At 31.7% G+C, this 72,089-nt stretch overlaps 1 protein-coding gene across 1 annotated transcript; it reads left to right on the top strand.

Moving 5' to 3' along the window:
• The first annotated feature begins 29,067 nt into the window (after window positions 1-29,067).
• LOC134680945 (nibrin-like) lies at window positions 29,068-53,842 on the top strand. Its single transcript, XM_063540262.1, has 17 exons — window positions 29,068-29,181; window positions 35,340-35,473; window positions 36,914-37,050; window positions 37,599-37,758; window positions 38,365-38,468; window positions 39,686-39,803; window positions 40,327-40,517; window positions 41,672-41,766; window positions 42,430-42,514; window positions 43,428-43,494; window positions 44,022-44,131; window positions 45,063-45,948; window positions 49,148-49,201; window positions 49,736-49,918; window positions 50,984-51,097; window positions 51,832-51,881; window positions 53,644-53,842. Exons 1-17 carry the CDS (start codon window positions 29,151-29,153, stop codon window positions 53,672-53,674), a joined length of 2,550 nt encoding a protein of 849 aa, XP_063396332.1. The 5' UTR covers window positions 29,068-29,150; the 3' UTR covers window positions 53,675-53,842.
• The last annotated feature ends 18,247 nt before the right edge of the window (window positions 53,843-72,089 follow it).

The raw sequence follows: 72,089 nt of genomic DNA, 5'->3' as shown, positions 1-72,089 counted from the left end.
CTTTAAAACATCTATATTTTGGTAACAATAATTTTGTTTTCAAAACTGACATTATGTATCATTTTAATCAGACCGAAATTTTCAGACAGAGCCCTTATATCGAAGATCTTGATTTAAGTGGTAATAGATTTCCCTCTACACATATTATAGAGAAAATGTTATTTGATTTTTTAAATTGCCTAAATTATCATTTGTCTCATTTAGAGACAACAAAATATCATCGTGGAATGGAAATGAAATATTAGGAATCAAATCGTCTGTCAGAACGATAATATTAACAGGAAATGCTTTATCAACTATAAACAAAACACTTTTCCCTCGAAATGCATTAAAACATTTATCAATTTTGGAATTAGGAAACAACCCTTTTGCATGTTCATGTTCTAACTAATGGTTTCACAACTGGTTACAAATGGAAAAAAGCATTTTCAGAAACTACCCAGAACTGTACCATTGCAAAACGCCTCCTGAAAAAGACGGGGAATTGATTAAAGATGCTATACCAACACATTAAGATTGTTCTACAGATAATGAATTATTCACTGCAATTGTAACATCACTATCATTATCAGGAATTGTGTTTGTTATCATTTTTCAGTATAATCGTCAGATTACGATGGCATATACGATATTGGTTATATCTCTACAGAGTGAAGAAGAAAGGATTTTCTCTTATATCAAATGAGGAAACAGATTACATATTTGAAGCATATTTAATTTACTGTGACAACGATCTACAATGGATACAAAAAGAGCTTTTAGAAAAAATAGAAAACGAATCGGGAATTTCTTTATGTATAAGAGATCGAGATTTTGAAGTTGGTAAAGTGAATGTCGAAAACATAATTGAAAAAATGAACTCAAGCAGAAAAATTATTCTCGTTATTACTCATGATATGGTAAAAAGCAACTGGTGTCTGTTTGAATCAAGAATAGCGCAGGAAAAATGTCTTAACAAGGAATCTGATGCGTTGATATCTCTTATGGTAGAGGATGTTTCTGAAGAAAATATGTCTTCAAGTTTGCGTGCTTTTGTTAACTCTGCATCATTAAGTAAATTTCCAGCAAAAGAATATGACCAGGGACAATTCTGGTTGAACTTAACAAAATTACTTCGAAACCAAAGATAGAATTATCAATATAAACTCATAAATAAACTCGATTTGAAAATAATTTGTGGCAGTACGCTTTCTAGCATTTGTAAATAAATTGCACAAGGATGTTCTTTATTTCATTCACAATATGAAAGTGCTGTTTACTGGCAGAACACACACAGTTCAATAAGGGAACATGTTGTATATATCTATCATAGTTACTTTTTTTGATTAGCGATATTTATAAAATTTGTAACAGACTGTCAAATCAATAAATTAGTTGGTCAGATTTAACCGGAGTATACGTTATATTGCTGATAGTCTCATATATAATTTTAAATGCCAGAAGTTTATAAAAAAATATAATCGATTAATTTATAGAATTAATATTAATTCATGCAACACTATTTCTTTATCTTGATAAACAAAAATCTTAGCTGTTTATATTGTGTTATTTTTTTTATTACATTAGGGGTTAAGTATTAGTAAGAACATAACATAACAAATCCGCTAATACAATTATAAGTTAAATACTACAACTGTTAATTTGTTAATATGAATATCAAGTATGCAGGCCAGTGAGACAAATCTCCATCTTAGTCACAATGTATAAATTTTTAACAATCATAGATCAAAGTAGGGCCGTCAACACGAAGTTTTGTTATTATTATTATTGTTGATCAATTGTCCTTTCCATTGTCTTAATTACACATACCAGCCATTCAGAGTGACTATTATGTTATTGGTAGTTTCTATGAATATTCAATGCATGTATATTATAACAGTATGAACATTGTCTTACGAACTTGTGTGCCTAACTTTCGAACTCATATGCCAAAGAAACAAACACTGTGATCATGAAATGAGATAAAAACTACACGGAAGTTTAAAAGAATGAAATCATATGAATTTTAACTTTCATCCCACAATACAAAGAGTAAAACAAAACTGATATTTATAACATCATAACAAAATCTCAGTCTAAGGTCTAGTCATTACATTTGAAGGGTTTTGCTATTCATTGGCAACCTAAACTACACACCAAAAACAAAACGTTAAATATCGATAGTTTCATCCCGGCTTCTATTAACCCCTGGAATGTTGTATATTAAAAATCGTAGTTACTTTCTTCGACAATCAATCGTTTCAGACTAAGGAAACATGCATACACTTCGAATTAAATAGTATTACGATGACCTTCAAATGTATGGAGCGCCATGTTTTTTAACCTCAGGGCAATTTTAACTTTTTTTAATCTTTTTCACGACCTGGAAGTCCGAGTGATGTTAAAAGATGCATCTAACTATAGTTAACATGAAAAGTGTACCCCACTTAACACATCTATCACAAGAGTTATTAGTTCGGAGTGAAACTGATCTTGGTTCATCAGTCTAAAGAAGATCATTTGCACCAAAATAAAAATAAAACGTTTTTTTTTTCGATTTTGAACTTAAACGGGACTTGCAACCAGAAATAGTCGTTTCCTTGTCCTATTTTGATAAAGAACACAATCAGTTGTTATATGCCTTTGAGTTTACAGTATTTGTCAGAGTTTCAGTCCTCAAAATTCCCTGTGTCAGACCCCGAAGGTAAGCCCACCCCCAAAATAACAAATTTTGTCTAATTTCAAATTTGAAGTTCGTATTTGAGCTCAAAATGAATATTTTAAATGAGAAACATGACAATCAATAGTGTTAGATTGAGGAAACATGCATACAATCCGAATTAAATGCCATTACGATAACCTCCAAATGTATGGAGCACCATTGGTGTCAAATAACGGTGGTCTGGGCACAGCCGTAATGTTACGACCCCTCGTGGCAAGGGTTAAGTGTTCTACAGCTAGTCTTAATATCTAGTACATTGACCACAATTAAACAATGTTCTATATTTAGTCATCAGTTTGTTATATATTATCTGTACACGACACTTCCATAAAACATTATAGAACACAATTATACGACAGAAAGATGAAACTTACTTTTAATTAATGTATCTATCACATTTTAATTGTAACGTGTTTCTGTATAGTCTTATAATTATAGATACTATATAAGTAAATTAATTGATCCATTAAGTAAACTTATTATAACAGTATAACACCTAAATACTGTAGTAAAAAAAGGCATCAGTATTACACCGCTGTTTAAAAGTTATAAATCGATTGGGAGAAAACAAATCCGATTTACCTAAATAAAACCGAGGAAACACATCAATGCAACTACAAGAGGAAAACAACTATATAACAAAAACACTGGAGTGCAACTAAAACAAGAAAGATTATTCAATGTTGTCTCCATCGAAACATACATTGATTTTATCGTGATAATCAAAACATTACTAAATAAGTATGACTAAAACACAATACTGTTATGAAATATTTGGCTTATATACTGTCAATATTTATGTTTTGGATTCTAAAAGAACATGCTTTTCTTATAAGAATTAAAATTACAAACTACTTTTACGATTTATATGCAGACTCAAAACGGACTTTTTTGGAGAAAATACTCACACATATAATTTTTATTGATTTTATTTTTGTATACATGATAAATCTAAATCAAGCTCAAAATATATATCCCCTATTATGGTGTTAAATCTTATCGTTGCTGTATATGTACATCGCAACAAGGTTTATCTTTGTCAATGATACGAATCAGACAAGTAAGAGAATCTCGAAATGGAGATTAACTTCGGCATACATCGATTTATCCAACTCGGGTTAGTGTAGTTTACCGTTTTAAACAACCCATATTAAATTGAAATCAACCCTGTGTATAAAATAGTTACTTGAACACTCACACTTGTATGACAGTGGCAAACGTTCCATTATACATGTAATAGTAAAAAAATACGAGAACAAAACAAACAAACAAAAAATGTAAAAAATAAGGGTAAAGCAGTCAATATTGTGTAATAGTCATAACCACTATCAAAACAAACAAACATGTCTCAAAAGAAAAACAAAATGATATACAAAGCACATAAAGAAAACGGGAAGACAAAAATTACCACCGTAAAATAACACACTTATGAGGATAAAAAAGTACCGAGTCAAGATTAAACATTTACCCAAAAAATGGACTAATCAGTAAAGGTTAATACTTTTTTTGTCCAATTGCATCCTTATCTCATGGAACACGAATTCTGACTAAATCGACTGGATCGTAACATTAAGTTAGCGAAGATACAAATAATATTGAAGCATTTATAAAGAAATTGTAATGATTGTTAGATCTAGAATTTCCATATACCAGATACAGCCTTTTTAAATATTTATAGATTATCGTGGTTTACTTAACGAGATTGATTTTCTCGCTGGAGCCGGTCAATGCCCAAGGATTATCTGTTTATCGCTATTTCACCTATGACGACGTTGTCAATTTCATGTCAACGTGGCTCCTTAGTTTCTAGTGACAATTTTCTTGGCAAGCGAGTAGCATAATATGAAAAATATCACAATAAAGATCAAAGGAAAAATGCTCAAAATAGCGGTAATGTTTTATATTTGACTTTTGATTGCTTCAAATGTCACTCTTAATGGATGTTGAATATTCTAGCATTTATTTTCATTTAGTCATTTGGGGTCATAATAAAAGTCTAATTCCTCCCTAAGAATCTTTATGTATTAGATTGGGACAGTTTTTACCGATTATTTAGTCGAGGTATGTTTTAATATGAACATTATAATGTAATTTCCTTTGATAACATAACCTGTAGAGTGCAAGCATTTAAACAAATTACAAAAACATAATTTGAAACTACTTTAAGCGGTTTTTTTTAAATTTAAATGATGACAAACGAATTTATTTTCCAGATATTTTAAAAGGATTTAAAGCGTATATTTCTCATGAGAACGTGGTTAGAATATATCATAGTACAAATCATATAGAGTAATTAACAAAAGTATCTATCTAGATTGAAATTCCTCAGGCAACAGAGTTAATTGCCCGATTGCATTTTCTTTTTGGTAAAAAATAATTATAACTAATGGTTATTGTTTATGCATGAAAAAAAAGCTTATATCAAATGAGTTTTAAGCCTTTTAACATTATTGCTAAAAATTTGCAAGTGAAAATGATAATAACTGTGATATTTTGTTTTGTTTTCACTACAGTTTGTCTTGGTAAGTAAACACTCGTAGATAACTAATTATTGCTTACTTTTTACATTTAAAAATGTAGATATAAAAGTGGTATTAGTATTGTAGTTTAAGGAATGTTTAAACGTTCCGGTGCCTATCCTAAGTAAGGAAATTCGTGATCGAGTAGTTGTCACATTATAATATGTTTTTATTATGTTTAAAGAATGTGAATGTGCCTGTTTTTATAGATTTTGTAGATTTTATTCACAACTTTTATTGACGAGACATGTTTTTTAAATGAAAAAAATTAATACCGACATGTATTGAAATGTGATATGGGTATATTAATTTTTAAGTTGAATAGTTATACTGATGCAAAGTGAGGATTTACTATTATATTTTGATGTTTTAAATAATACATTGTAGGAAACCTTCTGAATCAAGTGTGGATAAAAACAGAGAACAGTGGTTTCGTTAATGCTTCGTCACCAAATGTGGATTACACTGTCCTTTCGTTCTTTCAGTTATACCCTGCTGACGACCGATATATGAAATTCACCGTTAAAGCATGTAGTAATGCCTTTATCATACTTTCAAATGATATGTACTTACTTTCATTGTTTTTTGATTATAGAATAATTATTGGGGCGGATGAAATAAACTTCCGTCGAAATTATGATTTGATAATTAGTAGTTTTGACATATATACACCTGGTATACTAAGCTGCACAGAACACAGATCGTTTGAACTCAATTGGACAATTTCGGGACGAATAACTCTAATTTCCGGTACCAAGATGGTTATTAATTACACGGATCCATCTCCTACTCCTATGTCTATTAAAGACGTAGGGATCACGACTGGGTTGGGATCTGAAGGACTGTGGAAAGTGGAACATATTTGTAAGTTATATAGTTTTTGTTTTAAGATCAAACGTGCACAAAATACGTGTTAGCTGACAATGCAGTATAAGTTTTAGGTCATACGGCGCTCGATTGTTGTAAGTTTCTATGTCACTCGGTCTTATGTAGAGAGTTGTCTCCGTGGCAATCATATACGGCATCTTCTTGTTTTTATATTTGATTGAATGATGCAAGTGTTTTTATAAAAATCAAACGTCAGGTTTTTTCTATTCTAGGAACAAACGAAACGTTATTTTTGTTTAAGAGGTTATTGTTTAGGCAGCAACCATGTTTTTTTTGGAAAAAAAGTTTGTTCTCAGTTATCGGAGAGAAAAAAAAATTGTTTTTGACCCTGTTCGTTTCACCTTCATTTGCAACTAATTGCAATGCTAAAATTGAAAGAAAAAAGAAAAAAATAGTTTTCCTCTTGCCAACAAAAAAATAGATTGTTTTTTGCCGGAGGCGATAAAAACGTTTGTGCTGAAAGAAATCCATAGCTCCCCACCCCCGAAAATCAAATGGTTGCTGCCTTAGTATGCTACTAATTTGGGGGGAAATATGATATTTCAATAAACTATGCAGAGTATTTTACAAAAGTATTATTAATTTTCTAGATATGCATATAAAATGTACATAACGGAAATGTGTAATTATTAATCTACAAGCAAAACAATGAACTAAAAACTAATATTCATTTTCGAATGAGTTTATTTAGATTATTTGCTAAATCAAATTATGGAACTTATGTTTTTTTTTCTTTATTGCTTGCTAATGTTGATTGAAGTGGGAAAGACATTTTTTAAACCCAAAAAACAACATGTATATATCAAGAGATAATTGCACAGGAAGCTATTTCCTCTTCCTATATTGACTACAAATCATGGAATTGGCAACAAATATAAAACATTGCAACCCTTAAATTCTATTAGAAAAACTGAAATCTGAAAAATATAACTTTTAAATTGCTTGAGTTGTATATCTAACAACTTACTGTTGAATTACTTGATTCTTAAATGATCCAAGTTTTGCAGCGATAAGCTGAACCTGCAGCTCACAGCTGTAGGATGGCTTGCTCGAATCTTCCAATCTGATGGTGACAGAGTTATTTTTACTGTTAGTAAATGAAACGTAACTTTACTTTAAATTTCCATAAACAAGTTTTTTTTTCAAAGAATGTGTGTGCACCCAAGACTACGCCATAACACAAAGCTATATTTTCTTATTCATTAAAACTTCCTTTGTAAAAGCTAAATTTTGGTTACTTTATACATGTGCCTTGTAATTCTATCAATCAATGAATACAATGATTTAGACAGAAATTTGTGTCAGTTATAATAAAGATTTGAACATAAAAGCTTCTATAATTTGATGTTTTCAGAATAAGTAGCATATACATGTATTTTGATAACAAATTGAGGCCATACCTTGTGTAAAACAACACCATTCACTTATATCAAATCAATATCTTTATATTCATTTATTTTCGTTGGTATCAAATTTCGTTGATGAACGAAAAATTGCATTTTTGAGGATATTTGAATTCTTAATTTTGCCAATATCTGCATACAAAGCATAGAAAAGAACCCAATTCGTTGAACATTCAAATTTCGTGATTAACCTGTATCCTCGAAAATCACGGAAAAATGTATTCAACGAAAATTGATCAATCCACCTTATTTTTTGCAATTTTTTCAGTATGGCCTTCGGTTCGAGCTCTCTATATAATTCAATTTGGGTAGTATTTTTTTAATAAAAAAAGGTCTAATATACCAGAATGAAAAGGAGATAATCCTTATTTTGATAATTTACACACACAGATTAAAACAAACTGGGTTCAAACAAATGAAGTCATAAAATGAGAATTACAAGTTTTCATTGAGGTTTCATATTTTATGAAGGTTTTTACCAAAATTAACGCTGAGATTTTATGGCGGAAAAAAACCCATCAAAGCCTACAGTACATTAACTACAACCATATACATGGTAAAAACATCAACTGAATCAAGTTAAATGTTATCAAATTAAAAAGTACAAAATTAATCCAATATATGTACATTTATCTAAATAGCAAACATTTAAGATAAGCTAAGATAGTCAACATGTCTTTTTCAGCTAGGTTTACTGGCTTTTTCTGTGGTGAATCAGGAGCGTATGGAAGTATGACCTTATTATCTACTTTAAGGAAACACAGCAGGATTGACTGTGTATCTTTATGTTCAGTTAGAGATGACTGCCTTGGAGTCAATTTCAATCGCAAAACCGAAGAATGTCAGATCATTGCTGGAGGTCAACAGGTTATAAAGATGGTTGTTCAAAAATCACCATGGTATTTGTTCACAAAATGCTTACAAGATAGGACAATGTGCTTGTCATGTCTTGCTTGGGATTCTAGCCTACTCAATACCACTGGGCATGGTATCTTAATCACTTAGTACAATGACAGACCAACACAGTTTGTGGATGTGAGTATTCGTTGCTGTAGAACCAATTAGTAACCTTGAAGTATATTTGTGATTTTTGTTCCGTATTAACATTTTTTGTGCTTCTTCTGAACGAAAGTTTTAATAACATTCTTTTATATCTTCCTTATTAATTTCTTCCACGCTGGTTGAAATAAAAACAAAATGACGAGTATTATGAACACAGCCTACTTTAATCTGACTGAAGGTGACTTAAATCACATCAGTGCCTGTTTAACATTTCATATTTATCATATTTGATACGATATTGTTACTCAGCTATATGGAAATAATCCTCTTTAAGATTTCACGCATACATCAAATATGTTGGTTTTGTCAAACAACGTTCTTAAGAATGTTAATTCAACCTATGAATGCGCTATTTTAAATACGTAATGGTGTAGATGTCAGATTTATCGTTTTCCGATTGACATAGACGTGCGATCAAAGTGTTGTTGATGAATGGTGTTGAACATTGATTGAAATAACTTTAACGTCTATTATTGTTTTTTCGCATGAAATTGTAATAATTTTGCAAAATAAAATGTTTTATTTTCATTAGTTTCAATTCTTACTGAGCATTTATTTATAGTACTGCTTTGCATCCAGTCGTCTCATATGTTTTATATATCTGCGTCTATTAACTTCGAAAGAGCAAATTCAAATAAATGGGAGAACATACAGGACAGAGAAACAAACGAATAATAGCTAACAAAAGGTGCAAGATAATACACCAGACGCGCGTTTCGTCCACCAAGACTAACCAGTGACGCTCTGATAAAAAAAGTTCGAAAGCCAAAAAAAAAAAAAGAACAAAGTTGAGGAGGATTGTGTCCAATACGGCTAGGGTTGTCTGCCTTGGATAAGAAAATTTTTATCATTTAGAATAATTCATACTTTCGCTAACAGTATTTTTTTTATAAAATGACCATATAATAGATATGAATAATATAACCCCGGTGACTGACTACAAAATAAGAACGGATAAATAAATAACCTCAACGAGGATGGTAAGGGTTATTTTCATGCAACGTGTTTTTGTGATTTTTATTTCACGTTCAGCCGTGAAAAAGGTTCGTTATTCTTCGTGTTTCGTGAAATCGGTAAAAAGATCAACGTGCAAGAAATTTTGAATTGTTCGTTCATCGTGATTTGCCAATTTTATTTCGCGTTATTCTGTGCTGAAACCTCCCTTTACGCCCCTTCTAAACAAGAATATAAAAATCCACACCTGCGTTAGCCAAATCAATATTTTTTACGCACAAATTTAAGTGACGTCACATTTGAATTTCTAAACAAATAGGATAGAATTAGGATAGAATTTAAGATTAGGTTTGTCATTATGTTGATATGAAATTTATTGATAACAATGAAAATTACAATACGTATTGGAGAATTGATAAGAAGTAGTGGATTCGTAAACGATAATCAACGAGCGACTTTAGTCGCGAGTTGATTATCGTTTTCGAATCCACTACTTATCAATTCTCTTACTTAACTCATTTTTATTAAAAGGACTATCTGTTTAATGATCTGACAATGAATCAACGAAATTTCATGAAAATAATTTCGTATATTTTCTTTTTTAGTCCCTAATAGCTGGAAATGGTTAGATCCACATGGTTCACATTTATAATAACTTAATATAAGTTTCATTTAACTTAAATTGGTTGTTATCTACCCTTATTAATTCCAGATTGTATACTTGTAAATAATTATTTCATTCAATGTTTAATCATTACAATTTTTTTATATTGATTAAATTTTAGTATTCATAATTTATTCAAAAAGACGTATAATTATGTTACGGATTGTTTTGTTATCTTGTTTGGAAAGTTAAAATAAAATAGTTACCATCATTTGAAAACCTTGAATATTTACATTTAAAGTATTTAGCAACCAAATGAGCATGTCAATAGTGTTAAAATAATTCAATTGTTTGGTTTTATAAAGATAAAAAAAAATTGTTTGGTTTTATAAAGATACAAAAATTAATTGTTTACTTTTATTAAGACTGGATTTACAACATATATACAAACGGACTAAGATTTTTTAAAATTTGAATGAAGTAACGAAGCCACAATAATACCACCTCACAAGACTCCAGTTGATGACAAAATAAAAACAATGATTGGTCTTACTTGAACAATAATATATAAATATTGTGTTAACTGGTTCGCTTTCATTATATATGTTTAGATTATTTCAACGTTATTACATTTGACATCCATCTTCAATCAGTAAATAAACTAGTAATAGTTGTGGTATGACAATTTTCAAATGTAACATGTAATATGTTCATAGCCGTGATCGTCTAGTCGTTCGTACAGTAAGACACAACTCTCATTTAAACAGTACCAAGTTCAAGACTAGGACCGGGCATTTTTTTTTCTTCATTTTACTGTTTTTCTCTACCAAAATTTTTTTTTGAATCTGAGAGGTATCTATATTTCATTTTTCATAACAAGTTGACAATTTTGTTTCTGGTTTTAGAGTCAAAGAAGTAGTTTTACAGTTGTAGCTTATCACAATTTATTTACATTAGAGACAATTAAGTGTTGAGGTATATTTGGACCATTTATAAGCAAACAAACAAAACGTGAAGGTATGATAGCATTATAATACTAATTCTAAAAGTAAGAATTTGTTATGATAAAATGTGGAAGGCCTTGTACGTTAAAAGTGATAAGTGTAATGTGTAAAATTGAGAATGGAAATGGGGAATGTGTCAAAGAGACAACAACCCGACCAAATAAAAAAACAACAGCAGAAGGTCACCAACAGGTCTTCAATGTAGCGAGAAATTCCCGCACCCGGAGGCGTCCTTCAGCTGGCCCCTTAACAAATATATACTAGTTATAATGTGATAATGTACGCCATACTTATTTCCAAATTGTACACAAGAAACAGAAATATAAAATAGTACAAGACTAACAAAGGTTAGAGGCTCCATGTACATGGATTTTTATGTTATAAAGGAACTGTACTACAAAGTCATATTTACAATTCTTTGATTGTATGGTGTTATTTATTCTATTATATATATAAAAAAAAACAGAAATACAGTTTATTGAAATGTATTGACAAATATACGCTTTAAGAGTGATATTAAAATCTTTTTTTATACAAGCGCTCGTGGTTTACTGGTATCATGCATAGACTACAGACTTAACTGACGAAAATGCGCGCGGGTTCGAACCTTTCATCTGTCACTCGTTTTTGAGAGGATTATATTTCGTAAGTTGAAAGCTTAAAGTTATGACATAAGTTATCTTAAGTTAACAGTGCAGTCAGTGGATTCTTAAAAAAAATCCACTGTTAGAACAATAGACTGACGTCAGAGAAATGGGTTAATAATTGATATAACATTGTGGTAATAATTAGATAATTAATTGTACTATCTAGCTCTGTCAGTGTTTCTTCTAAATCAAACAGTAAACCAAATATATCGTATAAACTAAAATAAATTTAATGAACTGGATGATTAATTATCTCTACCATAATACACGAATACAACAGAAAAAATAACATTTACAACTACAAACAACCAGACATTTTACAAATCCAATGAAAATAACAAATATTACATCAAAACTAAATACATGAATTTCGGATAGAAAAGTTCCGCGGCACGTCTTATACATGTTATAGCAATGCGAGTTCACTCTCAGCAATCGGGAATAAGACACGTTCGGTAACTAAAAGATCAGACGACGTAATGACAAACCACAATCTTACACGTTGTATAAATGTCCTTAAAACAGCTGGTCAAATTAAGGTTACCGTATTAAATAAACTCATCATAGATACGAGGACTAAATTTTGTAAATACGCCAGACGCGCGTTTCTTCAAAAAAGACTCATCAGTGACACATAAATCCATAAAAGTTAAAAATGCCAAATAAAGTACGAAATTGAAGTGCATTGAGGACCGCAATTCCTAAAAGTTTTGACAAACTCATCTAAGGTAATCCATGTCTGAGGTAGAAAGCATTAAGTATTTTGAAGGTCTTAAAATATATTTTATGTACAATTTTGTAAATTTCGCTACCTTCTTTTATCACAGTGATAACTGTGACATGTAAATAAATGCAATATTTAGTTAAATTAAAAAAATATTGATTTAAATTTCTAGCCTAAAAAGTTACTGCGCAGAAATTTAGTCCACAAACGGACAGCGAATCGAAACTCATGTCAAACCATAAAAGGAAACAGGGCGGATTTATGCTGGATCAATTGAGAAATTATCGGAAAATTCTATTGATCCTAATAAAATATTCTATGACTAGGTAAATTGTTCATTTACACGACTAAGTTTTTAAACTGTGGTTGACAAAAACTTTTGTATTGTTTCCAAATAATTATCCAGCCTGCCATCGTAAACAGATAGAATACGAAAGAGTAAAATGGAAATGGGGACATATTTTTTGATGGTTATCACTTTTGTTGTAGGTAAGTTTCATGCACTTCGAAAAATTCAAATGTGTTGCCTTTTGTTAGCTTTTATTCGTAAATTTCCTTGTCTATTGTGTTCTCCTATCTATTTATATTGTAATCCTGTAATCTTGTGTTGTCATTTTAATGTTGTATTTCACATTGCCATAAAAAAGGGAGGATTGGCATGCCACAAAACCAGGTTCAACCCACCATTTGTTCCGTTAAGAATATCCTGTATCAAGTCAGGAGTATGGCCATTGTTATATTATAGTTTCTGTGCATGATACATTTTAAGGTTGTGTTCCCGTTGTGTCGTTTGTTTTCTCTTATTTTTGATTGTGATTTCACATTACTATAAGACATGTCATGGTACTTATCTATTCCAAATTCATGTATTTGGTTTTGATGTTACATTTTTTATTCTAATAGGATTTTGTCTAATGCTTAGTCCGTTTCTGTGTGTGTTACATTTCAGTGTTGTGTCATTGTTCTCCTCTTATATTTAATGCGTTTCCCTCGGTTTTAGTTTGTTACCCCGATTTTGTGTTTTGTCCATGGATTGATGAGTTTTGAACAGCGGTATACTACTGTTGCCTTTATTCATGCCATCTAAAAGCATTGATATGTGTAATGTTACACGTGTAAAGAAAACATACACGATTTGTATACAGGGACGTTAGCTACGGATATAAAGAATATTAAAGTATGATTTTGTGGGGTGCAAGCATCAATGGAAGTGAAAAAGTAAATTAATCATTTGCTTTTACCAGACAATTTGGTTTTATTTGGTCAAACTGAGCTAAAACACATCGGTGATGATTTATTCACTTGCAAGTGAATAGTTCGACATCATTGAATCCGTATTTATGTGACCTTCAATTCAATCCATTAGCTGATGATATATCCCACATTCATATAAAGACTAAGAGGAGAAGAATGTCAACATTTAAGGTGAACCAAGGATGAACCATTTGATGAGATTCAATCGACAAAAAAATATGTATGTAAAAACAATAATACCGTTTGATCTACAATATAAAATCAAGCAGACTAAAAAAAAACATTTGCAAGCTGTTGCTTTTTATTTCTATTTCTATTTATTTTTATATCCGGTTATATGATCTTTGGCAGTTTCGGAGGTTACCTGTAGTTAATCGGATGTCATCTAGATAATCAAAAATGTACACACAATGCTGGAATAGATTATCGAATGAACGTTTTAGTATATTTTGAATCAAATATTAGAATTTGAGTACAATAGGCCGAACATGAGTTATTACCACTGTGATAGTTTTTAAGCAATTAGATAATAGTTTGAAATGATTCGATTAAAGAATGATTAACTGTTAAATACATGCTCTCCGATTTCACTCAAATTCTCATATTTGATTATGATATACTACAACGTATATCAAAACTATAAACAGTCTAAAAACATTGCAATTCATTTGCCCGATAATATGTGTCAGCATTTCGTGTGTAATTAAGACTAGATACCTTCTACATAACAATCGAGGGAATCTCCGAAAACTGTCGACTGTCATTGAATACGATATAAACAAGTATAGATATAAATAGATAGCAAACTCAGATAATTGGATTTTTCTTGGTCTGTTTGATTTCATATTCTAGGCAAATGGTATATGTCAGTGATCCTGTTTCCCTGTATAAGAAAGTGTTTTTTTCGGACGAACCAACACGTCTAATTCATGCATAATCAATCTCGAGCTAATGAGTTAAATTTAAGGTCACAAGAAGACTGATGTAATGAGGTCGAATTATTCACTTGCAAATGATTATTAATTAGCGATGTTTCTTAGTTTATTTGGACATTATTGAACCAATATGGCTGCTTTAAGAGAGTTGCTATTTCACTTACATTATAAATGAGTTAACAAAACAAAATCATATCTTAAATTAATTTTATATCTCTTAGCTATTGCCCATTCAAGACTTTTTTTAATGGATACTGCTAGATTCATCATAAATAATACGATAAACAATTTGTACATCAGACTCACAATTCGTTTACAAAAGTACTAACCCTATGATATAATGTTTAAAATGCCTGATAAATTACGAGGTTTGAAGATCATTCTGAACATAAATATTCAAAACATTTTGCCGAAAACCACTAAGTTAATCTATTTATGGGGTAGACAATGTTTTGTGTGTCGAAAAATACAAAGTTTTGCTAATCGTTTAAACTAAGTTATTAGGAAAATGTCAACAGCATTAACTAGCAACTATTTGTACTCATGGTATTATGTATGATACCAATATAGTAACAAATTACAGCTACATAAAAAACTAAATATACAATTAATTAACAAAATCTAGAAGGCTTAAAAGCACACAAGACATACAATAGAGTGTACAATTTCTATTTATTTATCAAATGATGGGTATTAACATAATATTTGATTATAAAAAAAAAAAAATTGACGGTTTTGGTGGGGTTCGTGTTGTTTATTCTTCAGTTTTCTATGTTGTGTCATGTGTTATATTGTTTTTCTTTTTGTCTTTTTCATTTGTAGCCATGACGTTGTCAGTTTATTTAGATTCATGAGTTTGACTGTCCCTTTGGTATCTTTCGTCTCTCTTTTATGGAGAAAAAGTAATAAGAACGTACATGTACATAATCGAACAGTTAGGATATCAAAAATTATAATGCAACACCGTTTGTAACGTTCAGTTTGATTGGATAACGTCTTTTTTTTTAAATGGCATCAATTGATTCCAATTAGACGTACGCACAAGGGCAGACGAAATATGCCAGATTCTAATTACATGTTTTTACTTTGTTTTCTGTCAGTTTCATTAGAATGAAGATAACGATATTGTATTTTAAGCTCCGATGGCATCAATAAGGGGTATGTGGGCGCGATGACCCGTCGCCAGTAAACTTAGTTTGTTAAAAACCCAAATAGATGCCATCGAGGCTTAAAATACAATACAGTTATCTCCTAAATATGCAGAAAAATCACCACAATATTGATTTATTAACTTTTAGTATTTTCCACCTCTTTTTTAAAGAATAATTTTTATAAATAATCAATCTGAAAATTGGTTTAGTTGCAGGTCAAGCATTGGATGAAATATGGATAAAAACCAAGAACGCTGGAACCGTTGATGCCCTTGAAACAGAGAATGTTTATGATTATTACACCAGTCTGTCAGACTACCATCTTTTTCCATCTCAAAACAGATCCATTTACTTTAGCGTAAAAGCATGTCATCATGTTTTTATTCTTCTTTCTGCTGCCGCTGATTTAAATTCTCCCGACTTCTACGAAATATGCGTGGGCTGTGGAGTAGGACCCTCGTATACATATCTTCGTCGAAAGTATAATACTGGTGAAACTCAAACGTTGTCTACTCCTGAAATAACAAATTGTGCAGTGCACGTGACCTTAACACTCCGTTGGACAGTGGTCGGAAGAATAATCCTTACTAAAGATACAGACATTAAAACTGTAGTAATCATAAATTGGACTGATCCTACACCCTTACCAATACAGGGAATGGGTATTATGACGGCATGGGGAAACGACGGAATTTGGATTTTGAAACACGTTTGTGAGTAAAAGTTTTATTACGTATAAATATATGCAGATATAATCTGTTTAAGGCATGCCTTGCATTCATTGCATAAAATATACAATACATGTATATCACTTAAGGTCAATGAATATTGAAAATTCTCATTATGACAGAAAATCTGCAGCTGTCACTATGTCCTTCTTCGCTAAACTTCATATAAGGCCAGAAAATTGACGAAATCTAGATATCTCAAACGACCTGCTGGCATATTGTTTCAGTTTCTGTGTATTGTAAATCTAATTCTCTATATCCCTACTCCGGCTGAGGGGATACATTATGATCTCCCTGTCTATCAGTATGTCTTTTCGTTTTACGCAATTTCCGTCGTATATTTCTTATCGACTATAGATCAGAGATGTTTTTACATTAAACATTTAATGTGAGCAGTCCATACTGGTGGATGCATTTGCAGATTCATTACTTGTTAACCATATGGTCTTTATCAAATACTTATATTTTGAAAAATATAATGACCATGTATGCAAATTTTGCAAAACTTTTCCAAGGGTAAATGAATAAAACCTTCCTAAAATTTGTTATCGGTCTAAATGTAGACAGCCTTAACAACATCCGGTATGTACCTGGCATACCAGTAACTGACAGAAGTCCTTTATTGGTTGTAATTTTGCTTAGTCTCTTCTATTACGACTTCTTACATCGGACTTGGACTTCTTTTACACGGAGTTTTACTGTACGTATTGATATATATTAGCTTATGTTGCATAAGCTCGAGGAATAGATGGTTGAGAATTCACAAAACAATTTAAATCCCACCGTATTTGTTGCGCCTGTTCCAGGTCGGTAACCTGTGGCTGTTGTTAGTTTTGTATGCTTTTTTAGTGTCACATCCATTTTCACTGAACTAGAACACAATTTTGTTAAGGAACCATTTTAAGACCTAGTGGTGACATTTTAATGTTTTCCACTCTTTGGTCGGGTTGTTGTCTCTTTGACACATTCCCAGTTTCCATTCTCAATTTTATTATATTGTATTAAAAACAGAAATTCATGCTGCGAAAAAAAAAACGATGAAAGAAAGCTACAGTTAGTTTTAAGGATTATTTCATTTATTTAAATGGCATTAACTTTTAACTTGTATTTACTTGCATCGAACATATAATTATGTGCTCAAGTTTCTTAAGAATACTAGGGTTAATTTCAATTTAATGTCAAAATAATTTTCCTACCTCTTTCTTTCATCGCCAATTTTTAATTAATCAAAATCACAAATGATGACAACAAAAAAAGGACGGGCGGATGGACTGGTATCAAAAAAAAACTTGTATCTCCCCTGTATTTACCACTATGACAATTTTTAAATAAAACTTAACTATTTAATGATTTCAATATAAATTTACATAAAATTTACCAAAAATCCGGTTAACCGGTTCCCGTTTTTAGTATTCTGTATTGGGTCGTTCGACCGGTTAACCGATTGACCGGTTAACCGTTGACAACACTAAAAACAACACGTTTAAAAATTCAATGCGTCCGAATCGCTTTTCTGGATTAACCTCCATCAGGAACGCACAAAGCAAAACATTTAAAATCGGGGATGTAAGTGTCGAATGTTTTTATCTCCATTTTCAAATGACGATAATTGTAAAACTTCAATTCCCTTTGAACGTAAATTTAGCTTTATCGTGTAATCCTCTAGATAAACTCATCATAGATACCAGAACTATATTTTATATATATATACGCCAGACGCGCGTTTCGTATACAAAAGACTCATCAGTGACGCTCGATTCCAAAAAAGTTTTAAAAAACATACAAATTATCACTGTGATTCTTCAACAAAAAGTATAAGTGAATCTTTACATAAATGGTCTGACCATACGGATGCTATGGCAGTTTTTAAAAGTACATGTATGCGTACATCGGTTAACGTTAAGTGTAGAATTGCAGTATGTTCGTCTTTCTGATTCGTATCTTTTACACGATGTTCAGATGTTTGATTCAAAGTTGGTAGATTCTGTAATTGTTTATTGCTAAAAGGAAAATTTATATTCTATGGGCTGTCATTATCGTTGTTTATGGACAATCTTGTGTGGTGTCTTTTGTTGCAAATGCTTCCAAAGTGTTTTGAATTTCATTCGTGTATACGATTCGTACCTTGACAGTTGAAACATAATTATACGCGTTTTATATATATTCATGCGTGTTTCAAGATCAGATGCGTTACAAGAGGTAGATATACATAATATACAGCTTGACAGAAGTGGTATAAGAATCGTATAGTAACAGAACAAAATTGAAATAAACATATATATAGGTCAATTTAATATAAGTCATCAAACACACCGTAACAAACAAAGAACAAAAGAAATACAAAATGTCGCATATACAAAACAAACCACTAAAAATGAAAGCCAAAACAAACACATTGACGAGATGTATAAGTACCGAGCCTCGTCAAACGGATATCACATACAACCATTCAACAGTAAAAGTAATATTAATAATAGAATAAAGACAAATGACAGAACAATAAAACAAGTTGTTAAGATGATAAACAACATCAGAACGCAGAGATACTCTTTCGGAGGTCCTGTAGTAACAAGCCGCCTATTCCTTGTTCACAGGCAATGTTTTTCTTAATTTCTCAGGTTAATTTACTCAAAAGTATTGGCACAAGCAATGTTCCTTAAGAATCTTGTGATAAGCCTACAGATGCTAGCTCTTTTACGTAAGTTTCCATCTTATCATTAAATTGGATATCAAAGTGACAAGATATTTTTTTGGCGGTGTAATTTCTAATAAATTTTGCATTTACGCTTGTGTTATTTTGCGTGATGTCCGAATTTTTTCTTCAACATACAAATGGCGTCTGTGTTGTATGCGTTGGTTAGCGCAAAACCTGATATTATTCGTAATGCTGCATTCTGTAATTGTGCTTTGTGGTAAATACATTTATGGACACTGTCAATGAAGGGTTTAAATTAGGGATGGCAACGAGTACCCGAGTACTCGGGTACTCGATCGAAAGGCCGATTACTCGAGTACAGTTTTAGTACTCGGATACTCGTTTGCTTGTTACAAATCTTCAGATACATGTAGTTCTCTTCAAATTTCCACTCACTTAAGTTCTGTTGAATTCCCATTCGTAATACTAAAGAAGATCTATTAACAACAAACATATGTTTAACTTTATCATGAGATGACTAGTAGTACCATCAACGTCCTTTCCTTACGAGGGATTGTTTTCATGTGCAAAAATTGTAACAAAAAAAAAGAAAGGCAAACACTCTTTCGTCTAAAATTGTTGACCAGATCATATTTCTAAAAACACATAGTGACCTGCGGTTAACCCTAGGCTACGCAACTGATTAACGGACACTCACAACATCACGGTTAAAAAAACGAAAATCGGAATTCTAATATGACGTTCTTCTTTAGCTTTGGATACGAAGCCATGTTCTAATTCAAATAGAACATGGGCTGCACGTGATTGACGTCACAATTGAAAGATCTTGAAATTGCAACATCAGATGATTTTTGAACAACTCCAGAGATCAAAATGGACATTGTTGTTGGTGTTGCTCGCTAGGAAATTAAATAAAAACATTCTAAAAGTAAGTTAAGATTTTTCTTGGAGTTTTTTTATTGATAAACTGTTGATTTTCTATAAGGATTTTGGTTCATCAAACCAAAATGGCGACATTTCGAACGTGTACTATAGGTCCGCTTCATAGTACAAAAGTTCAAAATATTCCTATTAGAATCGAAATAATTCTATCATGCCATGCTCTATGCTCATTTTAACATGGGTAGGCATTATATTTGTAAACATTTAACACCTCGCTTACGCTCGGTTTTAAGATATTAACAAATATAATGCCTACCCATGTTAAAATGAGCATAGAGCATGGCATGAAAGAATTATTTCTTAAATCGAAAGTGCAAATAGAAACACACAAAAAGTACAGGTACAATTAATTTGAAGGCCAATATTGTTGTTAACAAATTTATGGACAAGTCGTATTGTAACAATTACAAACTCCTCAGGAACAGATGATACATATATTCTCTACTTTAAATTGTCGGACTTTTCATGCAAATATTCTTGATTTAATTGGAATTTTGTTCCTGAACACGTACACAAACAAAAACTGCTATTTCGATAGGTTATTATAAAACGGCGGTCGTTAGTTGACACAACAAATACCAGAGGAGCAAGCTTTGTTTGTAATACGTTTCTCTTTCGTTAACATGTTTTAGAAAGGGAATAACAAAAACCGACCTAAAATCTAAACTTTTCAATAGACGTTTAAGATTCATCCGAGTACTCGCGAGTACTCGAGTATCATGACCGAGTATCCGAGTATTAAATTCAGATCTTTTGACATCCCTAGTTTAAATGTATGGCGCATTCATGCGAATCCCAAACAAATTGCCACTCTAATATGTTTCCAATGAATATCGGAGATGTTCAGTGTGTAAGTAGTGATTCTGACTGCCAACGGATGTTTACGAATTTAAAGTAGTACTGACCTGTGCTACAAGCTTGTGAGAACGTATTTTCGAAGGAATGCGTGCATTCTATTTTCCTGTAAGAATGTATAGACCTGTTGGCGACCTTCTGTTGTTGTCTGTTCTATGGACAGGTTGTTGTCTCTTTGATACATTCGCCATTTCCATTCTCAATTTCATTGACGAATGGTTGATGTTCAACATTTAGTATTTGTGAAGAAGTTTCACTCAGACGTGTTTGTGATGTGGATAGATCTTTTTGAATAAAATTTCGTATCTATCTGATTTCTGTTTCTCAATTCAAACATTACTCATCCGAGTCTAGGCTTTTATTGTCTATATCTTCTGCTTACGTTAGGTTGAGTATCTGTTAATTCAATTGTTCAGTATCATTTGCTCTTGACGTATGTTGTCAATAAAATTAACGGTACCAATGTTCTTGCACCAGATGCGCATTTTTATATAAGCTTTGGATTTCAAATATTTTGGCCACGAGCATCACTGAAGAGACATGTATTGTCGAAATGCGCATCTGGTGCAAGAAAATTGGTACCGTTTATTTTATAATTCGACAATACATGTCTCTTCAGTGATGCTCGTGGCCAAAATATTTGAAATCCAAAAGTTATAAAAAAGATGAAGAGCTATATTCCAAAAGGTCCAAAAAGTATAGCCAAATCTTTGCAAGGAATCACAGCTTTGCAAGAGGGAGATACATTCCTTAATTTATAATAATTTCAAATATTTTGTAGCAGCAAATTTTAATAACACAAAAATTCCGTATTTTCATGCCAGTACCAAAGTACTGGCTACTGGGCTGGTGATACCCTCGGGGAATAGTAGTCCACCAGCAAAATGTTGTTGTCCATTGCCAGATACCGTCAGTGATCAGTTTCTGCATTTAATTCAGTGCCTACGTGGTTCATAAAATGATATACATTGATTAACCTATAATATATGTGTGTAATTGTTTTTCAACCAGTTAAACTATAGTTACAATTTGTTTCTTTCTTTGTTAACTAGTTGTTTGTTTCATTTTGGTTTAAAAAAAAAAGCGAAAGGATCAATGAACACTAGTGCAACATTTTAAAAGACAAACATATTACCGTATTGCGGCAGATATTTCAATGTATTTGCGGGTGTAAAATTATGCGATTGAGGGGCAACGAATTATTCGAAAACTTGCTAATGTGATTTGTCTATTGTTATGGTGAAATAATTGTTTTACCTGCATCAAGTCATATTTATTGATTATTTTTGTATAAAGTTAATCAATAAAATTCAAGTACTTAGATAATTTCCACATGTGTACAAAAGTTAACTCGTGTTCCTTGTAAGGGAAAACATAGATAAACATGGTAATTAATGTTGAAATAAGGACACTTCAGTACAAAAAGTATTTGTACATCAAACTTCACAGTCATATGTAAACAAAAACACTGTGAAAGCTCTATTTGCTATTGGTCTGACGGCGCATGAGATACATACAAACCACCGACAAGGAATATGTATCAATATTACCTGTGAAGTAATGACATATACTCTTTTATTATTTCAGCTGTGTTTACTGGACACTACTGTGGCGAGCCTGGAACATATGGTAATATGACACTGCTGAATATCGTTATGCAGCCCTCCACAATTAGCTGCCTTTTGGAATGTGCCACAAATGAAGCATGTCTTGGAGTTAATTTCAATGCTAAAACTAGCATATGTCAACTCGTTGCTGGACGTCAGATTATCATCAAATCGTTTGCCCAAGACTGGAACTTTTATACAAAATGCTTAACGGGAAACAAAGTGTGCCTAGCTTGTTTAGATATTTAGGAGCTAATGGTTCAAATTTAAAAACATCGTCTTCGTTCTCACTTCGAATAATATCCTTGGAACTATTAAATTCATTCATTCTCATTCAATAACCTTTTCCACTAAAAACATAAGATCAATTTAACGGCAATGTTAATCAACTGCAGAAGTTTTAAATGCAATCATTTTAATTATCAAAAGCAAATGTTGTTTCACATCAACATAGTTGAAATCATAACTGCTTTAATAAAAAAAATTATGAAGACTTTAATGTTGGTTGACTGCTTAGATAGACGACGTCATGGATATATTTATATAGATAATGGAATAAATACTTTTTTGGGAAAAAAAACAACGTATATAAGTCACGAACAGAAGAAGCCCCGTTTTGTTGCATTATTGTCATCTTTAATCAACAATTTATAAACATCATAGAGAATAGGGGTTTTGCTAATAAAAGAATCCAATCCTATCTAAGACAGAGTGCTATTTTCAGTTATAAGTTACTTGATGGTTAGCCTCTTTAGTCATCATTCAATGAGTCAAACAGATAAACAATTCAGGCGTCAATAGCACTCCGATATCTCTTAATACGCAAATATCACATACAGAGGCTGAAGAGGGTCCGTTTTATGTTGTGTTCAGTCGAATGATCCATTACATTGGCAATGGACAAACAAATTAGTGCTGTTTCAAAATCATGTTTCAATCAGATCAGAAACATTTATTGATTAAGCACGTCAAACGTTAGTATGCTCTCTTGTCACCTCTCTTTTGGATTTTGAGAACGCATTATTGTATGGACTCCCTGCAGCATCTGTTCAAAACACATCAGCCATGGCAATTACAAGGAAGAGAAAGTTCGACCACATGACACAAATCGTGAAGTCTCTCAATTGGCGGCCCGTAACATATTGATGTCAGTATAAGCATGTTTTGTATGTGTTCAAGGCTTTGAACGAGGATACACCAGTTTGCCTACAAGAACTCTTTCATATATACCAACCGATGCGAGCACTTAGTTCTGAAAATGCCATGATTTTAACAACGTCACGTGTGTGAAATTAAAATAATGGGGAAAGAAGATTCGACAAAGCAGCAGCTTTTCTGTGGAACGATTTACCAAGTGATCTACGGAACACAATTTTTTTTTAACGTTATTTTTTTAAACCTGAATACTCATTTATTTATACATGCTTTTCATACTCTTGAAAATAATTTCTATATCATATAACTTTTGTATTTTTCAGCAATATTTTTTTCTAATTTGTTAACTTATTTGTATTGGTCATTTTAGAATTTTAGCAAATATTTTAGTTTCAATATCTCCCTAATTTTAAAATGACTTTTTTATATAAATTTCAGTGTTTATCAATGCAATATTTTTAAAATCTGTTTGTTTTAGAATTTTATAACATAGGCTTATATTTTATAGTTAATACTTATATAATAATAATAATAATAATAATAATAATAATAATAATAATAATAATAATAATAATAATAATAAAAATAATAATAATAATAATAATAATAATAATAATAATAATAATAATAATAATATTATTATTATAATAATAATAATAATAATAATAATAATAATAATATTGGGGAATAATGTTCCGAGTAGAATTTATATTGCACGAGAATACAGTATATGTTCTACGAGGGCCAATATTCCCCAATACTCCTGCAATAACCTTGTATAGCAATATAAAATTTGAAAGTAAAACATTTGTTTAAACATAGATTTTGACGTTGATGACGTCATGAATTTTAAAGATTTATTGCACTAGTGCAATATTGGAATTTACTGCACGCTAACTTTTGGTTACTTTCTGTGAGAAATATTATATTGGTATCATTACTAATAATATTACTGTGATTGGCAATTCTCAATGTGTAAAATTTTCGAAAAATGGTTTAAACATAGTTTTGACGAGAACGGCTTACCATAGTCTGGCTTGTTTGTGCCACTTCCGTGATTAAAAAGTATGTAGATAATTCGTATTCATGATCACAACGTAAACTCATTTTGAGATTAAAACGATATGCGAAAACTATTTACCAAGGAAGACATTTTGTGATGACCCACACAACAACAAATGGAAGTTTTTAACGACCTTGACTGGCTATACAGCCCTTGCACGGTCGGTCCCACACAATAGTGATACCCTTGGTAGTTTTACAACAGTAACGGAAAAATATTTGGCTTAGTTACAATTTGTGAATCTTTATGAATTCGTATCACCAGCCAAGAAGTCAGCCCTTCTTTAATGACATGAATTATCATTGTTATAACTATAATTTAACTGTTTACAAAACTATGAAATTTCTTTAAAAAGGCTTTTCTACCCTAAGGAATAGATTACCGTAGCTATATTTAGCAAACCTTTTGAAAATGTTTTGGTTCTTAATGCTTTATTTAACCTAAAGTTAACTTTATTTTTAAGCGTGACGATGAGTCTTTTGTAGACGAAACGCGCGTCTGGTGCAAAAACAATATGTCTATTCTGGTATTTATGATGAGTTTATTTGATGGGTCGTCTGCTCGGTCGTCTGTACTAGCCATATTAATTACCGCCGATTTACCAGCATAATGTAATTATCCGAATTTCACAAAAAAGATGTATGTAATAATCGAAATAAATATGAGAACATATGGGCAAGTACAAAATAATATGTCTAAAACCTTTGCAACGTCTTTCCCATGAAGCTTCTTGCTTTCCAGTGGTCTGTCATTCTTCCAGTTGCAACAACTACTAAAAAAGATCTCAAAAGAAGAATTATGGTCAAATGTCTCAACCACTTGTCTCAACATAATGGCATCTTGCACTGAGTATCACTCAAATGATAATAAAGCCACTTGTTGTAATCCTAGAAAATATCATACACAGCAGAAAACACATTGGGCTTGATGATGTTGGTAAGACGTTTGCAACAATAGTAAGAAAAAATGCAAATGTTAGGAGTACCGTTATCGCAAGTCCCATTCTTTCACCAGATTCTATTGGGAATGTGAATACTAACGGATTCAGTAAACAGAGCAAAAGTATAGGTAAAATAATGATGACGATGTAGTATAACGGTTTCCTTTGTAAACATACATCTATGTTGTATATATACACTCCTTTTTCTTCGACAACGTATGCTTTATGGTTCTCAAGATTCCAATGTGCGTTTGGGGTAAAGAATTCCATTAAAAGTTGTTCTGAGTTAGATGTAAGCTTGAAAATAGGCCCGGCACTCCACATTATGAATTTCAGTGTGCATGTTTGAACATCAAATGGGAATTTTGTCATATCCGTAGGACAGTTTGATTTTATTATCGCTCCGGGTGCATCCGTCACACTCCCATTCGGACAAATCGAGGCGAGAAAAGGGGCGTCTTTTCCAATTGGTTCAAAGGCGTCTACACTATTGAGAACATAAACCCAAGGGATCCAAATGTCCGCAGAGGGAATATGTAAAACATCCGTGTTTCCATAGTCCTTTGGGTTCCACGTTAATGATGGGTCTGTCCAGTTCATTCTCAAAGCGACTACTATTGTTAACACCTCGTTCACGTCATTAAAATCGTTTATCATTTTTAACCATAGTGATAATCCTACTTCTAACGGTTTTGTACTGTTTTCGCGTGGAAATAGTTGTTTCTTGTATCCTGTAAGTAGTTTTTCATACAGTCTCTTTGAATCATTTAATGTTTCGGCGTGTATTTGTACGAACATTGAAATAATAATTGTTAGATATAGAACATCCATTGCAATGAATATTTCAGTGTTCAGGATAACACTTGTATCCCATATACAATAAAAAGATTTGGTATGATTGTCAATGAGACAACTATCTCACCGAGTCCAAACGACATCGATTAAAGCATCTAAAGGGTGGTTACTATGCTGTAGCTATATATAGTCTTCTTAGACTGGAAAGTGGTTGTTCAACCTTGGGATAATGTATTTTCTACAGATATCAGATAAGCAAATTAGTTAAACATGTTTCTAGTCGATACTACATATGAAGTTGGCGTTGCAATGTTTGTTATTTTGAGTTTTTATAATTGGATCTATAATGTAAATAATCTAATAATTCGTTTTCTTTTTGATTGAAGGAAGATTTTTCAAATAAAATGCCAATAACATCATTAAATTTATGTATAGATTTAATTTTGTGTCTGATGAGATATTTGTCAGTAGATTTAAATAAAAAGATATAACCAATTAAAACTAAACTTGATTAATCTACATTGATCTAAAAAGTAATTAAGAGTAAGAAGGTGCAGTATATAGGTTAGAACAAGATAAGAATTGACATTGTGGGACCGATTTATAGGACGGTGTCTTTTAATATTGCTTCATGGCATTATTGTCAATGACATTATTCTCAGCAATAACTAAAGGAAGTATAGAAATAAAAACTGAACTATACGTAGGCTTTATCCTTATTCGTGCATTGTAATCTTTTATTCTCAAAACAGAGATTATGCATACATTAATTTGTAATGAAGATTAAGTCTTAGAAGATGTTTATATATCGAATGACCTAAAAGGTATAATGATACTGATATGTTTTCTAATTAGTGTTTGATTCAAGAATATTTGTTTCATTTGAGAAGACAAACAGCTCATATATATATGTCGTATTAATAGTTACCAAAGGTACCAGGATTGTGATATAATTTAGTAAGCTAGACGCGTGTTTCGTCTACATAAGACTCATCGGTAACGCTCGGATCAAAATAGATATAAAGCTAAGCAAGTATCAAGTTGAAGAGCTTGAGGACCCAAAATTCCAAAAAGTTGTGCCAAATACGGCTAAGGTAATCTATTCCTGGGATACGTTTTTCGAAAAGTATAAAGTTTTGTAACAGAAAATTTATAAAATTACCATATAATTGATATTCATGTCAACACCGAAATGCTGACTACTGGACTGATGATACCCTCGGGAACGTAAGGTCCACCAGCAGTGGCAATTAGAAGCCAAATATCTTCGATGAGTTTTAATCATATATCATAAGGTTTCAAATTTGTGTCAGTTTCCTACGACGGCATGAACGGTTGAGCCTTTTTTTGCACAAAACCAATTAAGAAATCAAATCTTTCATACTCCTCTAACGTCTACAAAGAAAGGAATAATGTCTCTTTTTTATTACAAGAATCGTGCAAAATGAAAAGCTACGTTGATTTAATTTCTTTTTGTTAAGTTTAATTTTTTTCTCACTATTGTTCGATTTCCAATTGTTTGTTGAGTTTCAAGTTCTTTTAATTTCACTATTGTCCAATTTACAATGTAACACGATGTAGACGATAACATATACAAATTGCAATTACAAACAAACAGACAATTGTCTTAAATATACAGTGGTGAAACGAACTGTTTGAGACAATACCTTTGTTGTAAAACGTGCAGATGAGACTTATATGATTCGCAAAAATCTCATCCTTGTCGAATGATATATTATTGTATGTGGAATTACATGAGTGTTCATTAATTCCAAATGCATTTACAAATCACTTATAGTAGAACGATTTACAAACGATGTTTTTTTAAGATTGGTCCGCAGGAACAACCACATATATATTGTGTAGAGATGATATAAAGACAATTCGTAGCATCTTTGTCTCTGAAAACGAACGTTATATCAGAGACCTGATTGTGTTCATCCGTGAATTCTGACAATGTAACTATTTCACCTTCTTTAATATAGATTTGTTTTATGATACCTCACGGTATAAACTGATTATTTTAATGTATATTTTCATTATGTCATTGTATTATGTATAATCAGTATAAGACACAGAAGTCAATAATAAAATAAATTCATTATTATATTTATTATCTATAGAATTACATATACATATGTATCCTGAATCCAAGATCACACATTCAGTTAAAAACGTCTGGATATGGCACTCTTGAAATATTTACTTTTATAATCATGAATGTATATTAATGATCTTGTTTATATTGGTTTTTTTTTCTATGTTGTGTGACATCATAGACATATAATATATTATATGTCTCTGGTGACATGCTATGAATATATACTGTAATGACAATAAAAGATTAGAATCATTGAATTGTTATTATGTCTTTTTTAACGTAATCGTACCAAGTGCCATATATTTGTGGTGCTCCTACACGTAGGAGACTAGGAATAGCAGTAAACATGGCAATATTGACATCATGATGATACTAGTTTCTTTCCCCTATACATAACATAACAGCGGGAAATCATTTACGAAAGAATATTATACTCCCATACAGATAGTGGGATACCACATCATGTGGTATTTGATATCTTTGGATAATCCAGGTTTGGGTCTACTTAGAATAAAACACTTTTATCAAATTCCATAGTTTTTTAGTAATGAAAATTCTTATAATGATAATCAGATATTTTAATGCAAGCCATGGAAATCTACACTCAGACTAGTGATCAATGTTGTAGACCTGAAAATATAAAGGAAGTCTACCTAGTTTAGTTAGGAATGATCTTCTTTGGCTCTAATGGTTAGAGCGCTGCCTTTAGATCCTGTGGTTGAAGTTCTAATCCCGCTGGTACATAAATGTACAATCTTGGGAATTTCACATCAGTGACTTCAGTCTTCATCAACTGACTAAACCAAGGATGTGTATTAAATGTTACTTATATATACATCCTTCATCAAACTTTGTTAAAATTTTGTATTTTATTTCATAGAATTAATTTGTTTTGGTATTCCATCATTTGTCCATTGTCATTATTCCATTGTCATGATTGTTGTTATCAGGTCTGTCAGCTGCTGAAACACATTCACACCCCACACTTTCGTGAATTTTTCCTCCATTAATTATTGTCCTCTTTAGTCCATTTCTTTCTATTGTTTTTATTTGTAATAATTCAACTATACCTGTTGAATTATAATTTTTTTTTAGTAGGTTAGACCAAGGAATTGTATATTTAAAAGGAATGGAAACGTGGCCGATTCAAAGAAAATATTATGATGCATCTCTTGCTTTGACCGGGTGTTAATAACACCCCATTGCTCTAACTGGCTCATTACTTATCTGGTAGAAGTTATCGAACATGGTCATTTAATCTGACACTAGTTATCTAACTTGACAATGATATTTTTTTCTTCTTAGGCATGTTTCTGTTATAAAAAATAATGACTAAAACATCGTTCTAAGGGGCATTCTGTTTCAATTTGCTTAGCATAAAATAAATCATATTATTGTTTTTTTTAAAAGATAATTCGAAATACACATTCTATTCATTGCTATATTGTAGAGTAACGGTACTTACATTGTGTAGTACGAACGTGGTAAAGTAGCTAAGTGAAAAATCATGAAATGAAAAATAAATTAATCCAAGAAAAAAAATATAACAATACAACCACATGCAAAGTTAGTAATAAAAAACTTATTATTCAAATTTTTTTTATCGTGATATTTCTTGAAGGTATGTCACAATCAGATGATATCGGACATTTTACGAGTGTTAAAACGTTTTCATGCAAAATAAAGGACATTTTAAAAATGTAACTAAATGACTGTTTAAGAAAGAAGTTAATAAATTATTATGAAGGAAGGAAAATGTAAACAACTGCAGTATAATTTATCTAGATAAAAGAACTCAGATTACAGGTGTTATAATAAACAACGGCATGCAGGATGATCCAATTTGCAGGTATAATATATCATGTATCAATGATAAGCTAATTTGTCTCTGGTCTAACATACTTTTAAGATGTTAAAAATTAATAATGTCGAGCTCACCTGTTAATTAATGCTAAATTATGCAGAGATGCAATAAATTTTCTAATTAGAAACAGTTAAAACTTTCCCACATTCATATTTTATTTATTTTAACACCAAAGGAATACTTTTGCGGCCTATAGACTACTGCTCTGGGAGAAAAAAGGAAGGAACAGTTTTGCTGTTTCGTATGGTAATTTGCAGCAACGCTTTATAATGGCAAACTGCATTCTAAACAACAATTTAGTATCTAAAGCAGCATTTGACAAAAAAAATGCATATATATCATCGTCAATGTGAACTATAAACATGGGATTTAGAAAAATCATAGCTAATTCGTTTTTATCACCATTTTCATAAAACCAACACTTTGCGATAGAAAAAAGACTAAGCTTTTAAATTATATGTCAATGTCACATCTATTTCAAGTAGTTATTTAACTTATACCAAAATACAAAGTGTCGATGTATTTGTTGACGTACAACTTCAATTTTCAACATGTTTCGAAATAAAATCATATATATTGTACCAATTACATTTAGCATTCGTAATTTAGATCAAACTGTAGACAAATGTTCCTTCTTTAAAATGATATCTCATTTTCTCACTTTTTTCCAATATAATAAAGAAATTGGAGTGCACTCCAAGATTGAGAGACATATTTTGACAGAATATTGAAACTCAAAACTAAAATTTCGAAAAAATCGTAGAAAATTCAAAAATGGTTACAAGAAACTTCAAAAAGAGCCTAAGCGATAGAATAAGGTTTCAGCTTCATAATGATATCAACTGTTTTGTTTTGCACTTTGCAGTTTTCAAGTTTTTAGAAAAAAATCAAAACACAGTATTTTTTGTTTTGTAATCCGGATGAAACTCCCTCAATTTTCAAGACCGAGGTCTATTCTAATGAGAATTATCTCAATACAATACAATGATACCTAAGGCCTTACTTTTTGCTAGGAATAAAAGTTTATTCTTGATTTCGGGTTTCTCTCTCATTTATATCGTCTCAAGCAAGATGACCCTGTGAATTAAAAGACCGATTTCTATGACAGGAAATGGAACACCGTCATGATTTTTTATATTATTCATCATACTTCCACCTGAGCCAGACATGGTTTATTGCTATGCGGGTGTGCTGTTGGTATCCCGATTGATCTCGAGCCACGTTTCCATTCCTTTTAAATATACAATTCCTTGGTTAGACATATTGATTAAAATAAAAACATTCATTTGTGAATAAGGTTATATTTAGTGATTGGTATAGGTGTGTATGCAAACTTTGGCAAAACCACGAAATTAAATATCCACTTTCATGAAAGATTTCCTTAATCCACAAAAATTGGTACCCACGAAAATAAATGAATCCACAGTAGTATAATTATCTTGGTTTGAATAATTGAAATGAAGATTTCAAATGAAAACATGGAACATAATTATTTTACAGCTTGTGATGACTGTGATAGCCATTTGAATATTCTGCATGTCCTGTCTCCCTTTTACAAATTTTAGAGACCAATAACTTAGTCTTTTTCATCATAACAAAATTCATTATTCTAATATGACGTTCTGCTTTAGCTTTGGGTACAAAGCCATGTTCTAATTCAAATAGAACATGGGCTGCATGTGCTTGAGGTCACAATTGAAATTGCAACATCAGATGAATTTTGAACAACGCCAGAGATAAAAATGGACATTTTTTGTTGGTGTTGTTCGCTAGGAAATTAAATAAAAACATTTTATAAGTAAGTTTAAATGTTTCTGTTCTTTTTAGCTCACCTGGCCCGAAGGGCCAAGTGAGGTTATGCCATCAATTGGCGTCTGTCGTCGTTAACTATTTCAAGAATCTTCTCCTCTGAAACTGCTAGGCCAAATACTTCCAAACTTTAACTGAATGTTCCTTAGGTTTTATTTAGTTTTTAAATTGTATCCGAAATTTTGATCTATCAACAAATATGGTCGCCATTGCTAAAAATAGAACATAGAGGTCAAATGCAGTTTTTGGCTTATATCTCAAAAACTAAAGCATTTAGAGCAAATCTGACATGGGTTAAAATGTTCATTAGGTCAAGATCTATCAGCCCTGAATTTTCAGATGAATCAAACAACCCATTGTTGGGTTGCTGCCACTTAATTGGTAATTTTAAGGAAATTTTGCAGTTTTGGGTCATTATCTTGAATATTATTATAGATAAAGATAAACTGTAAACAGCAAAAATGATCAGCAAAGTAAGATCTACAAATAAATTAATATGACCAAAATTGTCAATTAACCGGCCTGAAGGGGTTATTGTCCTTTAATGACAATTTTTCACAATTTGTTCATCATATTTGCTAACTTTAAAAAATCTTTTCCTCTAAACCTACTCAACCAAACTCAACCAAACTTCAACTGAATGATCAGTAGGGTGTATAAAATAAAGTTTGTGTTTTATTTTCTATTTCGTCAAAAACATGGCCGTCATGGCTCAAAATAGAACACTGGGTAAAATGCAGTTTTTGGCTTATATCTCAAAACTCCAGCATTTAGAGCAAATAAGACAAGAAGTTAAAGTATTTATTAGGTCAAGGTCTACCTGTCCTGAAATTTGCAGCCAATTGGGTAACTGGTGCTTCAGGTATAATGCCCCTTAATTGATGATCGATGATTTTAAAGAAATTTTGAAGTTTTTGGTTATTATCTTGAATATTATTATAGATACAGATAAACTGTTAATAGCTAAAATGTTAAGCAAAGTAAGATCTACAAATAAGTCAATTTGATCAAAATTGTCAATTGACCCCTTAAGGAGTTATTGCCCTTTAAAGACTTTTTTCACAATTTGTTCATCATGTTGACTTACTTTAAAAAATCTTCTCCTTTGAAACTGCTGTATCAATTTCAGCCAAACTTAGGCTAAATGAGTTTCAGAGTATCTAGTTTAAATTTTATATTTTATTTCCTTGTATGTCAAGAAACATAGCTCCTATGGCTAAAATAGAACATAGAAGAAAATGATTTTTTTTTTGCTTTTGAAGAAAATAGGGCGATTCAAAGAACATTTAAATAAATTGAAAAGCCAAAATAATCATTGATGAGAGATTTAACCAAAAAAATTAAGGTGAGTGATTCAGGCTCTTGAGAGCCTCTTGTTTTATTGACAAACTGTTGATTTTTCTATAACGTTTTTGTTCATCAAATCAAAATGGTGACATTTCGAGCGTCTACTAAAGGTCCGCTTCGAGTACAAAAGTTCCAAATATTCCTATTAGAATCGAAATAATTCTATCATGCCATGCTCTATGCCCATTTTAACATGGTTATGCATGATATTTGTAAACATTTAATACCTCGCTAACGCTCGGTATTAAAATATCAACAAATATAATGCCTACCCATGTTAAAATGAGCATAGAGCATGGCATGAAAGAATTATTAGTAATTCTTTTCCTCAAATTTACAAAAGAAAACCTGCCATGCCTGGTATCGGTTTTAGTCATGTTAGTCAAATGCCACTTTTTTAAAACAATAAAACAATCACTTATTTTATTCAGTCTTTACAGCAATACATTAACTAAAGCATGATTAACAAACTTATTCAACACAAAATTTTTTACAACGGGTGAGCTCATTTCATGTGTTTAATTACTAAACCATTACCAAAAATAGCAACAACAAAAAAAATGACCTTGCTGTTTTGAAACTTCATCATCAGGATTGGTTGATTTCTGAGTTTTGGTGTTTTAACCCCTCTTTCTGTTTTAACATGTTCAAGCGCCACTTTTGAGTTATTTCCTGGCAGTCAGCTTTAATGGGTGTAAATAATTTACCCCCGCTTTAAAAAAGGGGGGGTATACTGTTTTACCTCTGTCTGTCCGTCCGTCCATCAGTCCGTCCGTCAGTCAGTCAGTCAGTCCGTCCCACGAGACTTTCGTCACATTTTTCTTAGGAACTACACATCCACCCTTTCTGTAATTTGGTATCAACATTAATATATGTCAGCCATACCGTGTGATGCGTTTTCAGATTCATCACTTGACAACTTCCTGTTTACCGAACACTTGTATGATTTTACACATGATAGCCAAGTTGAGAATTTTCGTCACATTTTTCTCAGGAACTACACATCCACCCTTTCTGCAATTTGGTATCAACATTTATATATGTCAGCTATACCGTATGATGCGTTTTCAGATTCATCACTCGACAACTTCCTGTTTACCGAACACTTGTATGATTTTACACATGATAGCCAAGTTGAAAATTTTTGTCACATTTTTCTCAGGAACTACAATACAAGGATTTCTGAAATTTGGTTTCAGGATTTATATAAGTCAGCTATACCGTGTGATGCGTTTTCAGATTCATCACTCGTCAACTTCCTGTTTACCGAACACTTGCATATTTTTACACTATTAATACTATCCACTTGCGGCGGGGGTATCCTCAGTGAGCAGTTTCACTTGTTCAACAACTTTTCATCTCAAGTTTCAAGGTCCAAAGCAGGGGTATGTACTGTGCATGACTAAAAGATGGTAAGTAGAAATGAATGTGTGAATTTATATTATTGCAGTTGTTGAATTATTTACAAGAACTTGAGATCAGTTATTTCAATTTAATCAAAAATGAAAACACACATGTATTAATCAATTTCTGTACAGAACTGCATATACAATAAGAACATGTTGAAAAATATTGTTAATGTGTATTTCGATAAGAGGAGCAAATAAGTTTTACATTAATTTTTTTCTCAGATGTGAAATACACCCTCCTAACAAAGCATACATACCTGATTGGTAGAAAGAATTGTGATATACTTATTGCTGGAGATGCTGCTGTCAGTAGAAACCATGCACAGATAGAACTGGTACACAAGGAAACAGATATAGTAATTATTGATTTATTGATTGCAACACATTTTTAATAAGAAAGTATAATTACAAATATAATTTATATTAATTCATTGCCAATCAGCACCGGTACTGTTAACATCATAGGAAATAAAAATATTAGAAAAAGGTATTTTGATGAGCATCTGTAGAAATATATATGAAGATGCATGATATCATCATGATCATTTTTGTCGAGCCTGCAACTTTTGTTGCAGATAGCTCGACATAGGGATAGTGATCCGGCGGCGGCGGTGGCGTTAGCTCACTTCTTAAAAGCTTTAAATTTTAGAAGGTGGAAGACTTGGATGCTTCATACTTTGTATATACATGCTTCATGTTACGAAGTTTCCATCAGTCACATGTCCAATGTCCTTGACCTCATTTTCATGGTTCAGTGACCACTTGAAAAAAAAGTTCAGATTTTTTGTAATTTTGAATTCTCTCATATTATAAGTAATAGGATAACTATATTTGATATGTGCGTACCTTGCAAGGTCCTCATGTCTGTCAGACAGTTTTCACTTGACCTCGACCTCATTTCATGGATCAGTGAACAAGGTTAAGTTTTGGTGGTCAAGTCCATATCTCAGATACTATAAGCAATAGGGCTTGTATATTCGGTGTATGGAAGGACTGTAAGGTGTACATGTCCAACTGGCAGCTGTCATCTGACCTTGACCTCATTTTCATGGTTCAGTGGTTATAGTTAAGTTTTTGTGTTTTGGTGTTTTTCTCATACAAAATGCAACAGGTCTACTATATTTGTTGTATGGAATGATTGTAAGGTGTACATGTCTAGCGGGCAGATGTCATGTGACCTTGACCTCATTTTCATGGTTCAGTGGTCAAAGTTAATTTTTTGAGTTTTGGTCTTTTTATCTAATACAATATGCCATAGGTCAACTATATTTGGTGTATAGAAATATTTTTTGCTCTGTGTCAGTCGTGCAGGTTTTATTTGACAGTGACCTCATTTTCATGGTTCATTGCACAGTGTTAAGTTTTTGTGTTTTGGTCTATTTTTCTTCAACTATAAGTAATAGGTCAACTAGATATGTTGTATAGAAGCATTGTTAGCTGTACATGTCTGCCTCGCATGGTTCATCTGACCTTGACCTCATTTTCAAGGTTCATTGATCTTTGTTTAGTTATCTTGTTAATGTAAAGTTTATGTGACAGTTGTAATAAAGCTTTATACTTAGGACTATCAACATAATATCAATGATTAGTACAGAAGGCAAGACATTTCAGCATGTGCACTCTTGTTAAAGATAACTACCACTTTTCAGAATTTAAAAAAGAGAATAAAATGTATCAATATTGCACTTATGTGTATACTTTTTTCAGATTAAAATTGCGGTAGTTTTACCTTATTTATATCATTAACTATTGGGACTTATATTTCAATAGCTGAATTCTTAACCTCTTCTTCACAGACAAACCCAGAAAAATTACCAACAGTTAGCTTGACAGACTTGTCCAAGTTTGGTACTTCAGTAAATGGAGATAAAATAAAGAATATAGAGTTAAAGGATGGTGATTTGGTTACATTTGGAAATAGTTCTACCTTCACGTAAGTTAAGAACTTTGAGTTTTCATCTCAATATTCATCTAATATTTAAGATGAATATAAAGAAAGAATATCCTGAGAGGTGTTTCTTGTTTTTATCAATGACTCAAGAAGAAAACAACAAAAATAACTTAAGAACAAGTTTGAATAAAAATAGCTGATTATTAAAAGTCTTTGCTTAACTTTTGCTACTTGGCCTATTTCAAACATTTACCAAACTCAATTGATAAATCATAACGCTCCATGATCCCAAATGATTCATGATTACAAAGTAAAAGAAAAGTAAAAGTCACTGCAACAACTAATAGACTGAAAATTCTGACATATATATTTCACCACTGCAACAAGCTAAGTCGTGTTACAATATTTCTCCACTCGAGACAGTTAAATTTTAATACAATTTTCAACACCCCGAGACTTAAATTATTTTAGATTGAACTGTTGACAGTGGAGAAATATGTAATACACAAGTTATAGTGGTGGAATCTGTTTATCTTATTATTTTTATCTTTCCCTTTTCAAAGATTCTAATGGCTATTTTACCATTTCAGACTGGTATATGAGCCATTTATCATCTCATCGTCATGTTTAGATCCACCTTCAAAGAAGAAGGTTAGAGAATGGATCTGTATACTTGGTGGACATATGGTCAATGACTGGAAGAAAGAGTGTACACTGCTGGTCATGAATAATATCAGTGTTACTATCAAGGTATGAAGAACAATAATGATATAACCATATCATGTATACTGTAAAGTTAACCAACTAATTTTCGTCAGCGACTTATTTTCACAACTTCATTGAGAACAAATATAACATGACTATAAATCTTCACAACCATTTAAAACTTGGCTCCCCCTTGTTTAATTCGTAGTAGATTTACAAATCCCAAAATTAAATCACTGCAAATTTGGCAAGAAAAGGCTAAAAACGAAATAAAGTATCCGCTAAAATAAATTGGTTTACACTTACACAAACTGCATAATACCTTATTACATTGAAGAATTTTTTTATCTCATTGTGTCAATGAATATTTACAAGTCTCCATGAATCTATTTTAAACATGTTTAAGGCAGTGCAGAGTTATTTAAAATTTGTGCAGTACATTAATTTTCTTTGTTAAGTTTATGAATCAGAAGTTTAATTCTATATAGTAGAAAAAAACAGTTAAATTGTTTCGGGCATATTTAGCCTTCCCAAAATAGATATTTTTGACATGTTTGAAACTTACTTGATCATATTGATATCGATATTTTAAAACTAAATTGAATGCTAGGAAAATTACATTTGTTTTATATCTGTACATGTATTTTACAGGTTGTGTGTGCTCTGTTGTCCTTGAAGAATATTGTTACACCTGATTACCTAGAAAAATACATAAAATTTCTGAGAGGAGAAAGTGGAAAACCAGATCCTGACCTGTAAGTTGTTTATGGAATTGTAAAAGTAGGAGGAGTTATAAAAAGATGATGATGCAAAGAAAAGAGAAAATTTAAAGTTTATGGAAGGTAGCTCCTCTTGTTTTTGATTTTTTGTCAGATATTGGGAGTCCTCTGGTTTTATCCATGTAGTGACTTTTTTTTTCTTCCCCCAAATAACCAAATAACTGTTTTTTTCATAATTTGATGATATATAGTTTAGAATGCCATCTTGTAAAATCTTATTAATAAAATTGAAAATGGAAATGGGGAATGTGTCAAAGAGAAAACAACCCGACCAAATAAAAAAACAACAGCAGAAGGTCACTGACAAGTCTTCAATGTAGCGAGAAATTCCTGCACCTGGAGGCGTCCTTCAGCTTGCCCCTATACAAATATATACTAGTTCAGTGATAATGAACGCCAAACTAATTTCCAAATTGTACACAAGAAACTAAAATTAAAATAATACAAGAATAAATAAATTCTTTTTAAACTCATTTTCTGGAGAAAAAAGAACCTTTTATCTGTAAAATAAAAATTGAGAATGGAAATGGGGAATGTATCAAAGAGACATCAACCTGACCAAATAAAAAAACAACAGCAGAAGGTCACTGACAGGTCTTCAATGTAGCGAGAAATTCCCGCACCCGGAGGCGTCCTTCAGCTGGCCCCTAAACAAATATATACTAGTTCAGGGATAATGAACGCCATACTAATTTCCAAATTGTACACAAGAAACTAAAATTAAAATAATACAAGACTAACAAAGGCCAGAGGCTCCTGACTTGGGACAGGCGCAAAAATGCGGCGGGTTAAACATGTTTGTGAGATCTCAACCCTCCCCCTATACCTCTAACCAATGTAGAAAAGTAAACGCATAACAATATGCACATTAAAATTCAGTTCAAGAGAGCCCAAATGTTTTGGAAGTCAAAAGTATAAAACATTTGTAAGCAAAATATTGAATGGCATATACAGAAAGCATTGGAAATTAAATTACTGTAAATTCAGAAATCATTGTGAGGTTTTTATTATTCCTTAAAATATGACAGAGTTGTAAACACAGTAATTTAAACTTTGTTGCATTTTGAAATATTTCATATGAATTGAACATTGCATTCCAGTATAAAATGACAAAATTGCAATAATAAATGCTCGCAAAAATTTCTTAATTTACAGTCAACTGACAGTTGTATTAGTGCTATTGTTTCTAACAGGTTCTTACCAGTTATCACAGAAACACAAGTTGAAACTCATGAAGTGTCATTTAAAGTTGTACCAAAGAGGAGGAATATCTTCCAGGGAATGAAGTTTATATTTCTAAACGAAAAACAGGTAATTCCAGGATATAAATTTCAGGTATAAAAGTTGATACTATCAGTTTTTTCATTCCTGTAAAACTGACGTTCTTAGAGATTGCTAAATTTTATGAAACTTATTTATCAATGTTGACTCTTTACTATAGCTATCAAGATTCTCTTTGCTTTGTTTTACAATTTAAAAGCATATTTTCTATTGTCAATGATCCTGAAATAATTATTATTGTTTTGATTTAGTTACCTTTCAAATATCACTTAGCTACAAGATATATGGCTTTGTTTGCTTTTTTTTTTTACCTCTATGAATGGATTTGTGAATTTCATTGTAATTTGACATGTATTAAAAAAACAACCAAAAAGTAATTCCTAAAAGCAAAAACATTTTTTTTTATACTTATTGTCTTGGTATGAGTTGAATAGTTAGTTTATTGTCCCCTGAGGTGCAACTATCACCCTGAGATGTACAGTGTACACATACATTTGTGCTGACTGTTTTATAAAAATATAAACATTTGATTAGTTTCATTTCGTTTATTTAGTTTAAAAAGATGAACCTGGCAGTAGAATTAGGTGGGGGACTTCCTGTGCTATTGGAAGAGAAATGGCAGAAAGATACTTTGTTGGTGGAGAAAGGATCAGTTGTAATGCAATGTGAACCAAATCAATGTACACAGATGATGTCACAAGATAGTAATAACTGGGTACTCCATGTACAGGCTTTCCTCAGGAAGTAAGTGACCTTAAAATAATGTTTGCGTAACCTTCATAACAAAATAACTATCAATAGCTATACCCACTTAAGGATGTTTGCTACTCTGTTAAAAAGTAACAAGCTTCTTATAAGACTATTATAAATTGATAGCATATATAAGTAAAGTACCAAAAAAAGGAGAAAACAAATGAAAGGTCCTTGTTTTTGAGATATAAGCTATCAAAAATTTCGCAGGAAATAATTCTCTCTATATTTTTCATATATTTAACATTGGCACTTTATTCATTTCAAAAACTTTGAAAAAATAACAAGAATTTTATAAAATTTTGAAATATGGCTTTGAAAACTATATGTAATAAAACTTTTTAAAAGAAAAGTAGGGGTTTGTGGTCATTTTTTTTAATGACAATACATGGATAATACCAGAGGATTCCGAAAATCTGGCAAAGAAATCGAAAAAGAGAGGAGTAAACATGCTTAAGCAGTTAAGAGACTGTTGTTTTAAGTTTTTATAAATAAACAACTACAAATAGGCACAGGATGGACTTTTCCTTCAGAGACCTCATTCAATTGCATGTACACACTTTGTTATAGAAATAAGTATAGTTTGGTTTGGCGTATGCAAAACGTAGTATGGATGTTTATGCATTATAATCAAGCTATACCCAGCTATAACTCAATTCTAAATGAAATTTGGAACAGTTTTCTCTGATCAGTTTATCTTAAGAATTAGAAAAAAAAATGAAATGCACCAAATGATGATTTGTAGATCAATAAGCTTAAAGAAAGTGGGCATTACCATGACTAAAAGCAAAAAATAATAAGGATTCTGGTTTACTCAGGTGGGTTTCCTCATTAGTTTTTGCCTGTGAAAGTGAAAATTTTCAGACTTGATACGTGCCAATAAAAATTTAGATTTCATGATTATTTAATATAAACATGATAAACAAAGCAGCTCTGTTCACCCAAAAATAAATATGAATGAGTCATGATCGATTCAGAACAAATTATTATCAAACCTAGATTTTTATGAAATGATTTGCAGAATCTTATATCATGTATATCTGTAAAAGTCTAACACAGACAACAGGCTTTAATTTTATAGCTAAATAACTATCCAAAAGTAAAAGTGTAGGCAACTGTGCTTTATTTGACTTTTTTGTATCCTTTAGACACAAGAAACATATGATACAAGATGCTGAAATAGGATTTGCTGTACTATATTGTTCTACAGAGAAACACTGTAATCCTAATACAGATAATGGGGGTAAGTATTTTAAAGATTTTTCAAAATTAGAAAATCAGAAAAATGGTCTCCCTTTGTTCATTCATGTTTTTAGATTTTTTTAGTATCTAAAATCTAGTGGTTTTATTTTTACAAGGTTTAAATATTATGATTTATACGAGCACAGTTCATGTTAGCACAATTTTATTTAATCATGAAATTAGAGAAAAAAAAATCACTTTCGATATTACCCATTTTCATAAAGTAGATTGTCAGAAGTAACAGTATAATTTGCTAACATGAAGGTATTTTAAATATGGATGTCATTGTCTTGGTTCAAATGGGAATTTGTTTTTTTCCATCACAACCACACACAAATAATTCATTTATTGTTGTTAACTTCACCAAACATAACTTGTCTCAACACTTATAAATTATATAAAAAAAGAAAAAAATACATGTTTACTACCAGCATGACCAGAGTAGTTGGATATCACGAATGAGACTTATAAAAAACTCAAATTTAGCAAAATATGTTAAAAACTAGAGAAAAAAACACTTGATATATATATATATATATATATCTGAGTTAAAAAAAAATCCTTTTAGATAAAGTATTCAGTTTCTCTTTAACAATTCTAAAAAAAGCAATATATTTTATTTTTTTATTAGATATTAGATTGAATTATTTTCCTGTATTCACAGATGATCCAGTTTTGCGTCATGTTCCCTCTCAGTCAGTTTCTAATACAGATGTTTTGGTTGCTAACACAGAAGTGTCACCTGACAGGTAAGGTTAAAGGTCATATCAAAGGAATTTTTTTTTGGAACATATTTAAAATAGAAGCCAGCATTGAATTCACACCTTAAAACTGCTGAAACTGTGGCATCGGGCAATGTTTACACTATTTGTGATGTGTCAATGTTATTTGGTCTGAACATTGGTACATCTCTTTACCATAGAGATTATTTAGCCCTCATGTCTGACATGGTATATTATTAACTTTAATTAGGTACAGAAGGAACCAGGCTTATACTTTAATACACTAGACATGGGTTTGTCTAGCTACATAAGACTTATCAGTGATGCTCAGATCAAAAAGGTGAGAAATCCAAAATAAGTATAATGTTGAAGATCATTGAGGACTCAAAATTTCCAAAATGTTTTGCCAAATATGGCTACGGTAGTCTTTCTCTTGGATAAAAAAAAATCCATAGTATTTTGAATAATTCCTACTTTTGCAGACAGTAAATTCATAAAAATCACCATATAATTGATATTCATGTCAACACAGAAGTACTGGCTACTAGGCTGGTAAAACCCTAGCGTTTGCTTACTTTTCGTTTCAGCATTTGTGTTCAGGTATGTTTTAAGGGAATGACTAATGATAAATCAGTTGTATTTAGTATGCAGTTGTAACAGCACTTCAATTTCTCATTTCCATAAAGGTTATTTGTCGCTGCATCTTCTGTCATGGTTTTCATTGACTCGGATTAATTGATTTATTGATGTTTGCTAACTTTGTTTTATTCAGCCTCAGCACAGCCTATTGGCTGCAGGAGGATTGACTTAAAATGTTTTGCATAGTTTACATAATGAAGTATTGCCATTCTAATGTCAACATTTGAAAATTTTATGTTTATTTAAAAGTTTTATCTTTGCTTTGACAGAAGTCGTACTAACTATGTTTGATTTTTTGCAGATCACCTACCAGAGTAAGAAAAAAGAAATGTGAAACTGTCTTAGATGAAACCAAATTTGACAAACAGGTTTGCAATAATATAAATAATGATAACTACAGATTGTATTATTTGTCTTTTTAAAAGCTTGTTACAACAAAATGTAAACACAAAGTTTATAAATGAAGGAGATGTGGGGGCGTCAGTGAGACAGCAACTCTATGACTCAAACAACCATTTGACATCTAGGCTGATAAAAAAGAAGACAAAGGATGTAATCAAAAAGCATAAATTTAGAAAGTTTGCATCAAAGTGATAAAAAAAAAAATAGATTAAAAGCAATGCCAAAACAATTGCTGGCACTGAAAAACATGATTGCCTCAGAAAACCAACAAATTACTTTAGTTCACAATTTCTACAACACTCTCCATTAGAAAATTTCAATGTACATAAATTGAATAAAACAACAGCTTTAGATCTTCACTGAAATATATCCATATCAAATCAGCCAGAAAGGGATAAAAATGTATCTCATTGTAGAATTATCATGGTTAAATTAAATTCTTATAACACAAATAACAAATGACGATCCAAAAAATGTTTTTTTTATTTTACAGGATAAGACACCAGCCAAAACATTAATGGTTAAACAGGAAAGTTCACAGACAAAAAGTACATCACAAGAGCAGACGACAGACAGTCAAAGGTCAAAGAGGTCGACTAAGAGGTAATGTGAAACATATTCTAAATACATAAAAAAAATAACAAGTTTAAAAACAGATATATGCAATACTTGGGAAATTGAAATTCTGTTCTTTCATATTATTCTGAGAGTTCAGCGCAGGCAACACACATATTTCTTGAAAGACTTGCACATTATATATATATATATTGTTTTATTAAAGTGCAGCCTGATATAACATTATAATACAATTATGAAACATAGTTTATGTCAGCCAGCCTTCATAGGCTTATGATGCACTGTAACTATAAAATTCCCATAGTTATCTTTATAAATGAAAGCTAAATGATTTTATAAATAGACTTTCTTTTAAATGAGGCTGTGGCAATTTTTACCAAGCTGTTTTGTTTTGTAAATAGATTCATTTCACAAATTTTGCCAGATGCAAGGCTCTTATAGTTAGATATCTAAGTTTCAAATTATTTTACATTATTGTTGGTTGTCGCAAATACTTGTATTTTAAAAATTGCTTACTTCAAATATCTACATTGCAGCATTCAAATGATCTAAATGTCTTAAAGAAAGAAAATAAAAGGGATACATGTATCTTGGAAAAGTATTATTACCATGATTTTACTAAATTACACGTGTATTTACCTAACTACATATAACGCCACTAACAATTAATATTGAGAGTTTTTATGCCACACCTACAATAGGCAGGGGCAATATGTTTTCCAGTCTGTGTGTCTGTTTGTTCTTCTGCCCATTCATTCATTTGTTTGTCTGTTCAGCCATTCAATCTTTAACTTGTTCATTTGTTCCTCCCTCTAGCCTGCATCAGGTTTAAGTTTTTGGTCAAGGGAGTTTTTGATGAAGTTGAAGTCGGAACAACTTGATAGTGTGAGTTGGACATCTGTGTACTATGGATACATTCTTGTTAATCATTGAAATTTTTCAAATTTTTTTGTAATAGGGGTAGAATTGATGAAGAGGAGGTAATACAGGAAGTAACAACACCTTTGAAAAAGAAAGTGAAACAAGAAATTGTTACTCCTGTGCAAAGTCAAAATGAAAGTAGAAATCTTAGAATGTCACAAAGGAGATCACCAAGTCCTGTAAGTAGGTCATCACCAAGGAAACAAAGGAATATATCACCTAAGAATCAAACGACATCACAGAGGTCACCTAGTCCAAAATCAAAGAGACAAAATAAAACTGCAGGGATAGTTAAAAAGGAAATTATTGAGGACTCTGATGATGAAATTGAAAGTAAAAGTAAGCATCATGTCATTGTAGATGATTCAGATGATGAATTTCCAGACTTTCGAAGTAAGAAGAAACCACCTAAACAGAAGTCACCAAAAACTTCATCTGCAAATTCTGATGATGGGTTTCCAGATTTTCATACAAAAACTAAAGGAAAACAACCCAAAGCAGCATCTGAATCAATAAATGTGTCAGACTCTGATGAGGAATTTCATGTTGGTAAACCTAGGTCTAGTCAAAGAAAACCTGTTAAACATGAAGCTTCACCAGCACCCAGATCAAAATCAAAACATATGGGAGATGGTGATGCAGATAATAATGAACTAAACAATACAGGTGCAAATGTGATGAGAACAAGTAAACGTAAAACTTTAGTAGAAGATTCAGAAGAAGAAATAGATGTTCAACCTAAAGGAAAAAAGAGACAAGTAATAGAAAATTCTGATGATGAATTTGACAGATTGATAAGTAAAAAAAAGAAACCACAGACTTCCTCTGTTGCTGATGAGGATAATACTGTTTCTACTGTAACACATGGCACAGGGAAGTTTGTTGTTCCTGAGGATAAGAAACTAAATCATGAAGAAATAAAGGTAGGAAAAGTGGTCATAAAGGATCCCCAAATGGTATTGTCTGAATACAGCACCCCTTGAAACACAAACAGCATTCTGTTGAATATGTTATTCACAAATCAATCCTACCTGTTAACTTTTCCAAATGCCCATGGGTTTTATTCGTGCAAGATGGCTCTTATAGTCCTACAAAATCTCCAAGGGGCTTTCAAATACAATTTTTAACCAGATTTTTGTGACAAAAATGTCCGTTATTGATTTGGGGATGTACGGCGGTCAGTCAGGCGGGCGGCAATCAAATGTTGTCTGTGCATTAACTCATGAACCATTCAACCAAAGATTTTAAAATTTTAATATGTTGTTACTGACAATTAAATGAAGTTATGGTTCTTGAAAGACTAAACTAGAGGCTCTAAAGAGCCTGTGTTGCTCACCTTGGTATATGTGAATTAAACAAAGGAAGCAGACTGTTCATGACAAAATTGTGTTTAGGCGATTGTGATGTGTTTGTACATCTTACTTTACTGAACATTCTTGCTGCTTACAATTATCTCTATCTATAATGAACTTTCTGTGTAGTTTCAGTGGAAAATGTTAGTAAAAATTTACAAATTTTATGAAAATTGTTAAAAATTGATTGTAAAGGACAATAACATCTTAGGGGGTCAATTGACCATTTTGGTCATTTGACTTATTTTTGAGTCTTAAATTGCTGTACATTATTGCTGTTTACAGTTTATCTCCATCTATAATAATATTCAAGATAATAACCAAAAACAGTAAAATTTCCTTAAAATTACCAATTTATGGGCAGCAACCCAACAATGGGTTGTCTGATTCATCTCAAAATTCCAGGGCAGATAGATCTTGACCTGATAAACAATTTTACCCATGTCAGATTTGCTCTAAATTCTTTGGTTTTTGAGTTATAAGCCGAAAACTGCATTTTACCCCTATGTTCTATATTTAGCCATGGTGGCCATCTTGGATGGTTGGCCGGGTAATTAAACACAAACTTTAAACTAGATACATCAATGATGATTGTGGCCAAGTTTGGTTTAATTTGGCCCGGTAGTATCAGAGGAGAAGATTTTTGTAAAAGATCATGGATATTTACGAAAAATGGTTAAAAATTGACTATAAAGGGCAATAACTCCTAAAGGGGTCAACTGACCATTTTGGTCATGTTGACTTATTTGTAAATCTTACTTTGCTGAACATTATTGCTGTTTACAGTTTATCTCCATCTATAATAATATTCAAGATAATAACCAAAAACAGTAAAATTTCCTTAAAATTACCAATTTAGGGGCAGCAACCCAACAATGGGTTGTCTGATTCATCTGAAAATTTCAGGGCAGATAGATCTTGACCTGATTAACAATTTTACCCCTTGTCAGATTTGCTCTAAATGCTTTGATTTTGAGTTATAAGCCGAAAACTGCATTTTACCCCTTTGTTCTATTTTTAGCCATGGCGGCCATCTTGGATGGTTGGTCGGGTAATTAAACACAAACTTTAAACTAGATACATCAATGATGATTGTGGCCAAGTTTGGTTTAATTTGGCCCAGTAGTTTCAGAGGAGAAGATTTTTGTAAAAGTTAACGACGACGGACGCAGGACAACGAAGACGACGACCACAGACGCCGGATGCCGGACGCCGGACGCCAAGTGATGGGAAAAGCTCACTTGGCCTTTCGGCCAGGTGAGCTAAAAATGGAGTTTCCAGTCGTGTCCGTGCATTTTCGCATGAATTGTTCTACCAAATTAAAGCTTCCTAAATTTCAATATGTTGTTACTGATGACAAAATGGAGGTCAAGTTCAATAATGATGATTTTGACTTTTACGGTTCAGGAGTTAAGGTTCTTGAAAGATTGAGAAATGGTGTTTCCAGTCGTGTCTGTGCATTTTCTCATGAACCATTCAACCAAAGCTTTTGAAATTTTTATATGTTGTTACTGATGACAAAATAGAGGTGGAGTTCAATAATAACGATTTTGACTTTTACCGTTCAGGAGTTATGGTTCTTGAAAGATCGTAAAATGGTGTTTCCATTCACGTTGTTGCATTTACTCATGAACCATTCAATCTAAGCTTTTCAAATTTTAATATGTTGACACTGATGACAAAATGGAGGTCAAATATTTGATATTGACGATTTTCATTATCACCATTCATCAGTAATGATTCTTGTGATATTGCCAGGACACAAATAAATGTTAATAAATTCAGTTTGCTGTTGTTGTGACAGCCTCTTGTATTGTTGTTATTTGGCTTCCACATACTTTTAAATGTCTATAGCTATTATAAAATCAATGGTTTTGTTTAAAATTATGGACAAAATTGCTCTTTCTCAATTTCCATTTGAGTGCTGCCATGGGGGAAAACCCCGCAAATAGTGACAGTTGGTAGGTATGATCATTCACAGTTAACAACAAAACATGAAAGTAAAATGTAGATGATTTGTATTTTACTTTTTTTTTAGTGCAGTTGTTTTAAAAAAAAACAACATTAGACTGAAAATAACAACAAATCATTTCTGACAGTAAATTGAAATGAGCTCAAGTTATAGAGGTTTGTCTTTATGATCTTTCCTAACATTTGATATTTTTTTAAAGCCAATAATCTCGTTTGAAGGCTATACTGTCTTATAAAAGGGATTTTTTCCCCTTCAGTAATGAAACCCTTAGACCATGGCAGTCAGTTGATTTACAGATATTATTCTGAAGTTGTATAAATAAATAAGTTTTAATTTATAATTAGTCAAAACAAGGATGTACCATGAGTGTGGTAAGAGTACTGGTACTTTAACTCTAAATACAATTAAAAGTACTTTGATTTTCTCATATTTTGTGCCCATGTAGAAACTCACAGTGGTTTGAGTTGATATGAAAGACATCTTGACATGGAGGGTGTTGTGATAAGTCATAGAGGTATGAAGACCTTTCAGTGGAGAAATGTGATAGATGACAGGATTGCTAGCTTTGAGTAAAAATAAAGAAAATGTGGTATGCTTGCAAATGAGACAGCTATACACCATAACTCAAATGAAATTGATATAAACAATAATAGGTCACTGTACTGTCTTTAACAATGAGAAAAACCAGTACCATTTATTTGACAGAAATGGTTTCAAACCAATATATATATAGCTTCAGACTTTGACTAAAACTTTTGTTTCTTCTTTTATTAATATCTTATATTATTTATTTTGTAGACTGAAGTGGCTGAACCACAGACTGGTTTTATTTCTGCAGCTGAAGAAAATCTGGTAGGTTAAACAAATTAATATACATCATGTTAGGTTTATAGAACTAACCCTTTGACCATTTTTGTTGAGCCTTTGACTTGTGTCAAAAAGTCTGACATAGCGATTCTACATTCCATGGTCATCGGTGGCATTACAAATATTCACTTTGTTGTTGAATTTTTGAGATTTTAATAACTTTTTTAAACTATCCTGTATTTCTACCAAACTTGGACAGAAGCTTGTTTATGATCATGAGATAGTATCTAGAAATAAATTTTGTAAAATAAAAAATCTTGTTTATCCGTATTTTACTTATAAATGGACTTAGTTTTTCTGCCAATTAACATCATATTCACCTTGTGGCTAAATGTTTTAAAATTTTAAAATAACTTAGACTATTCTGGATTTCTACCAAACTGGGACAAAGGCTTGTTTATGATTAAAAGCTAGTATGCAGAAGTAAATTTTGCCAAATATGCTTGCTCAAATCTTTAACTAAGCAGTACAAATACAAAATAGTAGCATTTTATTATTAAGTTATTTTTGCTTTTTCAGACTAGAAGACCAACTGATTATGTCAAGGAGGAAGACCTGCCTTCCAGGTGTATCAATATTCAGTTTGTTGACTTGGTTGCTAGGAAACCCAATAAACCAAAAAAACAATCTAGTGAAGGCGTACCAGAGGGTTATGTTAAATGGAAAGGAAAACTGGTCAGAAGTTACAAAAAGTTCAGAAAGGTACTGTTACAGTCACATATAGAATTCCAAGGAAATATTGAATGTATCAAGGTGGAATCTTAGAGAAAAATAGGTTTTTTTTTAAATTTAAAATATGACTCATTTACTGTACATGTGCAAAAATGAAGTTAAAGAAAAATTTAAATAATTTTATAAGTGATTGATTGTTGGTGTTTAATGCCACTTCTAGCAACCTTGGATATATCATGATAGCTTGTTTTTATGGTCGAGGAAATTAGAGTGCCTGGAACAAAATGTGGAAAGAGCCAATATTCTTCAGCAGAAAAAACTTGAATCCTAGTCAAATGCAATGAGTGTCCAATACACTTGTCATAAACACCATAAACACTGTTTGAATTCATAAGCTTAGACTTAGTGATGATATAAAACTAAGGAGATGCAGTGCCAATATGACAACTATCCTCAAAAGTTCAAATGAAGTGGATGTTGGCTATTATAGGCAACTGTAAGACCTTCAACAATTAAAAACGCTAATACTGTATAGTTGGCTATAAAAAGACCAAGAGATGAAAATTTAAACAATTCAATTGAGAAAACAAACAGCCTAACTTATAACAAAACATTTTATGAAAAATCAAATATGACAAACATAAACCTACGACAACTACTGAACTCCTGATTTGGGACAAGCACATGTGGTAAGGTTAAACATGTTTGTGAGCCCTCAACCCTCTCCCTATCCTTGGAGAGTGGTGTAGCAGTACTAGTTACCAATGCTGATGAACTACTTATACCTCTCTGCGTGTGCAACCACTTTCAATAGTGATAACTAATTGATAATTTTATATCTGATTACTGCATGTCCTATGCCTTGTATTCATAATGTTTCATTTGTATCAAGCTCCATTTCTTTGCTAGCAACTGCTTAAAAATACAGTACCGGTACATACACTGAAATACTTCTGCTTAGTGATCATGATTGATTTTTATGTTACCAGTCTAACTTTATCACATAAACTTAACATTATCAATGAACCATGAAAATGAGATCAAGGCCTAGGCGAGAAGAATTTGTCACTTGATATAATATTTTTTTCTTTATAGACAGAAAATGCAGGAGCAAATAGTTTACCCAGGATTATTGGAGGTAGTGATCTGATAGCCCATACTGCAACAAATAGAAAGGACTTAGATGATTGGTTTAAAGAGGCCATTCAGGTAAAGGAGTTCTTTTTCATGGCAGTCAGTTTTTTATTGATGGAGGATGCAGGAGTGCCTGGGGAGAACAATCTACCTTCTAACAAAAAAAATATAATTTTAATTGAATAAAAGCAGTTGATGATAAGAGCAGATAAATTGAATTTATTACATTGATTGCAATGATAAACATTCTAGTAAATATTTTAAATTTTGACAGTAAGTCCTTAACTGAGTTATGACCCTTTAAACTTGACAAATTGATTATTTTTTTATTTCTCTAATTATCTTTCTTAAGTTTGCATTATGCAAATTTTATGAAACTTATACATATTGCTGAGAACCACAATACACAGTAATTTTATTTATATTTTTGCTGTATGTCATTAATTGTTCTAAGAGTTATGCCCCTTTTTACTTTGAAAGTTACAGAGCTTGAGAGGGGTCATATGTGTTTACAAATTTATTATTTTTCATTTGTTTGTTGGTTTGTACAGAAATCAAGCCATTACCTTTCTTGTTTGAATTGTTTTAAAATTGTCAATTTATGATCATATATAATTAACTATAAAGTAAGGACTTTGCTCATTGTTGAAGTCTGTGAATGACATACACTTTTTTATTCTCGTACATTTGTTATCCCTTGGAGAGTTTTCACATGGCAATAGTACCTCATCTTCTTATTTTTATATATATGAATAGAAAATATTTAAATACCATAACATGGAAGTAATAGCATATTCTATTTGTTGCAGGCTGAGAGTCAAACAAATGAATCAGAGAAGAAAGCTCAAGATTTGTTTAAGTAAGTAAACAATTTAAGATATCTTTTAATAAACTTAAAGATGTTAGCTCAGGACTCTTATTTTTGATATTTTGCAAGATATTTGGAATTTTGAGGTTTTTGTCAAAGTTGCATAGGAATATGATTGTAAATCATACATGCACAACTGGCAGGTTGCTTCTTATTGTTTTTTCAAAAATTTTCACATTTCAAGTTTTGGAAAGTTTCAAGAAAACATCTTCCATTGCACAATATTGTTTGATAGATTTTTAAGATCTTTTTACACATTTGTTTTGTATCAGAAACTTATATTATGTTTATATATTTCCCATATAAATTTCGGGTTTCTCTGACTTTTTCTCTGTCTGTAATAAAATTTGGTAAACAAACATGTCTACTTAAATTTTCGAGATTGACATTTTCAAAAAGCGGAAGATTTCAAATTTTAACGGGAGGGACGGAAGAGGGTCTGAAAAGCGGGAGATTTTGACTCCCGCCGAAGAATCACATGTATGATTATGTCATTTGTTCACAATTCAAATCAAGACAGTATTAGTTTGAATATTGTGTCCAAATTTGTCCCAACTTTTCAGGCTTCAAAAACAGAGCATTTTATTGGGTTTTTTTTTATATTTTTCTTTTACTAAAAGTAAAAAGGTCAAATATATTTGTTGTTTGTCTTATTCCAGACATAGATTAGCTAAGCTGTATTTGGCACAACTTTTTTGAATTTGGGGTCATCAATGCTCTTCATCTTGGTACTTGTTTGGCTTTATAACTTCTGTTTTTTATATCACTGATGAGTCTTATGTAGACAAAACATGTGTCTGCCATATTAGATTATGAGCTTGGTACCTTGGATAAATATTTACATTTCTAGGTTGATGCCAGTGCTTGTGGAAGATTCTTTTTGAGGGTATCACCAAACAAGTAGTCAGCACTTTGATGTTGACATGAATATCAATTATATGGTCATTTATATAAATTTCCTGTTTACAAAAGTATGAAATTTTCAAGAACTAAGGATTTTCTGATTCCAGGCACAGAATACCTTGCCATATTTGGCACAACTTTTTTGAATTTTGGGTCCTTTATGCTTGTTTGGCTTTATAAATATATTGATCTGAGTGTCACTGATAAGTCTTCTGTAGACGAAACCCATGTCTTGGATATTAAATTATAAGCCTGGTAACTTTGTAGTAAAGCTTTATATTTAGGACTTTCAACATAAAATAAATGGTCAGTAAAGAAGGTAAGACATTTCTGCTATTGCACTCTTGTGTATGAAGCCATGAATTGTCATTTGAAGTTTTGCCCACTAATCTCTACTTTTCATTTCATAATTTTACTACATATAACTTGTAAAGGCGTTTTTGAAAATCTTATGAAATCCTTTTTATTTTTCATTGTTTTGAAAGAAAAAAAACCCCAAATGTTGTAAAAATGCATGAAAAGTTTAAAGAAAATAATTTCTTGCCAAATTTTCAATAGCTTATATCACGAAATCAAGCAGAGGGACCATGGTACTTGTATATTAGATATCTTTGGGTTAAATCTTTTCTTTTAGTCATTTAAAAATTGTTTGTGTTGGCTCCTTCTTTGCATATCACATGTCATATATAAATGCATATTGTGTCACTTTTTCAAACATATTTTTTTTAATTAAGATTTAAAAGTTTAAAAGGTGCTTTAATTTTAACCTGTTTTTAGAATCAACTATTTACAAAAGGAATAGATTGATCTATCCTTCTGCAAACTAATTTGTTCTATCTTTCTATTTCAGCTGGGAACCAAACAAAAAGAGATCAAGATAAAAGATGCAGTTTCTTTGCTAAATCATAAATGGAGAGGGATAGTGATGAAATCAAAGCCTTGCCCAACATTAATTGTAATGAAGTATCATGAACAACCAAACTTTTAGTTCTGTTAAAAAATGTAATGTTATTACAAATGCAGTGTGATAAAATACATTTTTAGTTATCCAGATGCTTTATTTTTATCAGAGACCAAAGCACGGAACCTGTAATCCAGTTGTATTGGTCATTTCTGATGTCTGTCATTTTTGTATTTCTTTAACTGTTAGTAGGGTAAATGGAGTTGTAGATGTTCTTTTTAAACTGTTTCACATTTTGTCATATGAGGGTGATTGTAGCTTACTATATAATATGGAAATGAATGTGTTAATTGCTGAGGTTTATATGCTGAATTGTAACATCTTTGCCTTGTGAATAGTTGAGGTCATTGGAATTGTACCACATCTTCATATTTTGAGTTTCTTGTGACTGTTAACGGTTAGTATTTTTCACAAAGACCTTCACTTTTATTTATATCATCTCAAAACAGAAGCGAAAGATATCAAAGTGACATTCAAGCTCATTAGAAAAAAAAACTACCAAAAAACTCAACCCCATGGTAAGAAAAGAAAAGAACCAGAAGGCAAAAAAAGGAATGTAACATAGAAACTAAAGACTGAGCAACTTGAACTTCATCTAAAAACAGGAGACATTATAAGTTTTTTGTACAGGTATGCAGTTCCTGCTCCACATGTGGCAACTGTCATGTTGCTCATGCGAGTACAAAGACAAGTGATAAGTCTTATTCTATAGGTCAGATCTAGGAAAAAGAGGAGGGGAATGGATTTTACACAATTGAAACATATCCCTCTTCCTCTGCACAAATATTCTATTACAGTGAAAAGTAATAGTAACTTTTGTATCATTGTCATATTCACTATTATAACTCATATTGACTTGTACGCTGCAACTGTGCTATTTGAACAGTCAAATTGCAAAGACCATAGATTCATTTATGATTTACAGTTTCACTGACTGTAATCATTTGTTTTATGACATTGACGATGTGTTTCTGTTAAATTTTATTTATGAATTCATTAAATAAGACTGGTTTGTGTAAATGTTATGTCCTCTGCTCCAAATAAAAAAAAAATTGATGATATTTACCCTTAATATTTTATTTGGAACAGTTGTAGAAGATACAGTATATAAAGAATAACAATATATTGTCTCGTTATATAAAGTTTTTATTTGTAGTCGACTCAAAACAGGATAGAAATTCTCAGCAATGCTTTACTTTCTATTAGTTGTAAGCTTGGTACAAATAAAATTTATATTTCGCGACAATGTATGTTTACTTTATACCTATGTAGCTATAGGTTTTAAATGATACCAACAAGTTATTCCTATTGTTTAAATGTTTTCTTGAATTTTATTTCAAACAATGACATGCTTGCTATTTAGCACAATATTGATTTTTTTTGAAAAATTGAATCTATTATTACTAAGTCTTTTTCCATCTTCAGCCTTCCAAACATAAAGTAGCACAGGTTTGCTACTTATTCTACAAAATGTATACATGGTGGAAAAAAAAAAGTTATTGTGTTATTGTCATGTCACTCAGTACACAGTCATGAACTATGGAAAATTTTGGTGTTATTGTATAGCGGGTTTAATAATTTCTTAAGTTGTAAATTATTGGGTATATTGAAAAAAACAAAATCGCCAAAATTTCAAGTTTTTCGAATTTTACAAGGGAATACAATACGAAAGTATGCGCTTTCAAGGAATGATATATTTTTATAACAGTGACAAAAAAATAATTGAAATTATAAGGAACACGGGAAATAAAAGGTACTTGATGGGATAACTGTAATGTCACCAAATTTTTGGACTCACTATATTGTTGTATAAGATTATCAAAGCAAGAGTAATTGAGAGAAAGTAGACAGCAAGAGTGGGATTTGGGAGAGGGGATGAAAAGAGGGATTTGGGAAAAGGAGCACCTTATGTTACCCTGACCCCATCAGGTAAATAAACTATAAAAGTTCTAAACTGGAATTTATTTTTTTATTAGACTTTTTAGTGTTCTATACTTTTTTTGGGAAAATATAAAAAAATTTCCACCTCTCACCAACATGTGGATATTTTTATATTATGTTAAGGGATATACAACTTCAGACATAATAATTGCATACTCTTTTTCGACTGGACCAAATCCTTACGTTTACTTAAAATGCATGAATCACAACTCATCTGTTTTACAAGCAATTTCTTCCCTCTTCTTACAATATGAAGCTATATAATTTAATACATAGTATTTTTGATATATACAATTTAAGATTGCAAAACATTGCTTTTAGATGTCCATATATATAATTTGCTATGCCCTGGTGCTGCTGAAGATAATATTTCATAGACATGCGCATTGTATTTGCTGGACAAAATAGCAACTGCCTATTTAATTCCATGAAAATCGTAAAATTTTACACGAAAATAACCTGTTATAAAGTATCTTTTGAGAAGATCATTTAAGTATGTGTGTCTTGAGTTTGTTTCAATTTACAGGCTAGTTATTTCATTTTAATTAGGCAAGAGTAATGCTTCATTACCTACATGATTTACAACTGCAATGATCACCAAATAATCAACAGAAAAGGTGGACTTAAATTAGATTGTCCAACATCCTTCAACGCCAATCATATTAACCAAATAACTAATCAAGCTCAGTTTAACATAATTAAGCAGATTCTCTATTATATATCTCAATACTAAAAACTTGACCTCATTGTTAAATACACAAATCTATGTTCATTGACTTTTACTTTGATCTACATTTATAAAATGATTCTATAAATCAGGTATCTCACTTTATTTTGAGACAATGACAACAAATATAAGAAAACACTCTCTAAACCTGATTACAAAGCTATAGTTATTAAACACAAAACCAATTAATATTGGGCGCGAATATGTAAGGTGCGAACATGTAGGGGGCGAAAGTGAAAGGGGGCGAACATGAGTGGGTGCGAACGTGAATGGGCGCGAACGGACCCGGATTCAAAAAATTATTCCTGAAATCAATGAATAATTGGATGAATACTTTATTTGCAAAAAATATATACATGATATGGCAGACGAAAATATATAGAATATATGACAATAAAAAAAAAATAGCAGAGAACAGTAGTTACAGAGTATACAATAATATAATAACAATATATGTGATCTAATTTTCCAAGCTACATTTAAGTAATTGCATAGTTTTACTGTCAGAGATTTACAATGAGCTTGTAATAAATTATTAACTTGTACCGATTTGGCTAAGAATAGTAAAATGTAGGTTAACATTCTGTTCATATAGATCTATAGCTGGACATGATAAAATAAAATGGTATTCGTCCTCTCAAGCATTAATACTGCAACATATACAAATATATTTTCTCTTTTGAGAATTAAGGTAACGACCAACTTCAACATTAAATTTAAGTGTGCCGCTACGCAATTTAATTAATATAGATACATAACAATGAAAATCTAAGAATTTTTCTATACCAAATACTAATTTATATCGTTTATAAATACAAAGTTTGTTACATTCTGCTAAAGCTGTAATCCAGCTTTGAAAGAATTGATCTTTAGTACGTGTTTTTATATAATCAAATTATAATTTACTAGTATCTTGTGAAATCCATACATAAACAAACCAAGATACATAACACATGTTTTACGCCCAATTAATTTTACCATTATTTGCATCTTCGTACAAAAATTTATAAACTTTATATACAATATGAAGATAAAAAGTAAAATAACAAAAATTCTGAACTCTGAAGAAACTCAAAACGGAGAGTCCCTAATCCAAAGTACTTTTAATTCAAAGAATCCTTAATTGATAATTTTTGTTTGTTTTTTAAGATGAAATGTAAAAAAATAAAACATGGAACAGGGAACACTATTATTTAGTTAGGATAATAATTGCACTTTTATCAAAATTATTAACCAATTCTCATTGATAATATTTATCTCATTTCATCTACTGAAAAAATACAAATGCTTCTTTAGACAAGTAGTAAACGCGATGAAATGCAATCGCGCTGTTTTCATGCATGTTCTTTTTTTTTTGGTTTTTTTACAACTGTAATAGGTTAACAATTAATTCACAATAAATGCAACTAGTTTAAAAAAAAAACATAAGCAAAACATCCACCATAACATTGAACATGCAAACATTTGTATTAGAAAAAATATACATTATATATGCATGTAATCATGAAAAGTATTTCATCAAATATTGTGGAAAACATTAAAAGCAAAGTTAAGCTTGGTCGAATATAAGAGCGCTCCCACAACTTTTCATGATAAGACGACTGAAAAGTGGGTAAGCATCAAGAGCATCATTTTGACTTATAAAAAGCCAAAACAGTTTACGACTGAATTATCACAATATCAGTAAATTTAAAAAACAACATGTGCACATCTTCCTATATCTATGTGGTTTGATTGCCAATGCGACAACTCTCCACAAGAGACCAAACTTTCACAGAAATTAACAACTAAAGGTACGGCCTTCAACAATGATGAGCAAAGCCCAGACCGCATAGTTATGTAAAACAATTCAAACGAAAAAACTAACAGACTAATTTATGTACAAAAAAATTTCAAAAACAAATATGTTACACATAAATAAACGGAAACCGCTGAATAACAGGCTCCTGAAAAGTTAGTTAGTTTACCTCAGTGTGAAACTGATTTTGTAAAAGTATTGAGTGCAATTTTCAGCACTGTTGACTATTGTTATGATCAGTTCTATTTAATGAGCTGACGATAGAGAAACACATCTTCTGCCAAAAAACTGAAATCCCAGTCCATTTTGGATATCAATCAAATGCAATTGCTATGAACGGTCCCCAAATTGACAACTCAGTGTTAACAAATACATGCATCAATAGTAAACCGCTGTTCGTTTCACTGTTAACAGTGAGTGATAGCTAGAAGAATTACTAAGACCAATTGGCCATAAATATACAATGTGTTAGAACTTGACAAAATTGTTAAGTTTCAGCTCTACAATTTGAACATACATTTTAGTATGTTTGAGTCTATACTTTCAAGCCTAAACAATATAGGTTTCATTTAAATATTCTTGGTATATAGCTTTTTGATATCTCTTATTTTGAAATTGATAGATTTTAGAGAATCGACTTTGTTCCCCTAAATAACGAAGTTTTCTTGTCAATATTCAGTCTTTCCTATGCATTTAATTATGGAATTCCTCTTTTCGATTATCTGAAAAGTAAAGAAAGTTGCCTTGTCCATATTTACGATTTATATTTTAAATTTTACAAGACAAAATTATCAATTATGGTCTATTTACGAGGTCAATACGTTAAATTTGGAACTGTTCAGATCTTATCGACAGAGAACTCCTTATATGAACAGGCCCATATATAACGACATTGTTGTTATTGAAAATTGATACTGTTAATGTTATGACAGGTGAATTATACTGAAATATATACATACATATGATAGGTCTCATTTTTAATTATTTTCAAAACTCAAAACATTTGTTATATAAAATGTAAAAGGTGAAAACAGTCAAGAAGGCAATTTCTGTCTTATAAATATCGATTGAACAGTTAAACAATACAAGCTAAACACGCCTTGTTTTCATTCAAACATTTTGAATAAAACTCCCAGTAATTGACAACAGACTTGACGACTGGTTGACCTCCAGCAACGATCTCACATGTTTTGGTATTGGTATTGAAGTTGACACCAAGACAATCATTTCTCGTTGAACATTCGGATGTACAGGTAATACTACTGTGTTGAACAGTGGTAGAAAGTAAGATCATATTACCATATGTGTCAGACTCACTACAATAGTAGCCAGTGAAAAGAGCTGAAAAGTTAAGTTGAAAGATCAATAACATGGATTAGGATATACATAAAAGGATGATAGTTTTTACATCTCTCTTCTTTTGCTACAAATATCACTATTTTAACCCCGAGGGTGTCAACAGCCCAATACGACGTGTTGACATTCATATAAAAAATGTGGTCTTTTTTATAAATTTTCTGTTTACAAAACTTTGAATTTTTCAAAAAACTAAGAATTTCTATCCCAGGCATAGATTACATTAGCCGTATTTGGCACAACTTTACAAAACTTTAAATTAGAAACATTTATTTTCGTCGGTACCAATTTTTGTGGTTTGAAAAAAACCTTGCATATTCGTGGATATTTAATTTCGTTAGTTTCACATCTAGTCTTCATACATTGTTTAAGAATATTTGTAATTCGTTGAACATTTAAATTCGTGGTTCCCTTGTACCAACCAAATCCACGAAAATTGGTATCCAAAGAATATTAATGAATCAACAGTATTGGTGTTTTTGAGGAAAAATAATAATGACTATTTTCAAAATCTTTTAAGATGGTCACATGTTGTTTAGTCAATGGATATTCTCGTAAAGGTAAAATTCTTAAATTTATATTTTTTTCATAATAAATGAATAACATTTATTTACAATAACTTCTTATTGTAACAATTTTGTTTTGGGTTATAAAGGGGACACAACACAATTTAATTGAAATAACATTAACGGTACCAATTTTTCTGCACCAGATGCACATTTCGACAATGCATGTCTCTTCAGTGATGCTCGTGGCAATATATGTAAAATCAAAAGCTTATATAAAAGATGAAAGCTTTAATCCAAAAGTTCCAAAAAAAAATTAGCCAAATCCGTGAATGGAAGCAGAGCTTTGCATGAGGAAGATACATTCCTTAATTTATAATAATTTTTAGTATTTTGTAACAACAAATTTAATAACACAAAAAAATCCGTATTTTCATGCCAGTACCGGATTACAACAGACACTTTATGTTTATTAAAATTCATTACTCAAGACCAGCTTGAATCAAATTTGAAGAATCAAATTTGAAGAATAAAACAGAGAACCTCGAAAGAAAAAAATGAAGAACTTTAAAATAAGCAGCGGAACTCTTAATCATCGGATTGATAAATAAAGCGAAAATGTAATAGTCTGCTGTTTAAAAGTGATAAATTTATTGAGCGAAGAAAAAAATCAGGGTCACAAACCAAAACCAAGTTAACACGACAACTATAAGCGACAAAAAATCAGCACAACAGTAACATTTCATAATATGAATGTATTTTTTTCCTAGAAAAAACTTGTCAGGGTTGTAATGTGCTATCATCGTAAATAAAACCGCCCAAACAACTCTTTCAATTCAATTCTCTGACCTTTTATAACCGATACTCTTATATATAGTTACCGTATTTAATAATTTTAAAATGAGTTACTAATATTAAAAACTGTTTTTTTTTCTAAAATATAAAAAATAAATAATAAATAAGGAAAAAATTCCACAGCGGCTTGTTTTCGTTTGATCGGTAATATCAAATTATTTACACGTCGTGAAGTTACATCACTATCATTCTATCATATTTAAATTTCATTGAACAATCGGTGAAATAATTTCAATTTTTGATACAATAAAATCAGCTTTGGTTATTGCTTACATGAGTGCTCCAAAATCCACTGTCCTTCACTTCCCCATCCCGTCATGATCCCTAAGCCTTTAATTTGCATCGGTGATGGGTCCGTCAAATCTATGACCGTTCCTCTGTCTGACATTAGAGTTATCCCTCCTGATTCTTCCCATTTTACTTCAAATACCTTGAACTCCGAACAGCTTAATAAACCAGATTCCAGAGTATTACTATCTGATATTGTGCCATTTCGACGGACACGTAGATAAACTTTAGAATTATCTTCACCACCGATGCAGATTTCATAACAGTCTGACTGCAGATCGTCAGCAGCAGAGAGCAGAATAAAAACGTCGGAACAAGCTTTAACATGGAATTTGATATATCTGTTGGCAAGAAATATCTGGAAAGTTGACAAGTTGGTGTAATAATCTGTAATATTTGAAGTCCAAATACTATAATACCCACTGTCCTGAGTGTTAATCCTTACTTCATTCAAAAGATTACCTGCAGTTGAATTGTGTATTATTAACTTTCAAATCATTTATTTATTTTGCATCATAAATATGAAAAAATATTTTCAATGTGTTTTAAAACACATAATAGTTTAGAGTATTACCAATTATAAAATCGATTCATCTTAAAGGATGATTCATTTCTACATTTCGTAAATATTCGCTTTTTATCGGGTAACATCGATATTTATTAATGTATATGTCGGAACCCTTGCAGTAATCCTTTATCAAAAATAGCAAAACTACTTCGAATGTTTGGCTTTTTGCGTTCCTGATAAAGGTAAATCCAGAAAAGCGTTTAGGATGTAAAGAAGTTATTAAACGTGTTGTTTTCATTTTCCCCCCATCACTACATGGTCGATACCTCTGCTGGTATTATCAACTCAGTAGTCAGTTTTTCTGTACTGACACAATTAAACAAACTTGATTAAACTTATCCGTTTTGAAAATTTTTAAATTTCTAAGAAACTAAGGTTTCAACTCCCTCAGACAAAGTTGGCTATATATTTTAGGTATTTTTGAAATAGAGCTCTTCAACGGTTTCGGCACATATCCATCTTCGGATTCCAAATGTTTGGTTCAAAAGGTAAATCCAGAAAAGCGCTCCGGACGCAAGAAATTATTAAATGTGTTGTTTTCAATTGTTCAAGGTGGAATCAAAACGATATTGTATCTAAATGACAGTTTATCTTTAACAGAGACTGAAAAACGCAGTCATAATCAATTCTAGCTGTGCAGGTGAAGAATGTTTCGAAATTAGTTGAGGTCCTACATGTATCAATGATGTGTATCTTTGGATTTCTATTTAAATATATGGTTTTACTGTGAACTTGAGGACAGTTTAAATATTTGGTTGGTTGTAATTAGTCTAACTGTGAATTTGAGGATACAAGAAGTTAAAATGGAGTTTACTTCATTTATAATAAAAGCCAGGGGTGGCAGGGGAATAGAAACATGGTCAATCAAGGTCTTCTTCCGATATCTACCTGCAGTAAAATCCTGGCGAAATTCAAGTCAAGTAAAAAAAGAGAAGATAAATCCGATGCCCCGTTTAGAAAAAGTGTCAAATTCTAGCACATAAAGAACTCTTGCATCAACTGATTGATGGACCGTAGGTGGCCTGTTACAAGTGATAATTTCAGTCACTGTCTCATATTACCTCATTTTCCAGTGGCAGGCCAAAAAAATCCCCGAACTTTATGCTGACCATTTCAGGAACTTTGTACAACATGTATTAAAACAATCATTATATTTTTTTGTCGAGTAAGTTTGACTTATTAAAGCGTTTACCAGTATATCAGAGTTTCAGTATCTAAATATGTGTTCTATCCGCTTTATTTCTTCTTCAATATATTAACTGCGTCTTACTGTTGATCCCATTTGAATTTTAGCTCTTTTCTTTTAATAAAAATATAATGCTTGAATATATCTAATTAACACAAATTGGAAATTGATCGCACATGGATAAAAAAACAAAATTTCGAAAAAAAAGTAAAAAGTTGCTTAATTTCCTTACCTAGTGCAGTAATGGTCAATACAGCTGCAAAAGTCCCTTTCGTAATCATCTTTGCCGAAATCTAGTTAAAGCACTTCAAACACAATTACTGATAAAATAATTTCTGAGTTACTATTTGAAAAAAAAACATTTATACATCAATTTATGTGTCAATCAACTTGACCTTATCCAATGAACATCGTAATTAGAATCATTACATTTTCAATTCAGTATGAATGTTTTGAGAAAGGCAGACAGCACAACTGATTATTTGAATAATTAAAAATACAATTTTAAATTTTATGCGTCCTATACACTTTTCAGGATATACCATCATCACAAAAGTCAATGGCAGTCAGCAGGGTCTAAGAACATCAGTTGTTCGACCTGTTAGTCAAATGTGTATTGTTAAAATATACTGTCCCAAGTCAGGAACCTGTAATATAGTGTTTACATATTTGTTTTTCGTTAATTTTTTTGTACATGAATAAGACCGTTAGTATTCTCATTTGAATTGTTTTACATTGTTATTTGGGGGTCTTTTATAGCTGACTATGCAGTATGGGCTTTGTCAATCATTGTTGAAGGCCGTACGGTGACCTATGGTTGTTAATTTCTGTGTCATTTCGGTCTCTTGTGGAGATTTATCTAATTGGCAATCATACCACATCATCTTTCTTTTTTTTTTAAATGTTGTTTGTGCTGTATTCAGAGTTCTCTACCACGTAATTTGTGTTGCATGCACACGTATGAAAATTGCGTTTTTTATCAAACGCAATCATAAGTTTGAACGTTGTTTTTAATTTATAATTGTTTAAAATAATTTCGTTTGGGCTTGTGTTATAATTTCCATCGGATGTATATGATCCTTTCACCCTATTTCGACTCTTCAAAATAAGAGAGTCTATGCTAAATTGAGGCAAATTGTGTGGCCTTCTAAATACTGTTTTGTTCCCAAAAACCACTGAAGAGACATTAAATGTCGAAATCTGAATATGGTGCACAAATGTTTAAACCTCATGTTTATGGTGAACCATCTTTCAGGCAAATTTATTGTTTTCTGTTTGTTTGGTATTTAATTTATAAAAGAATTGTACACCATATCCGGATTTCTATTGACGATTACCATATAAATTGATCACAATATGTATCAAAATGGATCTTTATACCAAATTGATACCCACTTATAGATACAAATTTATGCTCTGTATTTAGAGATATACCTTTTAGTGATAGGTGTTCCTATGTGGTTTTTGTGTGTTTCTTGTTTACTTTTACTATAAATTAAGTTATTTTGTGGATAAACTTTCAGTAAAAAACCAAACCGTCGGAGATACAATTCGAAACGTTCGCCAATAGATATTTAATTATGTGTTAACAATAACTAGCTATAGCCACTATCAATCATCAACTACTTTGAAGACTGGAAAATGCTAACCCGAAAAGTTTGTATTGTGCAATAGTTATCAAAAGTACCAGGAATATAATTTAGTACGCCAGATACGCGTTTCGCCTACATAATGCCGGCGTCACACATTGGTGTATATACTGGGGTGCACCAAACGTACAGAGAAAATTAACAAAGTCGGTGTACGTTAGTTGCACGCCAGAGAAACGCTAAGCAATCGTTAGACGCACGTTGCATAATTTTGAAGTGTCTCGAAATACAAAGGTATATGCTTGGTGAACGCTACAACTGCAGAAAATTACTAGCGTATTGGCAGCGAACATGATTTTGTAACACGACCGGAGTACGTCGGAGATATACGCTTGACGCTCATATCAAAACAATTATTAAGCCAAACCAGTACAAAGTTGAAAAGCAATGAGGATCCAAAATTCCAAAAACTTGTGCCAAATACGGCTAAGGTAATCGATCTTCCAATGTACTTTGGTTAATTAATACAAAAGCTTTGACCTAATTTATACCTCCAAAGTTGGAAAAGGATATTCTTTAGTTTGCATGCTTTTTCATATTTCTCGACCGGGAGACGTATTTCCGCGAATGATAAGGACGTCAAATTTTCTTTGTTTCTTCTCAATTTTCTTTTGTGACGTCATGAAAAAGGCGACCATTCCTGATGACAAGACCTAGCCTATAATGAACACACAAGTGTTTGCAAATCTTTCCTGTAGAAGGATACACTTAGATATCGTCTAAAATCATTAGAGAAAAAGATTCCACTTCAAACACTCGTTTATTTCGATATTTTCTACGTAAAAATGACTGTGCCAAGTCAGGAATATGACAGTTTTTATTCCTTCGATTGATGTGTTTGAGGTTTTGATTTCACCATTTTATTACGACCTTTCCGTTTTAAAATTTTATCGACGTTCGTCGGTATTCTTGGTATAACAATACTACTTGAAAATATTAAGGTCACGGACACTTACCAATTTATACCAACAGTAAAGAGAATTCTACAAATAATATGAATACACAGAACCCTGATCAATTTATCTTTTGCTAAAAGATTTCATCATTTGCTGTTTTGTATCATAATTGTAACATAATTTCATTCTTCTTTAATTTCTATTTTAGTGTTAAAAAAACCGTTTTAAAAATAGATATTCTCAAAGTTCCACATTCCACAAGATAAATGATCACTCTTTACTACTATTTTTTAACAGATTCCCCCTTTCCCCGTTCCCGCTTCTTGTACCCTTGATTCATGTTGACCATATTTGACCATATTTGGATATGAATATAAAAGTATGACGTAGAAACATAATTCCATAAGTCAACCCGAATGCACGCCCACAACTTCAGGAAGTGTCGGCATAGCAAAGTTCATTAACAAAAGTATGTCCCTCAATTTGGAATATTCAATACAAAAAAATTATAGAAGATTAAAAAAAAATTAAAATACCTGAAAAATTTGAATACAAAACTTTTCAAATAAAAAGTTGAAAAAATATTAAAAAATTCAAAACTTAAAAAAAAATTCAAATTAAAAAAAGTTATGGACTTCCCATCAAACTTAATAATATTAAAAGAATAGAAAAAATAAAATGCAAAATTAAAAATTTTGATGTCTAAAAGAGTGCTTGAGTGCCTGAAGCAAACCTTGTAACGAAAACGATGGAAGAGTTTTAGTTGTACGTATCGAGCGGGGATTCGCTTCCACTTTTTAGCTCACCTGGCCCGAAGCGCCAAGTGAGCTTTTCTCATCACTTTGCGTCCGTCGTCCGTCGTCCTCGTCGTCGTCCGTCGTCATTAACTTTTACAAAAGTCTTCTCCTTTGAAACTACTGGGCCAAATTAAACCAAACTTGGCCATAATCATCATTGGGGTATCTAGTTTAAAAAATGTGTGGCGTGACCCGCCAAACCAACCAAGATGGCCGCCATGGCTAAAATAGAACATAGAGGTAAAATGCAGTTTTTGGCTTATAACTCAAAAACCAAAGCATTAAGACAAATCTGACATGGAGGGAAAATTATTTATCAGGTCAAGATCTATCTGCCCTGAAATTTTCAGATGAATCGGACAACCCGTTGTTGGATTGCTGCCCCTGAATTGGTAATTTTAGGGAAATTTTGCTGTTTTTGGTTATTTTCTTTAATAATATTAAAGATAGAGATAAACTGTAAACAGCAATAATGTTCAGCAAAGTAAGATTTACAAATAAGTCAAATGACCAAAATGATTAGTTGACCCCTTTAGGAGTTATTGCCAATTAAAGTCAATTTTTAAACATTTTTCCTAAATTTTATATATCTTTTACAAAAATCTTCTCCTCTGTAACTGCTGGGCCAAATTAATCCAAACTTGGCCACAATCATCTCTGGGTTATATTGTTAAAAAAATGTGTGGCGTGACTCGCCAAACCAACCAAGATGGCCGCCATGGCTAAAAATAAAACATAGGGATAAAACGCAGTTTTTGGCTTAATACTCAAAAACCAAAGCATTTAGAGCAAATCTGACACGAGGTAAAACGATTTAAAAGGTCAAGATCTATCTGCCCTGAAATTTTCAGATGAATCAGAGAACCCGTGGTTGGGTTGCTGACCCTGACTTGGTAATTTTAAGGAAATTTTGCTGTTTTTGGTTATTATCTTGAATATTATTGTAGAAAGAGATAAACTGTAAACAGCAATAATGTTCAGCAAAGTACGATTCACCAATAAGTCAACATGACCAAAATGGTTAGTTGACCCCTTTAGGAGAAATTGCCCTTTGAAGTAAATTTTTAAATATTTTTAGTAAATTTTATATATCTTTTACATAAATCTTCTCCTCTGAAACTGCTGGGCCAAATTAATCCAAACTTAGCCACAATCATATCTGGTGTATCTAGTTTAAAAAATGTGTGGCATGACTCGCCAAACCAACCAAGATGGCCGCCATGGCTTAAAATAGAACATAGGGGTGAAATGCAGTTTTTGGCTTATAACTCAAACACCAAAGCATTTAGAGCAAATCTGATCAGAAAGAAAAATTGATTATCAGGTCAAGATCTATCTGCCCTGAAATTTTCAGATGAATCAGAGAACCCGTTGTTGGATTGCTGTCCCTGAATTGGTAATTTTAAGGAAATTTTGCTGTTTTTGGTTATTATCTTGAATATTATTATAGATAGAGATAAAATGTAAACAACAATAATGTTCAGCAAAGTAAGTTTTACAAATAAGTCTATATGACCAAAATGTTCAGTTGACCCCATAAGGAGTTATTGTCCTTTATAGACAATTTTAAACAATTTTCATAAAATTTGTAAATTTTTACTACTGGTAACAGTTTCCACAGAAACTACTGGGCCAAGTTCATTATAGAGAGTGATAATTGTGAGCAGCAAGAATGTTCAGTAAAGCAAGATGTACAAACATGTCACAATCACCAAAACACAATTTTGTCATGAATCCATCTGCTTCCTTTTATTAATTATTCACATAGACCAAGATGAGCGACACAGGCTCTTTAGAGCCTCTAGTTGAAAGTAACAATGGTGGCGCATTTAAGGACCAACTTCACAAAAGCTACACATTACACGGTGTATGGGAATGTGCACTTCTAGAGTTATCGTTCGTTCAACAACGAGACTGGTTTTCTTTTTAGATCGACAAGTACGCCCAAAAAATGTCTCTGCCGTTTTGAACGATGACATCGCAGACATCGTATATGAAAAAACGATTTATCCAAAGTCACCAGAAACCAATTTTACCAAATCTAATTCTCCTTGAGATACGCTAGTCCTAAAATATGTCACCCGAAAGATGACCAACTGTTTTGCTTGCTATTTTTTCGCATGAAACATTTAATAGGAGAATGTTTACACATGCAACAAGGTGAAGATGTTTCAGTGAATGACGTCAAGTTAGTTACTTATTCCTTATTCGTTTCTTATTCCTTATTCGTTACCGTGCAACTTATGCCGAAGCGTGTATGCTTGGCCACATGATCTTCGAGGATGTATGAAAAACAAACATTCCCAGCAGCAGCAACAGTTTCAGCAGCAGCGACGGCAACATCAGCAACAGTAGCAACAAAAGCAGCAGCAGCAGCTTCACCAACAGTAGCAACAGCTATGGCGTACGGAAAGCGTCAAAAGTAAAAAGAGCAGCATAAGTTATATTTGACGTACCAAAAGGGTCAATAAATATTTGCCTGGTGCATTTTAATCGCATATGCTATATTAAAAATACTAACTATGCTGTATTTTTAAATTGTAGCATATGCTGTACTATTTCAAACACATTTTCAATAAAGGGACAAAACTCGAAAGTAGCATAGGCTATATAATTTATTTTGATTGGACTGTATATCTCACTGTTGAAGTCGTGTTGATGAATCTAATAAATTGTCACCACTAAATTATCGGCCCTTTTTTCCAATAGTTCTAGAAATGAAATGTGAAATACGATCATTTGAAAAAATAAAATAACTTTTTTAATGATCAAGTCCGAGTTTATTCAAAGACAATCATATTTTAATATTATATGATTATATACATTCATATGTTTTTTTCTGGTACATATGAGGGGATTTTGTCTCATGGCATCGGGTAGTTTTAAAACAAGGGGAATGGAAACGCATGAACAATAATTTTTTTATATGATCTCATTCTCGTGTGATGTATTAATTATTCACCCTGCAGAGCGTTCTCACTAACCAATGTACTGTTATTCCAATTAAAGTTGTATAATACGATGCACTTGCTATAGGAAACTATGTCATTAAATTAATCACGCTTTATTTAATGACACAAACAAATTTCTCAACGATGAATGATTTTAAACTAAATAATTTGTCGAACTACAAAACTTCTGAAAGTGGCAATTAAGAACATGCAGTGTCATTTAGAAAATGTTCAGATCATAATAATTCCATGGGATGCTTCTTTAATTAATTTCATATGGTTGTATTAGAGTTGAGTGCGCTTCATACAAAAGTTTTAAAATTGATAATAAAATTTATCAAGACATTATCCAAATAATCTTTGAACTTTTGGCTAAGGCCGAAACACGAACAGATATGCCAGAGACAAAAAAAGTACATGCAGCAGGAACATTTGATTTCAGCTTTTAAAAGGGAAACTGTTCATAATTTGATAATACATTTTTTTTAAAAGTTTTTTTAAATGTTTACTGGCCATAGTACTAGCTTATATATAAGACATTAAATGGAATAGTTTAGGGACTAGTCTTCACTGCTGTCGACGCCAAGTTCGTAAATGGAACAAGAAAAACAGAAAAGTGTCAAAACGGGCATTCCTTAATGCTAGAAATCCTGCATCCAGGTCAACTTACTCCCTATTCTGAAATGGCACCAAAATATACGTTCTGTCATACATAATTCTATAGTTTTTGGAAATATTCGAGCCCTTTGCAACACCAATAAACAAAAAAAAAGAACACAATAAAACCAGAACAGAATTAACTATTTTCTTGAACATCGGTACACGCAATAAAACAGAGTTTCAGCTTAAAATCGAGAACAAGTTTTGAGGTTTTAGCCGGTCAAAATCAAGAAACATGGGGGGGGGGGGGGGGGTTTGACGATAATATATAAGTGAAAAAGGTCGTTTAGGTTAACTCTTAACTATGAACATAGTTTTTGTGTATGTTGAAGGAAATTAAGTGTTATTTGTTTATAAGACTTTTTAGTTTATTTGATGATATATTTTGGAGTTTAGTATGACGTCCATTTCCACTGAACTAGTGCATATTTTTGTTTAGTGGCCACTGAAGCAAGCCTCTGGGTGCGCGATTTTATTGCTGTATTGAAGACCCATTGGTGGCTCTCTGCTACTGTCGTCAGGTTGTTGAAACATTCTCAATTTCATTCTTAATTTTTGCAATTAATAATCAAATGTTTATATATTTATTCTGGTAATAATTGCACCCTGATTTATTTCAGGCTAATAATATCTATTTAAGATCATTGCAAATTAAAACAATTGAATAATTGAGTAAGTACAAATTGTACTAGGACTACGTGTCTGGTCAATAATGCGTATGTGCGTGCGTGTGATATTATCTTCGAGCAATAGTCGATCGCAAATAACGGACATTTTGAAGTCATCCCTGCGTAAATTTTACGGACACCACCACGAGTTTGTTTGTTCGTTATGGAATAACTGTTTCTCAGATAATATATTATACATGTTCCTTATGTTGACATGTAACAGCAATACCATTCCCTTTTTACGTATGTGACCCACATAATTAAGACTATTTACCGGATATGTAATAACATAAGCAACACGGCGGCTGTCACATGTGGAGAAGAATATGTGTACCCTTCAGGAGCACCTGAGATAACCCCCCAATTCTTGTTGGGGTTCGTGTTGCTTAAGTCTTTAGTTTTGTATGTTGACTTCTGTACTATTATTTGTCTGTTTGTCTTTTTATTTTTTAGTCATGGCGTTGTCAGTAATTTCCAGTCTATGAGTTTGATTGTCCCTTTTAAAGAGCATTTTTTTTTTGGCAATCCTATATTGCAAAATTAGCGGCTCAATCTTGGTAGTTGAAGTTGTGATCATATGAAAAAAGAATACTAGCGAACAAGCACATTATTTGTGGCAGAAAAATTGCTGTAACTGGCAATTGCAGAAAGTATACAGTACTGGGTATTTTTCGCTGTTTCAGGGTTTTTTCCGCTCAATGTTTTCCTTTTCTTGTGTTTCTGGTGATATTCTCAGCCTAAATTGTATTAAATTTTACTGTATGTTTTGGTTCGCGTTTGGTGCTTCTTTCATTTTTTCGTTGTGATGTGCTGTTTTCTTGTTATTCTTGTAAGTTCTCTTATTTTTTTTATGTTGTCTACATGTATAATAACGAATAGCATTTTTTTCGGCTATATAACAGTCACTGTGACTACCAGTTTTTGTTTTGTTGCAATTCCAAAAGCTTTTCATTATAGAAAATTTAATAAATCTTTCAAATTCCCACTCCTTCGGTGAGCTGTGTCCGAGTAATTATGGATGCTGTTACACTCTACAATCTACGATTTCTCTGAAACTACCAGATTGATTTCCACGGAAATTGTATCAATAAGTTCTGCACTTAATATTATAACTGCACGATGCAGTTTTACGACTTCTAATGTCACTCTGGTTTCATTAGCCACTCTTTAATGGTGGGTGTCTACTGGAAAGGGTAGGGAATGGTAAATCTACAGAAACCCGAATGCAATACAAAGTAATTACATCCGTTTTCTTAAATGATGTTGAAACGATCCGTTCAGTGTTTTAAGAACTTGTTTTGCAAATTAATTTTTCATTGAACGACAAAATTGATTTATTGCAGGTTATATTGTATAAATCATTTAAGACTTTCTCGTTTCTCATGTTCTAAAAAATACTGTTGGTTTTCCACTAGTAATATTTTGGGGCCCTTTATCATGTTTATACCTTGTTGTTATGTGTATGCCTATGTGTTAGCGAAGGTGCGGT

The sequence above is a fragment of the Mytilus trossulus genome, chromosome 8, assembly GCF_036588685.1.
Source record: "Mytilus trossulus isolate FHL-02 chromosome 8, PNRI_Mtr1.1.1.hap1, whole genome shotgun sequence".
Taxonomy (NCBI): Eukaryota; Metazoa; Mollusca; class Bivalvia; order Mytilida; family Mytilidae; genus Mytilus; species Mytilus trossulus.
Note: the sequence above shows the minus strand (reverse complement) of the source record. Positions and strands in the feature narration are given on the sequence as shown.

What these genes read in the sequence shown, in the direction of transcription:
- LOC134680945 (XM_063540262.1), top strand. Translation starts at nt 29,151, where the DNA reads ATGTGGTATTTGATATCTTTGGATAATCCAG. An exon ending in ATATCAGTGTTACTATCAAG is followed by an intron (nt 37,759 to 38,364) that starts GTATGAAGAACA and finishes TGTATTTTACAG; the next exon opens with GTTGTGTGTGCTCTGTTGTC. An exon ending in AAAGCTCAAGATTTGTTTAA is followed by an intron (nt 51,882 to 53,643) that starts GTAAGTAAACAA and finishes TTTCTATTTCAG; the next exon opens with CTGGGAACCAAACAAAAAGA.